The 70,444-nt window shown below is 43.2% G+C and overlaps 10 protein-coding genes across 10 annotated transcripts in view; 6 read left to right on the plus strand and 4 right to left on the minus strand.

Moving 5' to 3' along the window:
* The first annotated feature begins 4,741 nt into the window (after nucleotides 1-4,741).
* LOC118094515 (olfactory receptor 10A4-like) lies at nucleotides 4,742-5,686 on the plus strand. The gene has a single exon (XM_035135027.1). The coding sequence runs from the start codon at nucleotides 4,742-4,744 to the stop codon at nucleotides 5,684-5,686; it is 945 nt and encodes a 314-aa protein (XP_034990918.1).
* A 2,358-nt stretch (nucleotides 5,687-8,044) lies between these two features.
* Nucleotides 8,045-9,019, plus strand: LOC118094516 (olfactory receptor 1E5-like). The gene has a single exon (XM_035135028.2). The coding sequence runs from the start codon at nucleotides 8,045-8,047 to the stop codon at nucleotides 9,017-9,019; it is 975 nt and encodes a 324-aa protein (XP_034990919.2).
* A 6,149-nt stretch (nucleotides 9,020-15,168) lies between these two features.
* Nucleotides 15,169-16,098, plus strand: LOC118094517 (olfactory receptor 10AG1-like). The gene has a single exon (XM_035135029.2). It carries the CDS (start codon nucleotides 15,169-15,171, stop codon nucleotides 16,096-16,098), a length of 930 nt encoding a protein of 309 aa, XP_034990920.2.
* An 8,384-nt stretch (nucleotides 16,099-24,482) lies between these two features.
* Nucleotides 24,483-25,435, plus strand: LOC118094518 (olfactory receptor 10AG1-like). The gene has a single exon (XM_035135030.2). The coding sequence runs from the start codon at nucleotides 24,483-24,485 to the stop codon at nucleotides 25,410-25,412; it is 930 nt and encodes a 309-aa protein (XP_034990921.2). The 3' UTR covers nucleotides 25,413-25,435.
* Nucleotides 25,436-29,627: 4,192 nt separating this feature from the next.
* Nucleotides 29,628-31,686, minus strand: LOC118094520 (olfactory receptor 10A7-like). Its single transcript, XM_060282123.1, has 2 exons — nucleotides 31,662-31,686; nucleotides 29,628-30,577 (listed from the first exon to the last, which is right to left on the minus strand). Exons 1-2 carry the CDS (start codon nucleotides 31,684-31,686, stop codon nucleotides 29,628-29,630), a joined length of 975 nt encoding a protein of 324 aa, XP_060138106.1.
* A 5,020-nt stretch (nucleotides 31,687-36,706) lies between these two features.
* On the plus strand, nucleotides 36,707-37,648 carry LOC132593110 (olfactory receptor 2D2-like). Its single transcript, XM_060282124.1, has one exon. It carries the CDS (start codon nucleotides 36,707-36,709, stop codon nucleotides 37,646-37,648), a length of 942 nt encoding a protein of 313 aa, XP_060138107.1.
* Nucleotides 37,649-37,699: 51 nt separating this feature from the next.
* LOC118077558 (olfactory receptor 10A2-like) lies at nucleotides 37,700-44,495 on the minus strand. The gene is made up of 4 exons (XM_060282125.1): nucleotides 43,627-44,495; nucleotides 41,593-41,628; nucleotides 40,367-40,481; nucleotides 37,700-37,807 (listed from the first exon to the last, which is right to left on the minus strand). Exons 1-4 carry the CDS (start codon nucleotides 44,493-44,495, stop codon nucleotides 37,700-37,702), a joined length of 1,128 nt encoding a protein of 375 aa, XP_060138108.1.
* A 5,688-nt stretch (nucleotides 44,496-50,183) lies between these two features.
* Nucleotides 50,184-52,642, minus strand: LOC118094156 (olfactory receptor 10A2-like). Its single transcript, XM_060282126.1, has 2 exons — nucleotides 52,629-52,642; nucleotides 50,184-51,198 (listed from the first exon to the last, which is right to left on the minus strand). The coding sequence occupies exons 1-2, from the start codon at nucleotides 52,640-52,642 to the stop codon at nucleotides 50,184-50,186; spliced, it is 1,029 nt and encodes a 342-aa protein (XP_060138109.1).
* Nucleotides 52,643-55,456: 2,814 nt separating this feature from the next.
* LOC118094158 (olfactory receptor 10A7-like) lies at nucleotides 55,457-56,410 on the minus strand. Its single transcript, XM_035134209.2, has one exon. The coding sequence runs from the start codon at nucleotides 56,408-56,410 to the stop codon at nucleotides 55,457-55,459; it is 954 nt and encodes a 317-aa protein (XP_034990100.2).
* A 459-nt stretch (nucleotides 56,411-56,869) lies between these two features.
* Nucleotides 56,870-70,444, plus strand: part of LOC118094521 (olfactory receptor 10A2-like) — a 13,942-nt gene continuing 367 nt past the window's right edge. Inside the window, exons 1-2 of the mRNA XM_035135033.2 lie at nucleotides 56,870-56,989; nucleotides 69,795-70,444. The exon at nucleotides 69,795-70,444 is cut by the window's right edge and continues 367 nt beyond it. Coding sequence (XP_034990924.2) covers nucleotides 56,870-56,989; nucleotides 69,795-70,444 — 770 coding nt within the window. The remainder of the gene's footprint in view (nucleotides 56,990-69,794) is intronic.

Here is a 70,444-nt window from a genome sequence, read left to right on the forward strand (position 1 = left end):
GTGGACACATAGTCCTACAGATACAACCGGCCCTTTGAGGGTGACCAAACTGCTGATGCGGCCCCCGATGAATTTGAGTTTGACACCCCTGCTCTAGAGGGTCAATCTCAACAGATGCAAGAAAGGTTGAAAAGCGACTATGGGAAAGGATATGGTGATGATTCTTCCAAACAGCCTGCATTCCCTGATAAAGGAAAGGTAGAAATCCTCACACTAGGGTGCATTTTAATAACCCTACCCTTCTAGCTTATTAGTAGTAGGTTTCCTGACCACATTTGCCTTGGTGTACCATAGATATCATCAATTTTTGAATAGCGAGGAACAGATGGAGCACAGAAAGCTCTGTGCATTTATAAAGGTGTTATTTTGTAGACAACATGGGGTATTAATTTTGGGTTGTATATGACATAGGATATTCTACTGCAATGATTTCAGTTGTGTAGCATAGACTTTTCAGAAAATGTAGATGTTTGTACTGGTACTGATAGATTATTTTAGTGTCCTACCCAACTATCTGTTTAGAATGGAAAATACACCATTTGTCTCATTCTTCATATGTCACTAAGCCCAAAATAATTAAGTCAAGTATCTTAGTATTTGTGTTTCTCCCACAGCTCATCTTGGAACATCCACTTGGAACATCCACTAGCATACTAGTGGGAGAAGGTAACACAGGAGTACTGCAGGAGACTGTATGGCTTGGACATAGGCTAATGCTGTAGTCTGATACCCTCTTACCTGTGAGCATAGATAAGCATAGGATTTCAGTGTTAGTGAGTCCCTCAAGCCTTGATATAAATTATATCAATTATGTGTTTCTGAGGTGGAATGCACATCTACATAGTTCCTGGAAATAGCCAGCATTTCTGACGCTAGAATACATAGTGGTTTCTGCTTCGGAACACATTTGACTGAACTGTGACCGTTTTGTCCTTCACTCCTCTGCCTAATCACTCTTGGTGGATGTACACTGTGGTAAGTATTTTCTAGTCATCATGATGTCAGGTAGTGAAACAACTAATATTGGTTATTTATGTATTTATTTATTATTATTTATCAAAATTCTTTTTCCGTCCTTCATCTTAGGATCACAGGGTGATTTACAATTGTTGTTGTTTAGTCGTTTAGTTGTGTCCGACTCTTCGTGACCCCATGGACCATAGCACGCCAGGCACTCCTGTCTTGCACTGCCTCCCACAGTTTGGTCAAACTCATGTTAGTAGCTTCAAGAACACTGTCCAACCATCTCGTCCTCTGTCATCCCCTTCTCTTAGTGCCCTCAATCTTTCCCAACATCAGGGTCTTTTCCAGGGAGTCTTCTCTTCTCATGAGGTGGCCAAAGTATTAGAGCCTCAGCTTCACGATCTGTCCTTCCAGTGAGCACTCAGGGCTGATTTCCTTCAGACTGGATAGCTTTGATCTTCTTGCAGTCCACGGGACTCTCAAGAGTCTCCTCCAGCACCATAATTCAAAAGCATCAATTCTTCGGCGATCAGCCTTCTTTATGGTCCAGCTCTCAATATAATACAATATAAGAACACACAATATATACCATAGTATCAAACAAAAAATTACCCCTCATTTAAAATGCCATAGATTATTTAAATAGCCAGGTGAGCCTTCCTGGGAGAGTTATGGACATGAGGCATATGACACATGCTGGTTTTAATGTATGTATTGTTGTGAACTTGGAGGGTTAGCCTGCATGGTGCCTGAGTCCCTTCTAGTTTCTGGGGTTCTGGGTCCTGCAAGTGTTAAAAAATTTAATGGAGAATTGCACTGTTCAATCAGCCATGCAAGATTCTTGTTGAGTTATTGGCCATGAGTATGGTCATTAGTATTTGTCCATGGAGTTTTCTTGGCAGGGATACTGGAGTGGCTTGCCAGGTCCTTCTCCAGGTGGATCACGTTTAGTCAAAACTCTCCACTATGACCTATCCATCTTGGGTGGCCCTGCATGGCATAGCTCATAGCTTCTCTGAGTTATTCAAGCCCCTTCGCCACGACAAGGCATTGATCCATGAAGGGGATAACAAATGAGTATAACAAATGAAGTGGCTCTGTGCTAGAGAGTACATGGGGGGACCCCCCATGGGCCTCCCTCTCACCTCAGCTGGTAGTGAGGAAAAACAAAGACCAGGGCAGTTGATTGTGTATGAGCTGGGCTAGATGCAGACAAAAGCCAGAGAGTGAGAGCCATGTTTGTTTGCCGTTTGATCCCAAGGCTGTGAATATGGGAGAAGGGTGCTTAGGCTCAGGTTGTATATACAGTGGAACCTCGGTTTATGAACACCTCGGTTTATAAATTTTCAGTTTACCAACACCGCGGACCCATCTGGAACGGATTAATTCACTTTCCATTACTTTCAATGGGGAAGTTTGCTTCAGTTTATGAACGCTTCAGTTTATGAACAGACTTCCGGAACCAATTACACCCATGCTTCGGGTTAAGTACGCTTCAGATTGAGTACTCCGCAGACCCGTCTGGATCGGATTAATCCACTTTCCATTACTTTCAATGGGAAAGTTCGCTTCAGTTTATGAACGCTTCAGTTTAAGTACTCCGCGGACCGTCTGGAACAGATTAATCCACTTTCCATTACTTTCAATGGGAAAGTTCGCTTCAGTTTATGATGCTTCAGTTTATGAACAGACTTCCGGAACCAATTGTGTTCATAAACCGAGGTACCACTGTATGTGAAAATAAACCCACCATCGTCTCTGCTGTCCCTCATTCCAAGGAAACCAAATCCTGGGTAAGTGCCTCGAACTCCTGGAATCTCGCACCTTTCAGAGATTGGGGTACCATGTCGCAGTATGCATTGAGGGGTTCCCCCCCTAAAATACTGTAAATTGTTTTGAGTTGTCATGGCAAAAAGCAACTAATAAATGTAAATAATGACGATTCAATTGAAACTCCAAAAATCACATTACTTTCATATTTTCTAAATGGGGAGCAGGGTTTGTATCTTATTCCTCTTAGCTTAAAATCATTAGGAAGTGCCAAGTGGTATGTATTTTTGCTTGCGCATTTCTAAAACATTAGCTGCTTCACGTGACCAGCTTAGATTTCTTGTTCTTGTCTGTGTCTGGAGTGAAGGAAAGTCTTCCGCTAGGACTGGTAAGGTGAGCTTACACCGAATATTGCCTGTGCTGCAAAGCGCTTGAGAATTCCTACACCTAGCTCCTTCAAACAGAGGAATGGGCTCTTTTTATATATATTATTCTTAAAAATGAAGCATTTTGCTTTTTAATAAAATCCTGCTGTTCTGCTTTAACAACAATATCATCCAGAACTGTTTGGTGCTCTGCAGGCAACGTTTTGGACAGCTTTGTTTTTTGTGTGTCAAGGCTTACCAGAAATTACCCTTAAAATAACTCACAACAGACATGAAAATTTTGGTTTGGTTTTTGGCATTAATTTAGGCCACAACTTTATTTAAATACAATTTTAATCCGAGTGTTGGCTTAGGCTTTTGGTTAACCATTCGTCCTTCCCTAAGAAGGACCATCTCCATCTGTCCATTGTGGACAGGACTCAACTCATCTGTCCACTTGGGACAGGACTCAATCATCTGTCCCCTTTTGGACAGGACTCACATCATCTGCCCCCCTCTTGGGGCAGGACTCACTTCATCTGTCCACTTGGGACAGGACTCACCACTGTCCGCTTGGACAGTACCAGCTCCGACTTCCTGAAGGGAAGTCAAGTGAACACCCCTGGGAGAGGAGGTAGCTGAGGCCAGGCATTCTCTCCTCTCCTTTTCCAAGAATGTTCCCCAAGGCTCTTACTCTAATAATTGGCCCCTCCATCCCGCCTATGGCGGGGATGTAAGGACAAGAGCGTAAGCCCCCGGATTCCTTTAACGGAATACTTCTATGTGGAGCAACAAAGGTGGGGGGGGGGGTAGGCATCTGGATGCCACACCCCTCTTCCAACCGATTCACCAACCAAAAGCCTAACCACCAACCTAACAAGTTCTGACAATTTGCTAAGCGGTAGGCGAAAACCAAGAGGCAAAGCCAATCAGCCAATTGGAAAAATTCCTACTGGGCCCCTGAATACAGGCGACCCCTAGAGAGGCAAAACAATGCCAGGCTAAAACCTGCAAAAGAAAGCGGCGGGTGGGAGGGAGATTGAACGCCAATGCAAAAGTGTTCAGAAAATGGAGGACACAATCTTAAATGGGGGCCCCCTCCACCAATCCCAATACATGCATTTAAATAACCACGCCCCCATTACTCAGCATGACCTGTGGCCTAGGCCCCAGCCCAAACCCTATATTAAATTTCTTAACAGCCCTACCACAGCCCGCTTTATATTAGATGATATAAAGCGCTTTGCCAAAGCCCACAGACATAGGGGGAAAGAGCTAAAAGGTGCAAAATAAAGCCTAAACTACAGTGATGAGAGACTTTGTGGGAGACCTGATCTGACTCAGGACACTGTATTGGCATCAGACTTCAATTTGAAGAGGCTTGAATTTGAGGCTTCAATTTGAAGTGCTCTCAAACACCCAACTTTGCTTCATTTTTCAGCCCCCTCCCAAGTGCTGCTGCATACCCCTACCAGGTGCAAAGTTTACTGTCATTATTCATTATCAACATGCATTTGGGTACCGTTTATTTACATTTTCTTTTCTTATTTAAATTATCTAGATGCAACCTGCTGTGGGGGAAAAAGATAGTTTTTCTGCATTGAGGGAAAAAGATCTTGATGATAATGCTTTGAACTATCAACATGGATGGTAGGAACCAGTCGTCTGTGTCTCAATTCATTTTTGAGCCGTTAACTGATGTACATTCTATAAAGATCCTCCTATTCCTGCTGGTGCTGACTTTGTACCTTGTGATCTTGATGGGAAACACTTTCATCATCGTTGCTACTTTAACCAATTCTGCTCTTCATTCCCCCATGTACTTCTTCCTTCGGAATTTATCTTTCTTGGAGATTGGTTACACCTCGACAATAATCCCCAAATTGCTCTCAAATCTTGTGTCGGAAGACATGAGCATCTCATTCATTGGCTGTGCCACACAAATGTATTTCTTTAGTTCCCTTGGAATAGCAGAATGTTGCTTGTTGGCCGCCATGGCATATGATCGCTACGTGGCGATATGTCACCCTTTGCATTACACAGTCATTATGAACAAGACCATTTGTCTGAAGATTTCTGTGGCCTGCTGGCTCATTGGAGTGCTGGTGGTTTTGGTACCAGTAACATTCATATTCACCCTACCTTTCTGTGGGCCCAACAGGATCAACCACTTCTTCTGTGACCTTCCACCACTTCTGAGTCTTGCCTGTTCAGACACTTTTAAGAATGAGATCATAATGTTCACTGTTACTGTAGTTTTCATAATGCTACCCTTTATGCTTATTCTCATCTCCTACACCCATATCCTCCTTACTATCATGAAGATGTCCTCTGCCACCAGCAGAAGCAAAGCCTTCTCCACTTGTTCTTCTCACATCACAGTGGTAACTCTGTTCTATGGAGCTGGAGTTTTAACATATTTAAGACCTAAGTCTGATTATTCAATGGAAACTGGCAGAGTGCTCTCATTTTTTTACACTGTTGTGTGCCCTATGATGAACCCTTTAATCTATAGCCTCAGGAACAAAGAAGTGAAAGATTATCTGAAGAGGCTGATGGTCAGGAAAAAGCTTTTTTCTAGATTGTAAAGTTAATTCTACCTTTTCTTTACTATTCTAAGTCATACCTAAGTATTGTAGGTCCTTAGTATCTGTATGTATACAGAATTATACACATTGTAAAAGGAAAGAAAAGGAGGAAACAAACAAAACAACACTGAAAGCAATGATAGAATCAAGGTGGAGAAAGTTTTTAAAATATAAAAATTGATTTCAGCCAGAGAGTTACGCAGGTGCTTGGTTTTTTGTTTTGTTTTGTTACGTCATTTAAACAAATGAGACATAAACTTGATTTGGTTTACCTGCAGTGTGCTCTAAATGAAATATACAACTCTCTCGCTACAACAACTCCACTGGTCTGTTTCTGAGGATGGTATGGGAACTTCAGTTGGTGCAGGCGACCAGGTTGCTCGCTGGAGCAACATGGTTTGAGCATAGTACACCAATCCTGCCCTAACTGCAGTGGCTGCCATTTAGTTTCAGGGTCCATAAAGCCTCAAATGGCTCAGAACGGCAAATCCTCAAAGACCGTCTCTCATGTAAACCAACCCAGTCATCGTCTGATGCCCTTCTCTATGTGCCTTCTCCATTTGAGGTCCAGATGATGGCAACATGAGAGTGGACCTTTTCTGTGATGGTTCCCCATTTACAGAATACTCTCCCCAGGGAGGTTCAGCTGGCACCTTTATTATGCATCTTTCAGCACCAAGCAAAAATGTTTCTCTTCCATCAGGTCTTTGGCTGACTAACAGTCTATATCCTTTTAAATGTGTTTGGGAAAGGGGGCATTATTTTGCTTTGTTTTTGCTCTTGTTTTTATTATGTACTTTGTAGTTTTAGTCTGCATTTTTATGCTGTGAACCACCCTGAGATCTTTGGATGAAGGGCAGTATACAAATTTAATAAATAAAATAAAAAAGTAAGCATGTATTTATTTCATAAAGTTTACATTCTGCTCGATTGTAAAAATAGCAACACTCAAATGCATGTGTAACACCGTATCTTTGACGTATCCAGAATAACCTATGCCTCTCAATATGGTGTTTTTGTTTTGCTGCTCTCTCTCTGTTCACATCTCTGAATTTTTGCATCCAGTTCCCATGTGGAATTTAGGTACTTAAACAACGAAGTGTGCAGGGATTTGGAACTAAACAAATGAATCTCCAGTGACAGCAAATAATAAGGGATACAAAAACACACCTTATTTCATTTTTTCCTGGTAGAAGCTATAGAATAGTAATATTCACTTTGCAGTATACTTCTTTTCTTCCCACCTTAATCTCATATCTTCATATGACTCAAGGGCTGAAGATGGGGAGAAAATTGGAATCTGACATTTCTGCATAATTCAGTCAAATTCAATGTGATTTGATGATTTGAATCCTCCAATTTCTCAGTCTACTTCATGAGCTGTAAGTAATTAAGAGCACAATGGGAGACGTCAATGAAATATTGTTTTCTATTTCTGATTGGTAGAGAGAACATTTCGGAAAGTATTCCTGAAACAATAGTGGTCAGCTTTTTATCCCTTCTAAAGCTGAGCTTATGTCAGATTTAAGAAAGATTTTTTGGTGTGTGTGTTATATGCTATGGATGTTTGCCTCCCATTTATCTTAGTTAATTTAGGGGAAGGGGCACAGTTCAGTGGTAGAGCATCTGCTTTGAATGAGATATTCCCAGATTCAATTGTTGGCATCTCTAGATAGGACTGGGAAAAGCTTCTGCCTAAAATCCTAGTCAGTGTGGACAATACTTAGCTAGATGGACAATACAGCCAAATGAACAAATGTTCTATGTTCCTGATATCATGATCCATGTTCTCTTTAGTATTCAAGTGAAACTGGTTTGTTAATATGGTCAATGTTAGGAATGCTGAAAGGGTAAAGACTCTATAAATCAGGGGTACATAGGGAAGTTGTGGCTCCCCGTATGTTGTTGGACTCCACATCCCATCAACCCCATACTGTGAAATCATTGGTCATACTGACTGGGTCTGATGGATTGTGAAGTCCATCAATATCTATAAATCCTACTGTAAACTTAGGGATTCTTGAGGATTTTTGCAAATTCTGATCTGAACTGACATTAAACCACAAGTCCAGAACTAATATGAAGCTCAGAACCTTGTTAGTAACGGGCTTTTACCCTTGCAAAAAGTTCTAATGCAGCTCTTGACACAAAAAATATTATTATTATTTTATTAAGCATATTTTGAGAGCATTTTTTTTTAGAATGGGCATTTTGAGTTAAACAAACAAACAAACATTGTGCAGAATTTTTTTCATTGCACAGATTAGTGGAGAAATGGAATATCACAAAAAAGTAACCCAGTGCTTCAAATCAGTGCATCCAAGTATTTCTCTTTTTTTGTGATTGCTTCTTTTAGATATGGAGGATGCTGAAGAATTTCAATGGGAAAATTACACAGAGATGAATGAATTTATACTTCAAGGATTTTCAGATTTCCAAGAACTTCAGGCTTTGCTCATTGCTGCAATATTTGCCTTCTACTTAGTATCTATCATAGGAAATGGTCTTATATTTACTCTAATAGGAGCCTGTCCGACATTACACACCCCTATGTATTTTCTTCTCAGAAACCTGTCCTTCCTAGAGGTCTGCTACACTTCAGTCACTGTGCCCAAGATGTTGGCTAACTTCATGTTGGACACCAGAAGCATCTCCTACCCTGGATGCCTTCTACAGATGTACTGCTTTGCTCTTTCAGGAACTGCTGAGTCCTTCCTTTTGACAGCCATGGCATATGATCGCTATGTAGCAATATGTCACCCTTTGCGTTACTTCCTAACGATGAGCCAGAGTGTGTGTATAGGACTAGTAGCTGGTTCATGGCTTGGTGGGACCATTGTAGCTTTCATACACGCCATGTTGATGCTCAGGTTAACTTTCTGTCACTCCAACACAATTGACCACTTTTTCTGTGACGTTGTGCCATTAATCAAACTGGCCTGTGGGGACACCTCTGTGAATGAGATTACACTTTTAGTGATTGCTACTTTTGTAGTGATGACCCTTTTCTTGCTGATCCTTATTTCATATATTTATATAATTTCCACTGTTCTTGCAATGCCTTCTGCCGAGGGCAGGCGCAAAGCGTTCTCCACTTGCTCGTCCCACCTGATGGTGGTCTCTCTGTTCTATGGAACATGTAGTGCAATGTATTTAGGGAACACTTCTTCCTCATCAGAAATGGGAAGTAGGAATAATAAATTAATTACCCTTCTCTATACAGTGGTGACCCCAATGTTAAACCCTATTATCTATAGTCTGAGAAATAAGGAAGTGAAAGGAGCCCTTAAAACGATAATAGACAGGCTAAGAAATATCAAGCATGAACGTTGATGAGGTTGTTTGTATTTCTGTTCCTTCTAACAGTTAGACATTGTAAATGCAAGGTTTGTTTTAATGATTTCTATTATTTCCTTAGACATTTGTTAAGAAACTATCACCCTTCAGATGTTGAATAACTGCCACCATCTGTGAGCGGAGCAGGTGGATGAATGACTAGACAAAATAAATAAGTGTGCTCTGTCATGGCTTCCATAAAGAATCACAGGAACTGCAGTTTGGTGCGAAAGCCACAGAGAACTTTTCTACTAGAAATTTCATTTCTTCTCACTGAACTAGAAATTCCCATGGTTCTCTGGAAGAGGGAATGGCCTGTCTATCATTAGCACAATTCTGATGCGTCTGCCCCCCCCCCTTACCATTCTCCATCAATTAAGGAGAACAGAAATTGCATTCAGACACAAACAAAACTCAAACCTATGACTAGCTGGAATTAATTGCTTGCTGTAAATGTCTAGTGGGCTCACTCTTTGTCATCACTGTCTTGCCTGCCCTTTCCACCTGCACAGTGCCTGGACTTTCTTGGGTAGGGTTGCCAGACTCAATAGTGGACAGGACTTCTGTGCCTTTAATTGCCCTGCTCTCTTTTGAATCTGGAAACCTTAAAGAGAAACCAGCAGACCCTTTGTTTAATTTCCAAGCAAAGGGTCTGCTGGTTTCTCTTTAAGGTTTCCAGACTCAAAAGAGAGCAGGGCAAGGAGTTCCGCTTCCGCCTGCAGGAATGGCTGACCCTTGTTCCATCCCTCCGACCTTCATGAGGAATTCGGCGGTTGCCAGGGGAGTTAAAGGCAACCCCCTTACCTCTCCGGGGGTTACAGAGAGGGCCCGCGGGCCCGCGATGCCCCCAAACCCACTCCGACTGTTCAAGGAGTGGGGGGGGGGGCCTGGGCTGAGAGCACTCATGAAATGTCGGATCTCCCGGACGCCAACTTGCAGAGCGGGATCTCCATGATTAAAGAAGATAATTAGGCGTATTCATGGACATGCTTCGGAAGGAGGGGAAGAAGCTCTGTTTACTGCCAAGGAATTTGTGCTGCTGAGGGTGAGAAGTCAAAGCTGTATTTTATCTGGAAGAAAGATTGATGGGGACGTAACGAGAAGGGAAGCGAACTTTTTTATTTTTTTTTTCATATACTCTACGAGTTACTCCATACCTTCCCGGATGGGACGTCCTTGTTTGTTTGGAACAAATGAGAGATAAAGAATACCTGAGTGAGTAATGAATTATAAACTATTCTATTGAGCATATCCTTTGAAGTTGTAAAACTACTGAAGAGAGAGGCCCCCCTTTAACTGGACGGTCGGAGTCCCTGGAATGCGTTCGGTGGATTTATGGTTGTGACACACTTTGAATTTGAACAGCGATCTGAAGCTAAGTTCAGCTACAGGGCAAGGAGAGCCACAAACTTATCAAGAGTCTATGCATAATGTGACTGCTGTTTCTTTGCCTGGAAAAGCTGTAAATTTTACAAATATCGTTGGTTTAAAAAATAAAAAGCTTAAGAAAGCGAAAGTGATCTAAGCTTTTTAAGATGGCGCTGCTCCGTGTTGAAATGCTGACACAACAGGACATTCCAGACAGAAGATATATGGGGGGGGGGCAGGACGATTAAAACTCACACAGGAGAAGAATATATGTGAACTCTCGTTTGATACTTATTTCAGCAGCTGTGAAAAAATCGGATGAAAGAAGAAAATATTTTAGTGACTGGTGGGGAAAGATCGGGATTATTTTGGATTTTGAGTGAAGATTTGGACTTTAGAAAAAGACGGCAGTAGACGGGTGCGAGGAATCCCCAAATTTTTGAAGCATGGGAACTCCAGAAAATATTATATGATTTGGCATAATATTCGGTTTAATTGATATGTATTCGTATAATTTGAAATAATGAATGTGATATAATCGTGTTTTAATTGGAAAATTAATAAAAATAGATTATTTTAAAAAAAGAAAAAAGAGAGCAGGGCAATTAAAGGCACAGAAGTCCTGTCCACTATTGAGTCTGGCAACCCTATTCTTGGGATGGAGGAATGTCAAAGATTGGAACAATTTCCAAGGGGGGAGTTGCACTCCCTCTCACACAAATGAACATAAAGTGGCAAGCAGCTATAGAAAAGGCAAGCACTCAAAAAGGGAGGGAGGGGAAGAAAAAAATACAACAATTTATGTTTCAGCTACTCTTACTTAAAAGCAAGGAGCATTCCTTAGAAATCCAGAAGCCCACTCAACGTGGAAGTCAACTCAATCCATTTATATTGCCTTTCCACATCCTTAATAACTCTCATTTCCCCTCTGCATTCATTTCCTCTAACACTGATCCTCAATTATATCACAGAGAACATGGCTCAATACTAAGTCCATTTCAATTTTAATGTAAAAGCTGGTGTCACCTGCAGGATACAATGTGTTGGTTTGTCCCAAGAACACTCCAATGATGCATAATGCATTTGGTAGCTCATGTTTAAATTCACCTCTCTTTGACAGCTGAAGCATCATGCCTAACTATCGAGCTGTGTTAGTGGCTGAAGACAAACAATAAGAGTTCACAAAGGGCAATGGGAGGCCTTTGAACATGAAAATAAACAGTGTCATTGAGGGTCATGCACGCTGATTTTGGAGGGAAATAACCCAAAGGATCTTGGGCGAAATCACCCCCAAATAGCAGCAAGACACTCAAGGGTTATTGGAAACAATGTGGAAGTTAAAAACAGCAAGGCTTGTTTTGCAAAAGCTGCTTGACCTGCTGCTGTCAATGGTGGATTTTGGTCTTTCAAATTCAGTGGCACCCTGTGTGTGGTTAAAATTTGGTCCTGCTCCCCTTGCACCTCTCGTCTTCTGTTCATCATAGCTACAAGAGCCTATGGCGCCCCCTAGGCTTGGTGCACAGTGCAGTGGAACTGGTCCCACTTCCCCAAATCCACCACTGCTGCTTTAGTGGCTGCTGTAAAGTATCCAGTTTTTTGGGGGGGAGGGAGGTTTAGTCTCTGTGGGTCATGAAAACCTCCTGGTGGCCAAATATGGGCCACAGGATAGCCATACCTGTTTTACATACAGATTACTAGCCCACAAGGGCAGCTTGCAATAATTTTAAATCACAATGTGAATAAATATGTATAATAAAGAATTAAGAGTTTTTTCTTTGTTTACATGAGGGGATGGGATATCACAGTTTGGGATGGATGCATCACTGTGTATACAGTGTCCTTGTATGGGAAAAAAGATGCCTTGGTACAGCAGCCATCCCCCAACCCCCCGTCCCATACAAATCCTCAGGAAGTCATTGTACATTATGACCACTTTCAGGTGGTCACAGAGCTGTTCTTAATTATACACTGGTTGATTGTGAGAATGGAGACCAGGGAAGACCTTAGAGTGCCATACCACACAATTCTTTGTAAATGACAACACTTTGGGGACCACTTCCTTTTCTATGATTCTATAGCCCAGAGGTTGTAATGCACATTTGGGGTGCTCAAACATTATTATTTTTAATGTCTCCCAAGACTCCACCAATTTGGTGGTGGTGGTAAAATCATTTGATGAGTGGAGTGCGGGCAATAGATCTTCCTTCTCAGTTGATTTGCATGGATCATCTTGTGAAGCAGAGACGACTATGTCCATGTATGCCCCCCACCTCTCTCTCTCTCTCTCTCTCTCTCTCTCTCTCTGTGTGTGTGTGTGTGTGTGTGTGTGTGCACATGCATGTGTGTGCATACAGGTGCAGGTGTGTGTGAGAGAGTGAGTAGGATTGGCTATGTACCCACAATAGAACCTAGTCTGCAATATTAGACTATGCTAGTGAAGGACTGTTTCTCAGTGTGCCCATGCTATGCAGGCAAAAGCTCCTAGCTTCAAACCACAGCATCTCCAGGTAGGGCTGGGGAAAGACTCCTATCTGAGACCCTGGACAGCCAGTCTGTGTTGACTGTGGTGAGCTAAAGTGCCCAATGTTCCAACTTGGTGTGATGCAGCTTCATATGTTCCTATGTAAGTGAATCATATAGTAACTAGCATTCTAGAAGGAATGTCATTGAGTTTTTGACTAGGTAGACATTGGTGCATGGTGTGGTGATTGCATAGCACAGAAAGAGGTGATGTAACCAACAGAGATATACTCCCTCCTACTTCTAAATGGCACCTCCCATTTGATCAAGTAAACATGAATATAATGAGAACAAGGATAAATTGATTCTCTGTTTGCTCTCTTGCCTCCCTTCCACTCTCTGACAAACTTTCTGCTCCCTTCAATTTGAGCAGAGCTAGTTTTGATCCTTCCTGGGTAGTCTGTAACAGGAAATGCTTGCGGTGAGACGGGCCAGTGGAGATTGGAGACTCAAGAGAGACGGAACAAGTAAGCTTTGAACAAAACATCCATGTAGTTTAACAAGTTTAAAGTAATTTCACTAGATCACTTTTGGGGGAGGAAAATAGCTTTTTACAAAGTATATATGTAAGTGCTTATGTTCCTGGGATATGATGCGAAGCCACATGAGTCCACCACCTTGCTAAAGCAAGGCAGGTCTGGCCAGCAACTTTGTGAGTGGCCACCTGAACATTTTGGCCAGTACACTTGCATTGGCCAGTACACGTGAAGGGAGGACTAAGTTAATTTCTTAAGGAGTAATTGCCTGTCCACATGCTTTCCCTTAAATCTCCAAAAGTAAAAGGGCCAGAGACATGATTTTACAAATTAAAGCTAAACATTCAGGGAGAGGGTCTGGAATATTTCTAAAAGGGTCAAGGCTGTTCTTGTAGCTACAACAACATTTCCTTCCCTGCTCCATTTACAATACTTGATTGGACTTTGCCTCTCCAGACTCTCAGGTATAAGAACTGGGATGTGGGTCCTGGTGCCCCTCATCTCCCAGACTGCATTATTGGGTCTTTGCTCATTTACTTCATTTTCATCTAGCTTTGTCATCATTTTAAGCAGAGTCTGGGCAACCATCTCTCAGGGATTCTGCACTTGTATCCTTCATTGTGCATTCTACATTCTACCTCCTGCACTCAGCAGAAGGTTGAAACAAATGACCTCCAAGGTGATTTCCAAGGTCGCTCCCGACTCTATGATAATTCTATAGTTCTGTGATATTTTGATTTTGCACACACACCGGGCCTGCGCCCTTGGCAGTGGCCAGCCTAGCCAACCCCTAGGTATGCCCCTGACTCAGAGAATATGACCACTAACAGATAAAAGCATAATGTTTCCAACATTCATTATTGGGCTACAGAAAAGCCTCTTACCACCATGGCGATCAAAGTCGGTAACTAAATTCGCACATACAGTAAAACAATCATAAATGGATCAGTTAAATTCCCCAAAACATAAACAGCCAAGCAGATAACTAAAAAAGAATCAGCATAAAATACCAAACTTAATGAAAAGTCCACCTGAACTGCATTCTCTTCACTTAGCTGGGTAGTAAAGGTAAAGGGACTCCTGACTATTAGGTCCAGTCGTGACTGACTCTGGGGTTGCGGCGCTCATCTTGTGTTATTGGCCGAGGGAGCCGGCGTACAGCTTCCAGGTCATGTGGCCAGCATGAAAAAGCTGTTTCTGGCGACACAGAGCAGCACACGGAAACGCTGTTTTCCTTCCCACTGTATTTATCTATTTATCTATTTATCTACTTGCACTTTGATGTGCTTTCAAACTTGCTAGGTTGGCAGGAGCTGGGATCGAGCAATGGGAACTCACCCCGTTTCAGGGATTCGAACCGCCAACCTTCTGATCGGCAAGCCCTAGGCTCAGTGGTTTAACCCACAGTGCCAGCCGGGTACTAGAAGGTAAAATAAAAAATAAAAAATAGGGCAGTGGGGAGGAGGAGATGAAAAACCAGGGAGTAGCTACAGAAAAGTCCTTCTCATGACTCGAAAACAATCCAGAACCCACTTACATTAGGATGAGAAGAGCCTCTAGCAAAGGAATGGGAAAGCTGCACACACACACACACACACACACACACACACACACACACACACACACTTGATGCTGTTGGACTCCAGTTCCCATCTCCCTTGACATTTGCTCATAGTGGTTCGTGCTGATAGGAGTAGGGGAAGTATATAGAAATTTTGCTTGCACTGGTTAATGTGTCTTCTCTGTCATGACTATCTCTCTTCAGACTAAAGGGATCCAAACATGGCACGAGATAATCACACTGCATTTTCTGACTTCATTCTCCTTGGATACTCCGATCTCCCAGATCTCCAAGGTTTGCTCTTTCTGGTGTTCCTATTCATCTATACAGAAATCCTGATAGGAAATGGACTAATCATTTGCATTACTGTAACAGACCTTGCCCTTCACACCCCCATGTATTTCTTCTTGAAGAACCTGTCTTTTCTGGAGATCTGCTACACCTCAGTCACCCTTCCAAAGATGCTGGTCAATTTCATTGTGGAAAACAAGAGCATTTCATTCATTGGCTGTGCTGCCCAGATCTATTTCTTGCTTTTACTAGGAGGCACTGAGTGCTTGCTTCTTGCTGCCATGGCTTATGACCGATATGTGGCCATCTGTAACCCTTTACATTATAAACTCATCATGAGCAAGCAATTCTGTTTAGGGCTCATCGCTGGAGCATTGACTGTCAATATGCCAATACATGTAGTGCAGACCTATCTAGTGTTCATTTTGCCCTTTTGTGACTCTCGTGAAATCAACAGTTTATTCTGCGATATCCCCCCATTGCTTGAGTTGGCCTGTGCTGGCACCAACATTAATAAAGTGAGTGTGTTTGTAGCTGGCATGCTTTTGATTGTCATGCCCTTTTTCCTTATCCTTGCCTCTTATGTCAAAATAATCTCTGCTATTCTGAAGATGCCTTCAGCGGAAAGTCGGATGAAAGTGTTTTCTACTTGCTCCTCACACATCATTGTGGTATCTCTCTTCTATGGCTCAGCTACTATTGTATATTTGAGTCCTAGGTCAAAGGAGACAGAAGACATTAATAAGTTGCTTTCCTTGTTTTATACCATTTTAGTTCCTATGTTTAACCCAATCATATATAGCCTGAGAAACAGGGAAGTGAAGACTTCCCTGGTGAAATTGCTGTGCAAAAAAATGTGATACAATGCTTTGAATGTACTTGAAATATTTTGTTGTTGCCAAAACAGTTTCGGAAAATAGAATTTCCATCATCTTGGGAAGATGCATCCTAAGAGCATCCTAAATTTAAAAAAGCAATAATGGTATATTTTTTCCAGAATGATAATAAGGAAGATTAGGGTTGCCATATGTCCTCTTTTTTCCAGGCCACATCCTCTTTTTTTATGGGTAGAGTCATCATAGCTATCCATAGTTAAAACTAGAAGTCTGCCAATGTGTCCTCTTTCTTGCTCTTCAAAATATGGCAGCCCTACCTGAAATTTATACTTCTTCTCCCCCCCCACCCTTTAGCAACTGTTTTTCACTCCCCTATCCCTTGCATTCAATGCCTCTACCACTTCCCTGCTTCTGGCAATATGATTTGTGACCTTTCCATACCCATTGTTTTTCAGTAAGCTTTCCACCAAAGGTTCCTAAGGCAGCAAAGAACAATAGCAAATAAAATTGTTGCTGATTAAAATATAAAGAGGAATCGCAATAAAACAGTGTTTGATGTGGACAGAAAGGGCCCTTTCAGTTTTCTCATTCATCTCCTTCATGGAGACATTTGGGAGAGGTTGATGGATGGATTTACTCAGTGCTTTTTATATTAAAAATAGTTTAGGGGTACTCTCATTTTGACTCAAGGAAATTAACATTTTATAGAAATAGACCTGTGGTGGGGGAGAGAAGGAAGTTCCACCGAAGCAGTTTCTGGGGTGGCCTTCTGCCTCCTGGAATAATTCTCACTGGACAGTTGGTGGTAAATGGTCCTGTGTGTTGTTGAGGAAAGGCAGTTTAGCTGGAAGCTCTGAGGCGGTCATTGCCTGCCTCTCTCTCCTGAAATTATTCCCATGGGAAGTTGATGGGAGGGTGTTTGAATAGGTGAAGCACATTTCTTTTAAGCCTATTTAATTTGCTTCAGAAATTGACATGATAACAAACGTATGTGTACCCTTACTTCTGGGTAACCTATATCAATGCTCCTAGATCTCTCACATCAGAGTAAGCTTCTTCAGGAAAAGTTGCCTAAAGGAACCGCTTCCTGTTGCCAAAATTTAATTAGACATTTTCTAATGAAAGTCCATTACAGTTGAGACAATTTCCCTAGATAACACCCACAATTGCACTTCTAAATATGTGTATGTATACAAATATATAATTGCATATCATTTTTAAGTGGCTTTCTTAAACTTATCCCTTTGGATTAACATAACTGTCAAATGTATTTAAAATATCTAAATGGTTGGTTTGTAACATGTAAATTTAGAACGAGTTGCTTTTCTCTTTGAGCGAAATGATGCATTCTTATGGACCCTCAAGGAAATAAAATGTTGAAATGAAACTCTTTATTCACAACACAGGTAAGATGATGCTTTTGTTCTGCTTAACTGTATATTCGCATCAGGGTTTCAGGAGTGTTTTCAATCACTCTGTCTTTTTCTTTTCTTTTCCCTTTCGCATACCTTATAGACAAGTAGATTCCTCCTGTTGTGTTCTTCAAGCTTCCAAACCTATGCATATTTGTCTGGGTGTAGAGCTCACAGAACTAAATATTTATTTATCTATATATTTAAAACATTTATATGCTGCCCTTAAGTGAAAAGACTCTCTTAAGGCATCATCCATAGAACACCAATATGCCATACAATAAGAAACAAATTAATGAAACAGTCTTCCAGCAAATATTAAAAGAAAGAAATATCCAATCCAGAATTAAACCAGAACTATAATTAAGACTGAACATAGCCAAAAGCATGGTGTGAGGGACAAGGGATACAGGGAAGTCCCTCCCATCTTAAGTTCCAGCCCATCCCCAAGCGCTGGAGAGAGTAAGGAGAGCTCTGCCTCCAGCGGAGAGTCAGGAAGTGGTGTCCGAGGCTCAGGCAGGGTTGCGGAGCCCATGCCTCAGGTGGGACAGGAAGTTGGACGCACGGGGGGGAGGCCAATCCCCCCAACTCCCGAATTGCGACGCAAACGTAGGGGGAAGAGGTTGGGTCTGCCAAAGCTGTGGTGCTGGAAGAAAACGCGCCAATCGCCATTCGGGAGTTCAGACACCTCACCTTAAGGATGCATTTTTATTGCTCTGAACACTGTAAATAATCAGCACTTAATAAAAGCCTTAAAAGACCATGCTGGAGTCGTTACTCTAGAGTAGCCATACCAGGCCCTCTGACAGCAACTCCCGAATCTTTTTTTGGCTACTTTGGAGTGCAGCGATGAGCGCTCAAGAGGCTGAGCATTGGAGGCTGGAGGCCGAAGCAGCGAAGCAGGAGCTACAGAACCTCACAGCGCACGCACAGCAGCAATTGCATGCCGCTCAGGAGGAGGCGCGAGGGGCGCAGGAGGAGCTGAACAAGCTGGTGGACCAGGTGAGGACAAAAGAGGAGACTGAGAAACAGCTAAGGGTGATGGTATTAGACCTGCAGAAAAAGTTGGAAGAGGAGAAAGCCGCTAGAGGTGGGGGGGCACCCCAGCCGCAGCTAGTCCAAGTGAGAAGGGGACAGAGCCTAGTCACCAAGTTCAGCGGAGACCCGAGGGAGTACCTCGGATTCGAGACAGAAATAAATTATGCGCTGGAATTGCATGCAGCAGAATTCCCAGATGACGCGCACAGAGTCTACTTTATCATAGAGCATTTGACGGGGGCCGCCCGGGAATGGGTAAGACCGCTCATCGCGCAAAAAAATCCTTGCATGAAGAACGCAACTTTATTTCTAGAAGCTTTAAAATTAATGTACGCTAGCGACAGTGAAATGGAGGCCACTAAACAGGAGCTTCATGACTTAACACAAGGAAAATCGACAGTTAGGGACTACTGGGCGAAATTCACCATGCTGGTGCACAAACTGGGGTGGGATCTGAACAGTGAGCCAGTGAAATCAGCCTTCTACCTGGGTTTGCATGCAGACGTTAAGGATGAGCTGGCAAGAGGTCCTAGACCGCAGACTATGGATCAGCTCAGCAAAGCGGCGCTAGCGGTGGGGGTGAGACAGGAATCCAGATGGTATGACAAACAAGCGACGCGCGCAGCAAAACCTTGGTTCCCACGCTCTCAGGACAGACCACATCACCAAACCCCACCCCAGGGACCGCCCCCAGACCCGCCCAGACCAAGCCCAGAGCCGGAACCGATGGAGATCGGGGGAGCGCGCGCGCGGGCTTTTCAAACCCCGGCGGCACCAAGACGCAAGGAGGGAAGAGGCGGGAATTGCTTTCTCTGCAACTCCCCCCGGCATCGCGTCAGAGACTGCCCTCATCGCAGAGAGTGGCAAGGAAAGGCGGGAACGGTTGTACCTTCCCCCACTGACGTAGCACCACAGCAGGGAAACGAGACAGCCTGGCTGCAGGAGACAAGGGGCAGCAGCCAGGCACAGTCAGCAGTGAACAGCCCCAGCCCGCCCACCCGCACAGAGAGGAGCAGAGCCAGCCCACCCCTCCCAGAGCAGGAGTGGTTCTAGAAGTCACGCTGACGCTCCCAAATGGCTATCCCCTGACAGTCCTCGCCTTAATTGACAGTGGTGCCTCCGCCAACTTCTTCTCGAGAAACTTTGCAGAAGAGCACCAGATCCAACTTCTGCAGCTGGATTTTCCCCTGCACGTGGCCACCATTGATGGCAGAGAGTTGCTGGGAGGGGCCATCACTCATCAAACCCCCCCCATGAGAATGACAGTGGGAAGGCACTCAGAGACACTGGCTTTCAACGTCACGACCATCTCAGACCCCCCCATCGTTTTGGGAATGAGCTGGCTGGCGCGCCACGACCCCTCCATAAGTTGGCACCAGAGATGCATCACGTTTGGGTCGGACTTTTGTCTGGAACATTGCATGCAGCACCAACCAGGGGAGGGGCCTCCGATAGCCACGGTGGCCACCATGCACGTCAAAGGGGGTGAGGCGATACCCAAGCCGTACTGGGACCTGCAGGAGGTCTTCAGCGAAGCGGAGTCCGACCACCTACCTCCACACAGGCCTTTTGACTGCCAGATCAACCTGGTGCCAGGGGCAACTATACCCCCAGCCAAGCTGTACGCCATGTCAGACCAGGAACTGGAGGATCTGCGCGCTTTCATCGACAAGAACCTCAAGCGGGGGTTCATCAGAGAAAGCAAGGCAGCAGGGGGCAGCCCGGTCTTCTGGGTGGACAAGAAAGACACGCAACAGCGCCGTCTGGTGGTGGATTTTAGACGGCTGAATTCAGTGACAGAGCCAGTGGCTTTCCCCATGCCCAGAGTGGATGATCTTCTGACAGCGGCACGCAGGGGCAAGATTTTCACCAAGCTAGACCTAAGAGGGGCGTACAACTTGATCAGGATCCGGGAGGGCGATGAATGGAAAACCACGATGTTCACGCCTCTGGGCTCTTTTGAATATCTGGTGATGCCCTTCGGGTTGCAAGGGGGCTCAGCCTGCTTCCAGGCCTTCATGCACCACGTCCTGGGGTCCCTCCTCTTCAAGAACTGCTTGGTCTTTCTGGATGACATCCTTATCTATTCCAATGACCCAGTGCAGCATGTGAAGGATGTCAGGGAGGTGTTGCAGCGCCTGAAGGACAACCACCTGTATGTGAAGCTGGAGAAGTGCAAGTTTCACACCAAGGAGGTGGACTTCCTGGGCTACAAGCTGTCAGACAAGGGGCTGGCGATGGACAAGGACAAGGTGCAGACCATCCTGGACTGGCACAGCCCCAGGACGCGCAAAGATGCCCAACGCCTACTAGGCTTCGCTAACTTCTACAGGAAGTTCATCAAGAACTTCTCTCGTGTCACGGCTCCCATCACCGACTGCCTGAGAGGCAAGCAGAAGTTCAGGTGGACACCAGAGGCACAAGCAGCGTTCGAAAGCCTCAAGAGGGTATTCGCTTCAGACCAGCACCTGTTCCACGTGGTGCAGGATGCGCCCCTACGCCTGGAGACAGATGCTTCTGATAAAGCTGTGGGAGCGATTCTGTTGCAACTGGACGCCAACAGAGAGTGGAGACCCTGTGCCTTCTTCTCCAGGAAGCTGACCCAGCCTGAACGCAACTACACAGTTTTTGATAGGGAACTTCTCGCGATCCACGCTGCGTTCCAGCACTGGCGACACTTCCTGGTGGGCGCCAAGCACCCCATCCAGGTGTGCACAGACCACAAGAACCTGGAGTTCTGGAGAACGGCCAGGGTGCTCAACCAGCGGCAGATACGGTGGGCAGAGTTCTTCTCGAACTTCAACTTCTCCATCCACTACATCCCGGGGGAGCAGAACGTCAGGGCGGATGCCCTCTCCCGCAAGCCAGAGTACATGGAGGAGGAGTTGCCACCAGCACCCAGGCACGTTTTCCCCCCATCTGCATGGTCATGCGGTGCAGCAGTGGTGAGCGAGGCAGAACTCACCGCACTGACGGCAGCGGATGAATTTGCCACCCGCATCTTCAGAGACCTGAGAGGGGGGAGGGAGCAGGCCAAAGACTTTGAGGAAAGGAGGGGTTTGCTTTTTTACAGGGGAGCCCTGTACCTCCCAACCAAACAGCTGAGAGGTAAGGTTCTCAAGCAGATGCACGACAACCCAACGGCGGGTCATTTCGGAAGGGACAAAACCACTCACCTAGTCATGAGACACTTCTGGTGGCCAGGGGTGCGGGAGGATGTTCGGGATTATTATGTCAGGGATGTGACACCTGCCAGCGAGCAAAGGTGGTCAGAGCGCCACCAGCAGGTTTGCTGGAGCCATTAGCCACACCGCACAGGCCGTGGGAAGTAGTGTCCATGGACTTCATCACAGACCTGCCGTCGTCCAGGGGCAAGACCGCAGTGTTGGTGGTGGTGGACCTCATGTCCAAAATGTGCCACTTTATACCGTGTGCCAGGGCGGTCTCGGCAGAAGAGACGGCCAAACTGTTTGTGGACCACGTATTCCGACTGCATGGATTGCCTTTAAGAGTTATTTCGGATCGTGGCCGCCAATTTGTTTCCAGGTTCTGGCGACGGCTAATGAACCTCCTGCAGGTGGAGGTCAGCTTGTCGACGGCTCGGCACCCGCAGACCAATGGACAGGCGGAGCGGGTCAACGCCATTCTGCAGCAGTACCTGAGATGTTACGTCAGCCAGAGGCAAACGGACTGGGTGGATCGCCTGCCACTAGCAGAATTTGCCTACAACAATGCGGTGCACGTCTCCACAGGGGTGTCGCCCTTTAAGGCCAATTACGGGCGCGACCTCAGATCTTTCCCGGAGAGGGAGGGGGAGGAGGAGGAAGAGGGCCCACAGGCAGAGGATTGGGCAGAGGACCTGGAGACGGTGCACCAGCAGCTCCGAGAACACTTGGAGAGGGCCAAGGAAGCGTACAAGAAGGGGGCAGATCGCCACAGGCGGCCGGGAGAGGTCATCAGGGTGGGGGACAAGGTTTGGTTATCCTCGGAAGGTCTTCCCACCAGGGGGCGATGCAAAAAGTTAGCACCCAGGAGGCTGGGCCCCTTCACGGTCACGCAACAGGTCAACCCGGTAGCCTTCAGGCTAGCACTGCCGGAGGACATGAGAGTGCACCCAGTGTTTCATAGATCACTGCTGTCGCCGTACAGGGAAAGTACCAGGTTCAGGGACAGCGATCAACCTCCAGAGGGAGGGGGGGAGACGGGAAACGCCCGACAGCTCAATGAGGCAACTGAGATTTTAGACTCAAGGAGAGGGGTGAGAGGGCTGGAGTACCTGATAGCATGGGAGGACACTCCGCCATCCCACAATGAGTGGATACCGGCCACGGAAGTACCTGAGGAATTTTTAGTGGAAGAGTTCCACGCCCTGTTCCCCCACAGGCCCAAGCCCTGGCACATGGAAAGGGAGGGAGAGGGGGAGGAGCAGGAGGAAGGGATAGCAGGCAGCAGCTCCCCATGGAGATGGGAAGCGGAATTTGAGGACACGGAAGAAGAGGTGTGGGTTTCACCGAGGTCGACGACGTCAGAGGCAGGAGAGGACTGGCAGAACATTTTTACTCCCACCAGCTCTGATGCCACTGACTTCTTGGGATTTCCGTCTTCTCAGGGGGAAGGAGAGAGATCGCCGGATTGGGGGGAAATTTTCACACCCACAGGCTCGGATGCCACTGACTTCTTGGGATTTCACTCGTCCCCAGCAAGCAGAGAGCCACTAGGGAGGGGGAGAGAGGAGCCTGGGAGGGGGGTGGATGTGAGGGACAAGGGATACAGGGAAGTCCCTCCCATCTTAAGTTCCAGCCCATCCCCAAGCGCTGGAGAGAGTAAGGAGAGCTCTGCCTCCAGCGGAGAGTCAGGAAGTAGTGTCCGAGGCTCAGGCAGGGTTGTGGAGCCCATGCCTCAGGTGGGACAGGAAGTTGGATGCACGGGGGGGAGGCCAATCCCCCCAGCTCCCGAATTGCGACGCAAACGTAGGGGGAAGAGGTTGGGTCTGCCAAAGTTGTGGTGCTGGAAGAAAACGCGCCAATCGCCATTCGGGAGTTCAGACACCTCACCTTAAGGATGCATTTTTATTGCTCTGAACACTGTAAATAATCAGCACTTAATAAAAGCCTTAAAAGACCATGCTGGAGTCGTTACTCTAGAGTAGCCATACCAGGGCCTCTGACACATGGTATTCCTTTTTAAAAAGTAGTTAAAACAATTGGGGTTTTGTAGCACCTGTAACAGTGCTAGATTGAAGCGATTGATTCAAAACCTAGTTGTCATTATGGTTTATTTATTTTGACTTTATTATTATTTTTTCTAAAATACAGAAACTGGGGAAGAAAGAACAGCAGAATCAATAGATACAAGAATAAGTAACACCCCACTGCTGTCCCCTCATGTTCTACAGACCCCCAGACACTGTTTTGGATGGCAAGTGACAGAATAGTAATGGATAATCAAAGGCATATATTCTGTTCATAGGTCAAATGCCAATTAAAATAAATATTTGCAATATTTAAATATATAAAGAGAAATGTAATATTAATAATGTTCATTTTGTAAACTCATAATTGAGTAATTTATCTTAGCACTGTCTATGTGAAATTTTGTTCTGTTCTGGAGAATGAAACTTTTTTCTGTGTTAGTTAGAATATGGATAAACTAACTAAAACACAATCATAGCATGGGGATGCGAGCTAAAAATAGGGAGGATGGAATGAACAACTTACAGAAAGAAGCATTTTTACCACTGCAGGTTAACCTAGCATGCACCTATGTCAGGATGAAGAGAATAGCTTCTTCAGCAAATATTTGGGTGTGGGCATGGATTTTGTTTCTGGGCTTACATGACACAACGATTGATAAATATGGATTTTGTAGTAGCTGAGGTGTTGATAATGGGAACTATAAAACCATTCTGTTTGGGCTGACTGATTTCCCCCCCTGTCTTCAGACTAAAGGGATCCAAATATGGCACGAGATAATCACACGGCATTTTCTGACTTTATTCTCCTTGGATACTCAAATCTCCCAGATCTCCAAGGTTTGCTATTTTCTGTGTTCCTGATCACATATTCAGGCATTCTAATAGGAAATGGACTAATCATTTATGTTACAATATCTGACCCTGCCCTTCACACTCCTATGTATTTCTTTTTGAGGAACCTGTCTTTCCTGGAGATCTGCTATACTTCAGTCACTGTGCCGAATATGGCGGCCAATTTAGTGGCAGAAAAGAGCAACATTTCATTCCTTGGCTGTGCTGCCCAGATCTACTTCCTACTTATACTAGGAGGCACAGAGTGCTTCCTATTGACTGCCATGGCTTATGATCGATATGTGGCCATATGTAACCCCTTGTATTATAAGCTCATCATGAACAAGCAATTCTGTTTGGTACTCATCACTGGATCATTGGTTGTCAACATGTCCATACATGCGGGGCAAATATATCTAGTGTTCACCTTGCCCTTTTGTGACTCTCATGAAATCAATAACTTATTCTGTGATATACCCCCACTGCTTGATCTGGCCTGCGCTGACACCAATGTTAACCAGTTAATTGTGTTTGCAGCTGCCGTAGTTTTCTTGATCATCCCTTTTTTCCTTATCTTTGCTTCTTATGTGAAAATAATTTCTGCTATTCTGAAGATGCCTTCAGCAGACGGTCGGAAGAAAGTGTTCTCCACTTGCTCCTCACACCTTATTGTTGTATCTCTATTTTATGGCTCAGCAACTATTGTATATCTGAGTCCTAGGTCAAAGGAGACAGAAGACATTAATAAGTTGCTTTCCTTGTTCTATACCATTTTAGTTCCTATGTTTAACCCCATCATATATAGCCTGAGAAACAGGGAAGTGAAAGTATCCCTGAGAAAATTGTTGGGTAGGAAAATGTGATACTACAAAATAATAGTATTGCCTTCTCCCACCAAACACATTCCAATGGCAAGGAGAGATTACAGATACTGAAGGAGAAGATTCCGGAAACAAGTGGGGGCTCCAACATAGGTGTGGGGGCCATGACAGATTACCCCTGAAGAAATGTCACTCTTGACAGAGAAAGCGATTCCCACCTCTAAGGTGAATCAAATTATAATGTATTAAGTTCATTGTGCTTAAATTTTCAGTGTCACTGTAAAACAGCAATGTTCTGCGTTTTCCATGCAGCCATTTTTCAGCTGTAATCCTTTGCAATTTTACCATACAATGCATATCTGCTTAGAAGTAGAACTCATTAGGGTCAACAGACTTTAGAGATCTGTGCATAGTTATGTTGGTAGAGCATGAGACTCTTAATCTCAGGATTGTGGCAGGTTCAAGTCCCACACTGGGCAAAAGATTCCTTCATTGCAAGGGGCTGGAATGGATGACCCTCATGGTCCTTTTGAACTCTGTAGTTCTTTGAGTCTATGACTTATTCTCATATGTTTTTTTTAAAAAAAATAGGATTTCAGTCTAAATAAATAAATGTTTTGTCTTTTCATTAAAAAAATACATGAAACTCCCTTGGCTGAAACCTGCAAGCACTCCCTTCAGTATTGAAAGCCACAGCAACTGTTACACATTAATCAAACCAACCTAAGGGTTGACTGAAAGATGGACACACATGCACACTTTACATTCAGATACAAAATCTGAGGAATTCTGGATCTTCAATATCTTCTGAAAGAACAAGGACAGCACAACAATATTTGGGATGAAAGCCCTAACCTAATAATTCTCAAAAATAAAGCAAGTCATGCACCTGTACACATCACTTGATAACACACTATTATGCAACAAGTCATGGCTTGCAGTAAAATAACTTCTTTAGAAAGTATTGTGTTTGAGGTCATGCAAAAATTGCATCTCTGATCGTCAAAGTAGGGTTGAGGGGAAAAGGGTATCTTGAAGTTATTCATACTATTTGTGAGTAGTGAAGGGGAAGGGGAGCATTTCACCAAATACAATTAGCGGGCTTGACATTCTACAATGATTTGTGTGGGGTGAAAGAAAACATTAGCAGCAAACTCTTTTGAAAATGTGTGTATCTGACGAAGTGTGCATGCACACGAAAGCTCATACCAAAATAAAAACTTAGTTGGTCTTTGAGGTGCTACTGAAGGAATTTTTTATTTCTTCTGAAAATGTTGGCTTTCTTAGGTTGCAGTCCAAGTATGAGGGGAAGGGTGGGGCCTGTCTACCTTCTCCAATATCCTTCTGGACTCTTGCTGCAAAGATGAAAACAAAAGCGCCTTTCCTGATATTTAGTGGAGGATTTTAAAGGAAGCCTTCCTCCCATTGGATACAATGGGATGAAAATAAAAGGTAGCAAACTATGCCAGTTTATTGAATGGACATCATTGCGTGACCAGGAGGCGACAGCCCCAGCCCCCAGGGATCATAAGGAAGGAATAAAGACTCTGGCAATGTTATATGGAATTAAAATTAGGCCACAACTTTATTAAACTTCCAAATGTAGGAAGACCTTGGCTTAGGCCTTTGGCATGGTGTATCCCTCCCCGCCCCCCAGCCAGGGGGAACTGGGGCTCATCAGGGTAAATGGGATATGGGGGTGTAGCAGGCAGCCCAGCCCATATCCCCCCCCCACACACAGTAGTGTATGGCCAGTGACACCTATATACATAAACCCTTTAAGAGTGGGACCTTGTGAGTCACCACTTCATGCCCCCCCCCCATATAGGGAAGAAAAGACTAAAGGATTCCACCCAAGGCCTTGATCGCCAAAGTTGTGACGAATTGCTACAGGGAAGACAAAACCTGCCAATGCAGGAAAATTTCTTCTCGGTCCTTCAGCAGCAACCAGTCAAAGACCATAGCAGCACCCGCTAAACAGGAAGAAAAAGTTAACCTGCAAACAAGAAACATTAAACAAAGGGAGGGTGAATCTCCAGAGCCAACTGCCTGGCTATTGCCAGCTCCACCCCCTATTTATGAATGGGGCTGTCCCAACCTCTCAGCAAGAAGCCTCACTCCTGAGGCTGGGTGTAAGCCTCTGAATAATAACATTGAGAAGCAAGCCAGCCTCCTTTTACCACTAAGCTCCTTGGGAACTGTAGTCCCGCGCACGATCCTGCAAAGGGCACCCACATTCTGAAGTGTGAGTGCTCATTATAATTGTTTGGGAGGTTTTGTGCAATTCCCATAAAAGATTATAATGCAATAAGGGAATTGATGGAGAATTGTGTGAAATGGCAGACATTTTGATGCAACATCAGCTACGCTCCCTGCAAACAAATCAGAATCACTGCTCATTAAATAGCCAGTGTTGATTAAAGTTAAACTATTGGAGAGTTACAGTGCATGCTGTGACTGTAGAGATATGGGGGAGAGATGTTTTATTGCAGATGGACAAATTAAGGCGTCTGGTTTCGCTGCTGCAAGTGCACAATGCCACTTTTTCTTTCTGCGCTCCTCCCAGCCTTCATTCCTCCTCTGGTCACTGCTGTGGATCCATGACCTGACTTTTCCCAGGCACTGTGACCATCTGCAAGGGATTCCCACATGGCAGGGTTAATGTTGCCATGTCATGTTTGCAGACATCTTTGTAATGCACAATTGGTCTTCCAACAGGTCTAGTATCTGAAGCCAGCTCCCTGTAGAGCAGGCATCCCCAAACTGCGGCCCTCCAGATGTTTTGGCCTACAACTCCCATTATCCCTAGCTAACAGGACCAGTGGTCAGGGAAGATGGGAACTGTAGTCCAAAACATCTGGAGGGCTGAAGTTTGGGGGTGCCTGCTGTAGAGCATGGCCTTGGGGATCATGTCATCTTCCATTCTGCGGACATGACCAATAGTGTAAATTACAGGTAGGTAGCCGTGTTGGTCTGATGCAGTCAAAACAAAAATAAAAAAAGCCTTCCAGTAGCACCTTAGAGACCAACTAAGTTTGTCATGAGCACACAAAAGCTCATACCTATGACAAACTTACTGTATATTCCTGCGTATAAGACTACTTTTTAACCCAGGAAAATCTTCTCAAAAGTCGGGGGTCATCTTATACGCCAGGTTGTATTTCTTATACGGCGAGTATATCCCAAACTCTACATTTTAACTGGGAAAGTTGGGGGTCATCTTATACGCCCAGTTGTCTTATACTCCGGTCTCTAAGGTGCTACTGGAAGGATTTTTTTATTTTTGTTTCAATAGTGTAAATGTTACTGAGAAGTGCAAGCATGTTGGGAATGCTGGGTGAGGAGAGCATATCTTTGTTTAACACTCTCTCCTGCCATGTGATGCCCAAAATCTTCCTGACACCATGTATATGGAAGACATTGAGGTGCCACTGTTGGTGGAAGTTGCCTATGATTCACTTCCATAAAGCAGTGTACTCAACATGCAGGCCTTTGTATTCACCTTTGTATTTCACCTTTGTATTGGACATTAGCATCATATTCTCCCATACCCTTTTGGAGAGGCGAGCTATTGCTGTCTTGCCAATACACTTGCCAATACACAGCATCAATGGGAAAGTTGGTGGTTATTCTGGAGGCCAGGTAGACAAAATCGTCTACCATCTGCCTGGAGTACTGGTGACAGTGTCCTGACCTAGGGGATTTCTTTTTGTCAGGTTGATAGAGAGGACAAACTCCATGCAGGCTTGGGCAAAATGGTCAAGGAGTCTCTGTAGAGCTTCTTTAGAGTTTGCCGGTCTTGGCGCAGAGACATGCCAGGTTGAACAGACCCCGTCGCTCCTTCAATGGGATGGAATGGAAATACACACTGTCTTCAGTTTCTCATTGCCGTATTTTATTAGGATGGCTTTGCTTTCTTTGGGTATACCCTTGTGCTCACGGTCACAATCTAGGTTGCTGCCACCCATGCTTAAGCTCACTGAATACAAAGCAGCTGTGTGTACCACCCCTTTCCCTAGGGTCTGGTATGGTTTCAGATTGGATGAGGACTACGTGTTGAGATTCCTGCACTGTGGGAGGGGTCAGACTAGATGCCCACCAGGTTCCCTTCCAAATCTACAATTCTATGCATCTATGACTTTCATTGCATGATATACCAATGTAATATATACAACAAAGGTCACAACTTTAAGAAGATATCAAATTTAGGGTGATTAATAAGTACACAGCAGCCACTAAAAATAATAATAATAAAAATTAGAACAATATTTTCCTCTTTGTCATTCTCTTCATTGCCTTTTTCACCTCTGTGTTCCTCAAGGTATAAATGATGGGGTTTAGCATTGGTGTTATAACAGTGTAAAAAAGGGAGAGGAATTTATCTCGTTCTAAAGAATAATTGGATTTGGGCTGCAAGTACATAAAGCTGGCTGTGCCATAGAAAAGTGTCACCATGATGAGGTGTGAAGAACAGGTGGAGAACAACTTCTGCCTACCTGTAGCTGAAGGCACCCTTAATATGGTGCCAAGGATACAGGCATAGGATATGAGTATGAAGACGAAAGGTATCAGAGTGATGATCAAACTGCTCACTAGCATCACTGCTTCATTCAGAGATGTATCAGCACAGGCTAGCTTCAAAACTGGTGGGAAGTCACAGAAGAAATGGTTGATCTTGTTAGAGCCACAGTATGGCAAGCTGAATGCCCAGCTTGTATTGACCAGCGGAAGAAGAATGCCACACAGCCATGAAGCCAAAGTTAGGCGGACACAAACACCTTTGGACATCAAAACCATATAGTGCAAAGGGAGGCATATTGCAAGGTACCGGTCGTAAGACATCACAGCCAAGAGGAAGCACTCTACTGTTCCTAGGAATAAAAGAAAATACATCTGGAGAGCACAGCCGCTGAACGAGATAGACTTGTCTCTTGAAACAAGGTCATGCAGCATCTTGGGGAGGGTGACTGTGGTATAGCAAATCTCCAGGAGTGATAGAACGCTGAGAAAGAAATACATCGGGGAATGAAGGTTTGTGTCTGCAAAAGTGATGGCAATGATGAAAGAGTTCCCAGTTACAGTGACCACGTAGACAGCAGAAAGTAGAAGAAGCATGGGAATCTGCACCTCCAAATGGCTGGGAAATCCAAGGAACATGAAATAGCTGGTGGAAGTTGCATTCATTCTTACAGTATCACCAGAGTGATCTTATCTGGAGAGAGAAACAACAACATTTCTTGACATTTCTGTCCCTGTAAGGAGGGGCACTGCATTATGTAAATCAATAGTAAGAGAATGAAGGAATTGGAGATTAATTACATCAGTGACATTTTACTGGGGCTTAAGTCTGTAGGCCTGTTCAGCCACCTTTCTCCAAGTCCATTTGTACTCAGTCAGTTCTGCACACAAATAATTGCATGTACACAGTGCACACTCAAAACATACTAAAAAAGAAAACTCAAGTGAGCGTAATACAATTATTTTAGACTGTTCTTTTAACCTTTAACTTTAATAATACATTTTTAAAAACAATATTTAACTGTTGTGATTTGGCCCTATGACCTTGGAGTGAGGGGTGGTTACTAAATCAAAATAAAAACAACAATCACAAGTTTGTTTTTAAATGCACACTTTAAAAAATATCATAAGGTTACTGGATGCTTCTCTGTCTCCCGTTCTCTCTGACGCGTGCACAAACACATTTTAGTTAAGTAGGTTGATCTTTGACAACTCTCCCATTTCCTACCTTGTGCAAATGTTTTTCAGGTCAGCCTATGCCTTCACTCTATAACTAAACCTATCCCTCTCATCTTCTTTCTTACACATCTGCTTTAAAATTCCAGGACCAGATCCCACTTCTTTAGATGTGCTCTTCCGTTATTTCTTTTTCCCAGCATCTCCAGTAAGGGCCACGAATGATCCCTGTTTGTAACACTGCCTGAAGCCACTGCTCTTCTTCTTTCTTTGGCGGTCACTCGTAGCTGAGTAAGATTGTCTTCCATACACGGTTTTAACAATGAGTCCGTAAGTGACTGTGGAGGCCAATTCTGGATCCACACGTCCTTCCACAGTGGGGACGTAGGGGCAGGAGTTGATCACGGTGAGGGTTTGCCAAGAGTGCCTTCCTCTTAGCACATTTCTTCCTTGCGTCCTGAGTTCGAGTGTCTTCAAAACCCATAACACCTTTGGTAAAGGTTGTTCTCCAACAGCCACTGCAAGTCAATATTGACAACACTGAGATAGATTGACTGCTGGTCTGACCCAGGATATGACAGCTGCCTATCTTCTTACATCCCAAGGTCACCTCTTCATGCATCAGTCCTCATCCTTCTCCAATTATATTCAACATTTCCTCATTGGTGTTCCTTTAGATCTAACACCATTTACAAACTCTTCTCCAGTAACATATCTGACACGTCTCTGGTTTCCCTTCATCCATCAGTGCAGATCTCTGCTCCACTTATCATTAGATCTTTTCTTATAGAAAAGTTTGATAATTAATAAGCTATATTAATGTACATTATTGTCTATGCACAAATATTTACAAACTGTTCATCACAGTAGCACCCAGGGTGGATGTGAGTTCTCAGAAAGGAATCACACTTTGCTATCCTGAATGGTTGTGCACCTTTTTTTTATTAAAACACCCCTTTTTTGCCTTTGTACACTATTCCCCCCCCCAAGTCTCTAGAGGGACTGGAAAGAAAGGAATGATACAGAGACAAATAGCTTATAACTCTCAAACATCAAACAATTACAGTATTCTAACAGTATTCTATCTTAGGCTGCTACTCTCAGTACCAAAACCTCTGCCTTCCTGGCCACAAAGGGGGAGATTGTCTATTCACTCACCTTAGTTCCCCAGCAGTCTTCTTAAAATGGTTGCCAGTGCCAATAACTCCACAACAAAAATGAAATTTAAAAGCCCCGCTTCAAGGAATTTCCGGGCTTGCTCTCAGTAAAATAACCCCCCTTTCTCACTACAGGCTCATAGCCCCTAATGGTGGTTGTTTGATGCTTCAACTCTGCTGAATATGTGCAAGAATATTATTCCACTGGAATTCTTAAAAGAACATACACCCTTGTGTTACAGTTTTACCTTGCAGAACATGGTTCATAAAATGGCTCTGATCCATCTTTAATAAACCCAACTTTCGCTTTTTTGAGGATGACTTTACTTTTCTATGCTGTCCTTAGACTAGTCAGATAACACCAGCTAAAAGCATAACATTGCAATGACACAAACGGCTTTTGTTCTGGTCCACCATAAAGGTTCAACCTAAATCTCCTACAGTTGTGCCAGAGGAATTCTAAGTGTAATTCTCCTAGGATTTATAAACAACTAGTTAATTGTTGTGGCTTTTGCAATTTAGCTCCACATTGAATTGTGGATACGAATGCATGTGTTTTAATACCACATTCACACCATACATTTAAAGCACTCTTAGGTCCCATCAGCACTATACATGTAAATCACTTTAAGTAGGCATGATTTCACTGAAAGAATTCTGGCAACTATAATTGTTAAGAGTACTGAGCAGGGGCACCGACTTGGGCCCCAGATTGTGGGTCCCAGCGGCGTGCATGACATAATGTGATGGGATGGCATTATGTTAAGGCATGCATGCCACATCAGTGCCTGGGAGTACTGGAATTCATGTCTGAGGCCCCGCATGGCCTTGGACTCCACCTCTGAGGCCTAGGACACCACCCCCAAGACCCCACAAGGCCTGAGATGTAACCTCTGGTGGTTCGTAAGGTCCCGAAAGTCACACTGGAGGCCCCATGAGACCACAGACACCAGCCCTGAGGCCCCGCGAGACCTCGGGACATGACTTCCAGTGCTTCACAAGGGCCTGGAAGCTGTGTCCAAGGTTCCATGAGGCAGAATGATTTAAAAATATATCCTTCAAGTATTGCAGCTCTGTGGGAGAAAGGGGGTTTCCTAGTAACTCTCAGTGTCCTTGACAAAGTACAGTTTCCAGGAATTTTTAAGGGAAGCTATGACTGTTCAAAGTGGTTGTAATTCTGAACTGTCTTCTTCTCTGGAAGGGTCAGGCTGGGGAGGTGGTCTCCACCATTCCTCCTCTGTCCAGTCCCTGACAACACCCAAACCTACAAGTGTTCCTTAGGACACCTAAGAGAACACCATGCAAAATTGTTAACATGCAGGTAATAATTGGGAGAGACCCAATATTGATTGATACTTCAGCATACATAAATGGATGGATGTGCAGATATTTTCTTGATATTTCCTCAGGACACACCAAAATAATTGTACTGTGATTTCCAAAGAAATTCAGGACAGAGTTGTATGTCTCATGTGAATCTCCTCCCAGCAAATCCTTACAAGTTATCCCTGTGTGTATTATTAATGTGTTAAACAAATCCCAAGCGAGGGACATTATTTTATATAAAACATTTCCTTTCTCTGTTTCACATGCATCAGAAAGCATTGCTGTTTGGCAGGGAAATCAGGTTAGAGAATACATTCGGTATTTGCTATTCTTGTTTTCAATCCTCAAATGATATGTAATTAATGACGCCTTCAGATTTGCATTGTATTTCCTTTGCATTTGAATGAATGGCCTTTGTATTGGTTAGAGAGAATATAAAGATTAGTACAGCTTTGGCTAAACAATCATATCCAGGCTATGTCCACAGCAGCACCCCTTTATTGCTATGTTTAGGCTGAAACCCTGTATACCTACCTGCATGGGAGAGTAAGTCCCATTGAACTGAAAGAGGTTAACTTCTGAGCAGACATGTTTAAGATTGCATTGTTAATCACTCCTTTGTAATCCAAGGTGCACTGACATGGCTACAGCTTATCTGGTTGATGTTGGGGGCAAAGCAGGACAGCAGAAAAGTCAGGACTGGATGGACATATTGGTGTGGGATTTTGGTGCCTGGTGTAACACAGATTCCTATGCTCCTAATAATAATTTAAAACAATAATCAGTTTTTAAATACAGTGGTGCCTTGACTTACGGATGGTGCCTCGACTTACGGATTTAATCCGTTCCGAAGGCACCTTCGTAAGTCGAAAAATTCGTGAGTTGAAAAACGCCATTGGAAACGCGATTTCCCATAGGATTGCATTGGAAACCGAAAAATTCGTAAGTCGAAGCAACCCTATCTTAAAATTCGTAAGTCAAAAAATTCCTATCTAAATCCGCCACAGGTTTTTCCCCCGGATGTCAAGACATTTGTAAGCACGCGGCCATTGCCCCCATTTGTAAGTCAAAAAATTTGGTTGTCGAGTCGTTCGTAAGCCGAGGTACCACTGTACCAAGAAAAACAGAAATAAAAGTAGCTGCATCTAAAACAACATTGCAAAAATCAGATTGTCCAAAAGTAGCTTACTGAAAGCATATCCTTCAACATTTCTCTGATTAAAATAGGGACACTCTACTCAATAATAATAATAATAATAATAATAATAATATCTTCTTCTTCTTCTTCTTCTTCTTCTTCTTCTTCTTCTTCTTCCTATTTATACCCCGCCCATCTGACTAGGTTGCCTCTGGGTTGCCAACATATACAAAAACATAATTAAATATTAAGCATTAAACAACTTCCTTATACAGTATTGCCTTCAGGTGGCTTTGGGGGTCACCCTCCAATATTTATCCAATGAAAATAGGGACATCCTAAGGAAAAGTGGGATATTCCGGGTTCAAAGCAGAAACTGGGATGGGTACTGTAAATCCGGGACTGTCCCTAGAAAATAGGGACACTTGGAGGGTCTGTGAAAGGTATGTCTAAACAAGATAATTTTTGGCTGATATCTAAAGATAAGAGTGTGAATCATCAAGGCCATTCCAAAGCCTGGACATCATCAATGAGATGGCCCCCTTCCTCATGGTCAACAGCAGCATCTCATATGAAGATGAAACTTAGAGCAGAGAGTCCTCTGAAGACTGAATCACAGAGAGAAGTACTTGTGAATAAAGGTGGGTCCTTTAGCTATCCAGCTCCCAAACCATTCAGAGCTTTAAATAATAAATATTTAAATGCAAAGCACTTTGAACTGGGGGTGGAAATTGTTCAGGAAACAGTAAATCAGTATAATGTTGGTATTACCGTGTTTCCCTTATTTTAAGACGTAGTCATAAAATAAGCCATAGCAGGATTTTAAAGCATTTGTGCAATATAAGCCATACCCCGAAAATCAGACATAGTGATAGGTGCACGAGTAGGAGCCAGCGGGACCCAGCAGCAGCAACGCCGGCCTCAGGAGGAGGAGGCAGGCGCCCAGAACCGGCTGCTGCTGCTGCAGCTACAGCACCGAAAAAGCATGGAAGGAGAGTGCTGAGTGCCCCAAGCCAGCGGGACCCAGCAGCAGCAAGCCGGCCGCAGCAGGAGGAGGCAGGCACCCAGAACTGGCTGCTGCAGCGGCTAGCATTGCTGCTGCTGGGTCCTGCTGGCTCGGGGCGCTCGGCGCTCTCTTCCGTGCAGTGCTGCTGGGCGCTTTGTCGGCATTGCAGCAGCCAGTTCTGGGTGCCTGCCTCCTCCTGCCAACAAAGCACCCAGCAGTGCCACGCGGAAGAGAGCGCTGAGTGCCCTGAGCCAGCGGGACCCAGCAGCAGCAACACCGGCTGTGGCAGGAGGAGGCAGGTGCTTGGAACTGGTGGCAGCGGCTGCTGCCGCATTCCTTTTTGGGAAAGGAATGCCCCGTGGCGTCGGCGGCGCTAAGGGGAGGGTCTCTGGGTTGGCTGGGCACGGGATTTGGGCATTGTGGCCCCGGGAGGAGCGCAGGTGGCGCTGTGTGCACTCCTGGCTCTGGCCGCACTTGTCAGGCACGACCCCTCCCCATCCATTCCCGTGGTGCTCGCCTTCCCTCTCCCTCCACTGAATCCACCGGCTTCCTTTCAAGTCCCCGGGATATCTCTGCATCTAGGAGGGAGCGGCAGTGGAAGCCCCACTTTCCAGAGGGTTATGTTAAATAATAATAATAATAATAAGCTTATGTTCAAAAGGCCAGAGATTGTCAAATCCATACATTTAGGGAATAAGGCGCCTCCGCTTCACCACCACCACCCGCAATGCCGGGGCTGTCAATCTCACCCCAAGGGACCGGCTCCAGAGGTCCAAATGTAGATTGCTTAATAAAAAAAGGCACCCCCAAAAAATAAGCCATAGGCTTATTTTCTTGAGTAAAATAAATATAAGATGGTGTCTTAAGATAGGGGCAACACCAGAACAGGTCTACTCAGAAGCATCTTCCACTGAATTAAATGGGGCTTACTCTCAAGCAGGCAGCCTCATGGTGTCTCTAAACCTGTGTTGGACCATAGCTAATTGAGACCATGATAATCTTTCTTTTAGATATAATGAAAGAAAGCAATCAGACCACTTTGCCGAAGGAATTTATCTTAATGGGGCTTACAGACAACGCTACAATCAAAGTTGCACTTTTTGCTGTGTTCAATGTGATTTACATAGCAGCCATGATTGCCAACCTGCTCATAGTCATGTTGGTCAAAGCAGATTCTCGCCTTCACACACCAATGTATTTCTTCTTATCGAACTTCTCCATCTTGGAGGTTTGCTACACTTCAACTGTGGTGCCCCAGATGCTATCTCACCTTCTGGCTGAGAAAAAGAGCATCCCACTGATCCAGTGTGCTGTGCAACTGTATTTCTTCCTTTCATTTGGCATTACAGAATGTTTTCTTCTCACTGTCATGTCATATGACCGTCATGTTGCCATTTGCTTTCCACTGCACTATAGCCTCATCATGACCAACCGGGCATGTATTGCAATGGCCACAACTTCTTGGGTGGGTGGCTTCTTTTTTTCTGCCATCAACACTGCATTCACTTTGAAACAATCCTTTGGTGACCATAACAAGATAGACCATTTTCTCTGTGAAATGCCAGCCTTAGTCAGTATAGCTTATGGAGGGACACACCAAGCCAAGATGTGCATGTTTATTTCCTGTGTGTTCACCTTGATATTACCTCTTTTGTTAATACTTGTGTCTTATACTCGCATACTCTACACCATCCTTGGTAGCCATTTTGGTATGGGGACACGCAAGGCCCTCTCCACTTGCTCCTCACACTTGACTGTGGTCACACTCTTTTTTGGATCAGTCCTTTCAATATATCTGAGACCAAAATCCAGTGCATCAAAGGAGCATGTCAAAATAGCCTCTGTGTTTTACATAGTCATCACTCCTGCACTCAGCCCCTTCATATACAGTCTGAGAAATAAAGATGTGATGCAAGCCCTAAAGAAATTGATGCATAAAAGCAGAGAGCTTAACTAATCTGGTGTCACAGGTGGATGGGAAGGATGCTGTTAGAGGCTTTGCAAATCTCTAGGATGGATAGATCTTGTATTTGAGACAAATCTCATCCTCTGCTGTGAGGTATACACTACTGGAAGAAATTTCATGCTTATTGAGTGCGGATGGAGTCTTGAAGATCTGTCACATACATAATGCTCAGGTATTAAACTGTGAAAAAGTGCAAATATTTGATTAATCCAGAATCTGAAGCAAAATAATCTTCTTCTTTTTTTAAAGGAATGCTGAAGAGAAAAGTCAAGTACATGGTACCTCGGTCTACGAACGTAATTTGTTCCGGAAGTCCATTCTTAAACCAAAGCGTTCTTAAACTGAGGCGCGCTTTCCCTACTGAGGCCTCCTGCCGCCGGTGCCCTTCCACTGTTTATGTTCCATTCGTCTTCCGAGGCAATGTTCGCTAGCTGGAACACCTACGTCCGGTTTTGGGGAATTCGTTGCCCAAATAGGACTGTTCGTAGACCGAGATACCACTGTAAAAGACAAAAAGGGGTTGGAAATAGGCTGAATGTCAAAGTGACTTTAAATTATGCCATTCAAACTATAATTCCATCTGTTCCATTATCCCATTCTTTACTCTCCATGATCTCTGGCACAGTTTTAAACACGGCCCACCCCTTCTTCCAAATCAATATGTGACCTTCCGCTATGTAACCCACCCTTCCAAACCCGAAAAAGTGGCTAATGTAACACCATTTTTAAAATGTATCCAGCAGGAATCCAAGAAATTACAGGCTGATGAACATTTATTCCAGGAGAAGTGGTGGAAAGTAAAGATCAAATGATTTAAACATGTATAAGAATGTCTTGTTGAAGAAGAATGATTCTCTCTTTGAGCCTGTCCATAGAACATAGGTTCCCACTCTATGGGTTGGAGTGACTGAAGAGACAATGTGTACTTCAAAAACTTTTCAACAATGCCCTTCAGTCCAAGCTCGTGAATAAGTTTATTTGTCATGAGATATGAGAAGAGTTCCTCTTGTGTATCAGTAATTGGTTAAAGAACAGAAAATAGAAATAAATGTGAAATTCTCACAATGGAGGAATGTTAGAAATGGGGTACCCGAAGGGTTGGGAAGGATATTCAGTCTGATGCAAGTTGTCCTGATTTGCTCTGTTCATAACATTATGCAAACCATAACATAGCCAGTCCTTGAAATTTTCACTTATCCAACTCCCCACTCCCCCCAAAAAAATGTATACAAAAAAATGTATATTAGGGGAAGGTGTCCATAGTCTCAAAAGGTGATATAAAGGGCCACAGTGCCACTGCGTTGTTGAACCTAAATAGGTCTGTTTCTGGTCAATAGTTTCCCAGATGGAAGAAAAGTGGGTATAAATCTAATAAAATATATAAAGTTTTAAATGTATATATTAGTGGAAAAGAAACACACAAAAGGAATTATATTCTAAGACTTTGCTTGCTGGACTGTGTATATCAGACAAAATTGCATATGAATATGTGTATTGTAGGATAAACATGCACTAAAATGGTGACAAAGTTCCATAAATACACACACACACACACACACACACACACACACACACACACACACACACACCAGAAACTGAAGTGTAAAGATGGTGAACTGTACTTAAGACAGGTAAAATGAGAAACTCAGAGAAACTGAAATAGACATATTTGTCCATCACTGTTGGCCACTGTGAGAACAGGAAGTCTTTGGTCTGATCCAGCAGGGCCCATATTACGTTATTTTAAGCAGTGCTCATACTCCCCTTTCTCTTTGCACCCATCTGGATTTTGGGATTGAAGTAACATTCTTTCAAAGGGAAATTGAATTGGGGCAACCACAATATACCCCCAACCCAGAAAACACTGTTCTGAGGTGCTTTTTTGAAATGCGAAGAATGCAAAGTGGTTGTTGCATTAAAAATAGCTGCTTTCCTTCCCACTCAAATAAATATATACATTATATATATACATAAAGAATATACATAATTTATTTGTATGTTGCCTTTCCATAGTTTAAACTATGCTCAAGGTGGCTTACAGCATGAAAAAATACATAATCACAACATAACAAAAGTAGTCATAGACAACAAATCAAAACATCAAAAAATACACCACCAATTTGAACAATATCCACATAAATCGTAATAAGATCTTATATAAAGATAGGTAAAGGTAAAGGGACCCCTGACCATTAGGTCCAGTCGTGACCGACTCTGGGGTTGCGGCGCTCATCTCGTGTTATTGGCTGAGGGAGCCGGCATACAGCTTCTGGCTCATGTGGCCCGCATGACTAAGCCGCTTCTGGTGAACCAGAGCAGCACACGGAAACGCCGTTTACCTTCCCACCGTTTACCTTCCCACCATTTACCTTCCCACCTTACCTATTTATCTACTTGCACTTTGACATGCTTTCGAACTGCTAGGTTGGCAGGAGCAGGGACCGTACAACGGGAGCTCACCCCGTTGCAGGGATTCGAACCGCTGACCTTCTGATCGGCAAGCCCTAGGCTCTGTGGTTTAACTCACAGTGCCACCCACGTCCTATATAAAGAAACAAAACATTAATATCAATAACAGTACCCCCACACCCGCAAACAAAACCCCTGTCCAAGAGTCTGATCAGCAGCCTCAGCTTTTGTAGCTGGAGTCAGTCAGGGCCCTGGTGGACAAAGGCCTGCAGGACAGGGAACAGGTCTTCCAGGACTCACTTGAACACTGTGAAACAAAAACTGGATGTACCCTGACCTGTCTTCCCCATCCCAGAGTTGACCTGGACCTTTCCCCCTTGAAATGCAGAGGTTTTCAATTCTAGGAAAGTCTGAACTGGAAAAAACCCCACATTTAAAATAAGAAAGTTCCAGGAGAACACTGAGAGGAAGTCCAAATCTGAAAGTAGACCCAAAGCTTTAAAAGGTGTCCCACTGCAGTGTATTTTTATTTTTTTTAAAAAAGGGGGGGGCAAATCTGATATTAATAATGCAGTTCTAATTTGTTCTCAGAAGTAAACCACACTGCGTTTAGTGGTTCTTTAGTGGTTCTTACTCCCAAGTTAATGCACTGATCAAACTGGTAGGTGGGGGATTTCACAAAACTACCCCCTAACCCAAACATTTTCATGGTTTCTTTTTGGTGGGTGGGTGAAATGTTGTAATTGGCCTGAGAGGGTTACATACGGTCCAGACAACTATTTGGTTCTTCCTTCCAGAGTGTCATTTGCCATGGGAGCTCAATAGATTGCACAAAGTATTTTGTAGTATACAGTGATGAACATGCAAAGTGCAGGATCAGCTTCAAGCTAATAACAACAACACACTATGAATACAAGTTTCTATTTACATAATTTATTCTTCAACACCAATTTGTGTTACCAGGGCCATTAAACAAAATGCAATATTAACAATATATATCAGGAAACATACACAATGCATATCTTGTTATATTGCGAAACCATCAATTTCCTCTATGGAAGAGATTAAGTATATTGCAAAATTCAGAATAGGCACACTTGTTGAGGCAATTGGGTGAATTTTCTGTTGTGAATGGATTTTTTTTAAAATCTTGGAATTGAAGTTAGGTTCCTTTAAGAAAGTCCTTGGAAGGGATGCTTCTGATTCCTTCCTCACTGCAGTAGCTACGTGTGACACATTAAAAACCTTATTTGGAAGGTCATGGGGTCTATCCTGAACAATGTAGGATGTTGGGCAGGGGTCTAGAAACTGAGTCTGATATTGGTCCATCTATCTCAGTGTGGTCTAGATTGACTAGAGCTGTATTCAGATGACACTTTATTTATTTATTTATTATTATTATTATTATTAGTAGTAGTAGTAGTAGTAAAAGACTTTATTGATTTCTTCATTAAAAACATACATAAAGAATAAAAGAAAAAAGAAGAGAAAAGAAAAAACATACATAAACATACATAAACACATACATAAATAATATAAATAGTATGAATAACCTGATATAACTGAAAACTTAACATAACATAAAATAACTGAGGTTAAGAGTGATGAAAATATTAAATCATAATATTAAAAAATAATAAAGTAAACAACAACTTAAAATAAAACAAGCAGTTAAGACAAGATTAATGACATACCCCCTTTTCCCACATTTTATTCCACCTTCCCAGCATTTACTGACTTTTTAATTTTCACATTATACAGTTCACACGACATGAGAAATACTTCTGGAAATCTAGTGAAATTTTAGTGGACACTCCCTTGTTAATTCTTTCGGGTGTGTGTGTGTGCTTGTAGCCCCATAGAAGGAGGAGGAGGAGGAGGAGAAGAGGAGGAGGAGAAGAGGAGGAGGAGTTTGGATTTTATAGCTGCCAAGTTTTCCCTTTTCTCGCGAAGAAGCCTATTCAGCATAAGGGAAAATCCCTTAATAAAAGGGATAACTTGGCAGCTATGAATATTAACAATATATATCAGTAAACATACAAAATGCATATCTTGTTATATTGTGAAACCATCAATTTCCTCTATGGAAGAGATTAAGTATATTGCAAAATTCAGAATAGGCACACTTGTTGAGGCAATTGGGTGAATTTTCTGTTGTGAATGGATTTTTTTTTAAAAAAATCTTGGAATTGAAGTTAGGTTCCTTTAAGAAAGTCCTTGGAAGGGATGCTTCTGATTTCATCTTCACTGCAGTAGCTACGTGTGACACATTAAAAACCTTATTTGGAAGGTCATGGGGCTATCCTGAACAATGTAGGATGTTGGGCAGGGGTCTAGAAACTGAGTCTGATATTGGTCCATCTATCTCAGTGTGGTCTAGATTGACTAGAGCTGTATTCAGATGCCACTTTATTCCACCTTCCCAGCATTTACTGACGTTTTAATTTTCACATTATACAGTTCACACGACACGAGAAGTACTTCTAGAAATCTAGTGAAATGTTAGTGGACACTCCCATGTTAATTGTTTCGGGGGAGGGTGCTTTTAGCCCCATAGAAGGAGGAGGAGGAGGAGGAGGAGGAGGAGGAGTTTGGATTTTATATGCCGCTTTATCACTACCCTAAAGAGTCCCTAAGTGGCTAACAATCTCCTTTCCCTTCCTCCCACACAACAAACACTCTGTGAGGTGAGTGAGGCTGAGAGACTTCAAAGAAGTGTGACTAGCCCAAGTTCACCCAGCAGCTGCATGTGGAGGAGTGGGGAAACGAACCTGGTTCACCAGATTACAAGACCACTGCTCTTAACCACTACACCACACTGGCATTGACTCAGATAACCATGACAGCTTTGCATTTCAATTTCATATGACAAAATTTGGGACAGTATCCTGGCATATCCCCCCCCCCGGTGCCATTTAAAACATAGTGCAGCATGGTGGGATAGTCAAAGTTCTGGAATGCAACAATTGTAGCTGTATAAAAGGGATGCTAGAAAGTGGGACATAACCACAAAAACCCATGCAAGAAACCCCACTTCTGAATGCAGACTAGCAGTAGATCTCCAGGGTTTCTAGCAAAAATATATTCCAGCCTTTCCTGGACTGAACATGGGACCTTTTACATAGTTTCCCATCCATTCCCCAAAGCACATTGCGTAAGAGGATTCCCCAGCCAAGCAGAAAGATCTTTGTGGGATTTCTGGTGGTTACAGCAGGAGAGGAACTCACATAATCCTCCCTCACACAAATTTATTCAATAAAAACTTTCTACTGCCTAATTATTATTATTTGTACCCCCTCTTCCGACTGGGTTGACTCAGCCAGTCTGTTAGCAGAGATCCAGGGAGGGTTAGATGAATTAGTTTCTATTTAAATCAATGGGATTTAGATTAAAGGATAATTAACCTAATCCCATTAATTTTAAAGGGACCACAGTTCAAGTAAATCATTCTGGATCCAAGCTAATGCTTTCAGAAATTAGTAGGTACAAGTCCCTACCTATATTGGATCTCACACAATATGTCGATTCATTTTTATCACCCCAAAGCCTTTCTATCCCACATTCTTTTAAAGGCACGTTTTACCTCTTTATTCCTCAAGCTGTATATGAGAGGGTTCAAAATGGGACCAATAACAGTATAGAAAAGGGAGAGATATTTGCCAGTGTTTGGTGAGTAAGTGGAATTGGGCTTCAAATATGTAATACAAGCAGAACCATAGAACAAGGTCACCACAATGAGGTGTGAAGAGCAGGTGGAGAAGGTCTTCTTCCGACCTTCAGAGGAGGAGATCTTCAAAATGGTGGTAATAATGCCAGCGTAAGACATCAAGATCAGGATAAAAGGCAACGTCCCAAAAATCATAGCCCCAACAAAGACTCCAATTTCAACCCTTGAGGTGTCCCCACAAGCCAATTTCAGCAAAGGAGGGATGTCACAAACAAAGTGGTTGATCACATTGGAACCACAGTAGGAGAGAGTAAACAGCATGCTGGTGTGACCAAAGGACATCAGAAACCCACTTAACCAAGACACAACAGCTAATGTAGTATAAACCTTTCGGCTCATCAGGATGGGATAGTGCAAGGGCTTACAAATGGCAATGTATCGATCGAAGGCCATTGAGGCCAAGAGGAAACATTCTGACCCCCCAAGGAAGAATACAAAGTAGGTCTGCAGAGCACATCCAATGAAGGAGATGGATTTATTTCCAGAAAGGAGGTTTGCCAGCATCTTAGGAACGTTGACAGATGTGTAGCAGATCTCCAGAAAAGACAGGTTTCTTAGGAAGAAATACATGGGAGTGTGGAGGGCAGGGTCAGCCAATGTCAGGAGAATGATGAGAAGGTTTCCTGCCAGAGTGATGATATAGAGTGCCAGGAAAGTGAAGAATAATGCACATACTGCAGGGTTTAACTTCATTGGAATCATTAGGATTTAGAAGTGTTCTTATAATAAAAATTCTAAATTCTACCTGTAGCTTCTGTGTCTTCTTCACATGGAGAGGTATTGTTTTAATAATCATTAAAGAGATTTCTCTGAAATTTCCTTCCGTATAATCATCATTTATTTATTTTTAACAAGGCAAGTGCTGACCTTTGGTAGGATTGTTCCTAAATAACATTATTAAAAGGCATCAAACTTGAAAAATAATCTTTGTCTAATAAATAATTTAGTATCATTCATGAGAAGGAATGTAGAAAGTGTGTTCCTTCAGAGTGAAACATGCCAAAGACTTTTAAAAAATAATAATATGGTACTTACTGAAGTCCTGGAAAGTCTCACCCAGCTCTCTGTTCCTGATGCTCTTGTTGCACTAGAGATTTCTCAGCCACAGTTATAGAACGTTGTGATCTTAGGCTGCCTTCAGTGTATTTGCCTCTTCACCATGCTTTATTCTGCCAGATTCTTCCCTCTGGGAGCTGTGCTCAAAGACAGATCACAATGAATAACAGAGTGAGCAGGCAGATGCATTAATGTAGCTATTCAGTTATCCACTGTGATATTTCCTTTAAAATACCTTTAAAGCCCTTCATCATTTGTTCTATGGGGCATATTGCTGTGCAGACATAGAATTATAGGACTGTAGAGTTGGAAGGGACATAAGGGTCATCTAGTCCAACCTCCTGCATGGGGTGTATGTGGTGTGTAGAGAGGGGTAGTACCTCTGTTGGTACTCATGTGATTCTTCTGGGGTAGTTTGTTCCCTCTTGGTCCCCATCCTGCACTCAGTTGTTACCTTTGGTCCCTACAAGCTGTCTTCTGCAGCTAAGCTGGTGCCAAATGTATTGCTGTTTTCCTCTCAACCACATCAGTGAGGTTGAGAAAGGGGTCTTGTCACCTAGGCAGCCCAGAACACCCACTCATTTCTGCCAATTCAGTGGTTTGATTGTCCTCTGAGACAGACTGATGCCAACAAATATAATGGGAATAACACTTTCTTGACCACATTGTATAACCTCAAACAAACAAGAATTAATGCTCAGTTCCCCATCATTTTCCAGACACAAATCCGAGATTTAAATATCTGTGTCCTTGTGCCCCCCCCCATGTCACTCACTCTTTCAGGCAGAATCAGAGCAAATGTCAGTTTGGGTTTTCTGGGAGTTTTCTTTATAAAGTGGGTTTTCATGAGGAAGCTCTGGAGTAGGTTGTGTGGAAGCATTCAGAAAGGAAGCAATAAAATGCAGACCATGTCTGGAAAGCGTGGAGAAAGGGTATGTGTGGATGACGCCCTACATTGCCACAAATTTGGACAAAGAAATCAGTATGAATGGCCAATAAACAGGTCATCCAGAACTGACCTTACCAGCAAGCTGGACCACTAAAATCCTTACTTTTCCCCCCAAGAGAGTGATGTGTTTGATGATACAAAGATGATGATGATGATAATTTATTATTTATACCCCGTCCATCTGGATGGATTTTTCCAGCCACTCTGGGGTGCTTCCAACAGAAAAATTAAAATACAATAATTTATTAAACATTAAAAGCTTCCCTAAACAGGGCTGCCTTCAGATGTCCTTTAAAAGTCTGGTAGTTGTTTTTCTCTTTGACATCTGGTGGGAGGGCGTTCCACAGGGCGGGTGCCACTACTGAGAAGGCCCTCTGTCTGGTTCCCTGTAACTTGGCTTCTCGCAGTGAGGGAACCGCCAGAAGGCCCTCAGCACTGGACCTCAGTGTCCGGGCAGAACCATGGAGGTGAAGACGCTCCTTCAGGTATACTGGATCGAGGCCAATTAGGGCTTTAAAGGTCTGCACTTTGAATTGTGCTCGGAAACGTACAGGGAGCCAATGTAGGTCTTTCAAGACCGGTGTTATGTGGTCTTGGCGGCTGCTCCCAGTCACCAGTCTAGCTGCCGCATTCTGGATTAATTGTAGATTCCAGGTCACCTTCAAAGGTAGCCCCACACAGAGTGCATTGCAGTAGTCCAAGTGAGAGATAACTAGAGCATGCACTACTCTGGTGAGACAGTCCACGGGCAGGTAGGGTCTCAGCTTGCATACCATATGGAGCTGATAAACAGCTGTCCTGGATGCAGAATTAACCTGTGCCTCCATGGACAGCTGTGAGTCCAAAATGACTCCCAGGCTACGCACCTGGTCCTTCAGGGGCACAGTTACCCTATTCTGGACCAGGGAGTCCTCCACACCTGCCCACCTCCTGTCCCCCACAAACAGTACTTCTGTCTTGTCAGGATTCAACCTCAATCTTTTAGCCACCATCCATCCTCCAACCGCCTCCAGGCACTCACACAGGACCTTCACCGCCTTCACTGGTTCTGATTTGAAAGAGAGGTTGAGCTGGGTATCGTCTGCATACTGATGAACACCCAGCCCAAACCCCCTGATGATCTCTCCCAGCGGCTGCATGTAGATGTTAAAAAGCATGGGGGAGAGGACAAAACCCTGAGGCACCCCACAAGTGAGAGCCCAGGGGTCTGAACACTCATCCCCCACCACCACTTTCTGAACATGGCCCAGGAGGAAGGAGCGGAACCACTGTATAACAGTGCCCCCAGCTCCCAACCCCTCTAGACGGTCCAGAAGGATGTTATGGTCGATGGTGTCAAAACCCGCTGAGAGATCCAGCAGGACTAGGAAACAGCTCTCACCTTTGTCCCTAGCCTGCCGGAGATCATCAACCAGTGTGACCAAGGCAGTTTCAGTCCCATGATGAAGCCTGAACCCTGACTGGAAGGGATCCAAATGGTCCGCTTCTTCCAGGCGTGCCTGGAGTTGTTCAGCAACCACTCGCTCAATCACCTTGCCCAAGAATGGAAGATTTGAGACTGGGTGATAGTTGGCCATATTAGCCGCATCTAAACATGGTTTTTTAAGAAGCGGTTTAATGACCGCCTCTTTCAGCAGGTCTGGGAATACTCCCTCATAGAGCTCTGATAGATAGATGATAGATAGATAGATAGATAGATAGATAGATAGATAGATAGATAGATGATAGATGATAGATGATAGATGATAGATGATAGATAGATAGATAGATAGATAGATAGATAGATAGATAGATAGATAGATAGATGATAGATGATAGATGATAGATTTACATATTATACTTTGGCCATTATAAGTCTTTTGAAAGGGAAAAAGGGGTGATTTTCATAAATGACTGAGACCAGGCTTGGATTCAGCAATAAAAGTTGTAGTTACGACCATTTGGCATACAAAACGAAGTTGGTAAAAGGTACAGTGGAAGGAGTGGGGAGAACTTTTGTTCCCTTCCTTCCACTGCTGTCAGTCTGGGTGTAGGTCAGTTATGCCAGAACTAGCAAGTAAGCTGCCCCTCCCCCACCTGCTTAACATGCTCAGCCCCCAAATGGGTGATTTCAGAGGATCCGAGTCAGGTAACGAGGAGGGGAGACACAGAGAGCACCTAGCCTTCCTGGATCGTCTCTGAGCCCAATGTAGCTTTCCCCTTCTTTGGCAGACCCCAATCTCAACACATGCAGCATTGCTCCAAAACGTTGTAGACACATAAGTGAAAAATTCCCTTTGGTTCCACAGAAATACCCACAATAACTCACATAGTCATTTATATGAAGTTTATTAAGAGCTAGGCAGAAAGCAAGAGGACAAATGGTAGTTCAACGATAACAACAAAAATCAGCCCACAGGTTATCCCATGTCTGCCTATCATAGTATCACAGAATTTTAGAGTTGGAATTGACCCGGAGGGTCAACTGATTCAACCTCATGAAGTACCTATCTTACTGCAGCTACTTACAATTAGCCTTTGGGTCTCATCCTGTGCAAAGTAGCAGCATTGATTACAGAACCTCCAACATTTCTCCAATGAAAAGAGGGAGAACCTATTCTATTATTATTTATTATTATTTATCAGTGTTGTTGTTGTTTCTATCATTATCAATCCCCTGGCCATCTGGCTTGGTTGCCCCAGCCACTCTCGTGGCTTCCAACATATATAAAAACTTAATAAAATATTTTAAAACTTCCCTATACAGGGCAACCTTCAAATGTCTTCTAAAGGCTGTATTGTTACTTATCTCATTGGCTTGGGGGTTGCCTAACTCCATACCTCCAACATTTATCCAATGAAATTAGGGACATCCTAAAGAAAAGCAGGACATCAAATCAGATCAAATCAGACACTGAGACAGTTTCTGTACATCCAAGACAATCCCTGCAAGAAAGGGAAACTTTTTTGGGGGGTGGGTCTGTGATGGTCAGGTAACATGAGGGATGTTGAGATGCAATGAGGGATGTTACAGGTAGGTAGCCGTGTTGGTCTGACGTAGTTGAAACAAAAAATAATTAAAAAATCCTTCCAGTAGCACCTTAGAGGCCAACTAAGTTTTTCATAGGTATGAGCTTTCGTGTGCATGCACACTTCTTCAGATACACTGAAACAGAAGTCACCAGACCCTTATGTATAGTCAGAGGGTGGGGAGGGGTATTACTCAGAAGGGTGGTGGGAATGGGTGATTGGCTGATAGGAGTGGTAAACCTGTTGACGACTGTTAACGACTGCAATTGGTCTTGCAGGAAAAAGCAAGGGGTGAGATGGCATAAGAAAACTTTATCATGAGGGATGTTGAGATACAATGGGCTATATGGCTACAGTTCACTTGCAAGAGGTTTGATTCAGGTAGCTCTTGATTGATATCTGGCATTGTCCAGACAATTACAAGCTGGTTAGGAGCCAGGGGAATGCCAATCAGCACTAAATTAGTCTCTGCAAATGTTGGAAGTCAATGCAGATGAAAGGTGGGTCTGGGGTTCTTTATACTGGCTGACACAGACAAATGGAAACACCTCTGGAACAGAAGTATGCTAGGAGAAGTCCAAAGGAAGGGAATTGTTACATAGTGATTTCATGTGAAAAAATGTGGGCAGTATCCCTGCACATAATCCTTTCCTGTCATTTAAAATGTAGAACAGCATGGTGGTATAGCAATTAAAAAACCACAGTTCTAGAATGCTGCATCAATTGCAGTGCAAAGGGGATGTCAGAAATCGGGACAGAAGCACTAGCATCATAACTGTAAAAACACATGCAATAAACCCTACCGTACATCTGAATGCACCTTGGCAGAAGTTCCCCAGAGTTTCAGGGGGGGGAAAAACCTTTCCCATCCCTGCCTGGAGTGAACATGGGACCTTTTGCATACAAAGCATGTGATTTACGCTTGGGCTCCGATGGTAGGGGATGAAGGGACAGGAAACTTTCATGTTAAGTTATATTAGGTTCCAAGCTTAATTGAGGATGATTCCCAGTCCCCCCAATAGTTTTACATCCATCCCCCAACACAAATTGTTTAGGAGGAATCCTCTACGCTCGCAGATATATCTTTTGGGGAATTTCTGGTGATTTCACTAGGAGGGAACCACAACCTTACCTCACACAAATTTATTTATGATAAATTATCCCACTGTTAGATAGATAAAAGCAAGGTTAGATGACTTAAATTCCCATTTATATCAAGGATCATATATTAAAGCATAATTAACTTAATCCCATTAATTTTAATGGGGACCACATTTCAACTAAATCATTCTGGATCCAAGCTAATGCTTCCAGAAATTAGCAGGTACAAGTCCCTACCTATTTTGGAACTCTCACAATATGTCAATCCATTTTTATCACCCAAAGCGTCTTCTAGCCCAGATTCTTCTAAAAGCATGTTTTACCTCTTTATTCCTCAAGCTGTATATGAGTGGGTTCAACATGGGACCGATAACAGTATAGAAAAGTGAGAGAAATTTGTCAGTGTTTGGTGAGTAAGTGGAATTGGGCTTCAAATATGTAATACAAGCAGAACCATAGAACAAGGTCACCACAATGAGGTGTGAAGAGCAGGTGGAGAAGGTCTTCTTCCGACCCTCAGAGGACGAGATCTTCAAAATAGTGGTTATAATGCCAGCATAAGACATCAAGATCAGGATAAAAGGCAAAGTCCCAAAAATCATAGTTGCCACAAAGACTGCAATTTCAACCCCTGAAGTGTCCCCACAAGCCAATTTCAGCAAAGGTGGGATGTCGCAAAAGAAGTGGTTGATCACATTGGAGCTACAGTAGGAGAGAGTAAATATCATGCTGGTGTGACCAAAGGCCATCAGAAACCCACTTAACCAAGACGCAACAGCTAAAGTAAAATAAACTTTTTGGCTCATCAGGATGGGATAGTGCAAGGGCTTACAAATGGCAATATATCGATCATAGGCCATTGAGGCAAAGAGGAAACATTCTGTCCCACCAAGGAAGAATACAAAGTAGGTCTGCAGAGCACATCCAATGAAGGAGATGGATTTATTTCCAGAAAGGAGGTTTGCCAGCATCTTGGGGACGTTGACTGTTGTGTAACAGATCTCCAGAAAAGACAGGTTTCTTAGGAAGAAATACATGGGAGTGTGGAGGGCAGGGTCAGCCAACGTCAGGAGAATGATGAGGAGGTTTCCTGCCAGAGTGATGATATAGAGTGCCAGGAAAGTGAAGAATAATGTACTTTGCAGGTTAGGGTCATCAGAAAGACCCAGGAGGATGAACTGTGCTGGTGCTGTACTGTTTTGTAGAATGTCTTCTTTTCTGTTCTGCATCCTGAAAAGAGAACATAAAGAACTGATGAATTTAGGATCTGATTGTTTGGCTATACGCAATCTTTTTGTATAGATTATATGTGGAACTCTGTTCAAGGACTGCCTAGATGATCAGGGAATGATCCAAAGGCACATACTGCAGGGTTTAACTTCATTGGAATCATTAGGATTTAGAAGTGTTCTTATAATAAAAATTCTAAATTCTACCTATAGCTTCTGTGTCTTCTTCACATGGAGAGGTATTGTTTTAATAATCATTAAAGAGATTTCTCTGAAATTTCCTTCTGTATAATCATCATTTTTAAATTAAACATAGCAAGTGCTAACTTTTGGTAGGATTGGTCCTAATTAACACTATTAAAAGTCATCAAACTTGAAAAATAATCTTTGTCTAATAAATAATTTAGTATCATTCATGAGAAGGAATGTGCAAAGTGTGTTCCTTCATAGTGAAACATGATGAAGGCTTCAAAAGAAAATAATATGGTACTCACTGAAGTCCTGGAAGGTTACACTCAGCTCTCGGTTCCTGATGCTCTTGTTGCACTAGAGATTCCTCAGCCACAGTTAGAGAAGGTTGTGATCTTAGGCTGCCTTCAGTGTATTTGCCTCTTCACCATGCTTTATTCTGCCAGATTCTTCCCTCTGGGAGCTGTGCTCAAAGACAGATCACAATGAATAACTGACTGAGCAGGCAGATGCATTAATGTAGCTATTCAGTTATCCACTGTGATACTTCTTTTAAAATAACTTTAAAGCCCTTCATCCTTTGTTCTATGTGGCATATGGCTGTGCAGACTTAGAATTATAGGATTGTAGAGTCGGAAGGGACGTAAGGGTCATCTAGTCCAGCCCCCTGCATGGGGTGTATGGAGTGTTTGGGGAGGGGGTAGTACCTCTGTTGGTACACACCTGATTAATCTGGGGTAGTTTGTTCCCTCTTGGTCCCCATCCTGCACTCAGATGTTACCTGTGGTTCCTAGAAGCTGTCTTCTGGGACATCTCCTGCTGCTAAACTGGTGCCAAATGTATTGCTGTTTTCCTCCCAACCACATGAGCGAGGTTGAGAAAGGGGCCTTGTCATCTGGGCAGCCCAGAACACACTGCTCAGGCTTGTGCCCAGGGGAAGTCACTTCACTTCTGCCAATTCAATAGTTTCTGTATCTCCTGAGGCAGACTGAAGCCACCAAATATAATGAGAAAATACTTTCTTGACCACGTTGTATAACCAGGCCCGGCTCGTCGTAGACCCCCGGTGGCGCAGTGCACCATGGCGTGGGGCTGGTAAGCTGGGCACCGGCCTGGGAAGGAGGGCGCCGTGCGGCGAAGCCGCACGGAAACCAATTGCGCCCTGCGAGGGCGGGGCGAGCGGCGGAGTGATCTCCGCCCCTCAACACCAGGGCGCGTGATCTGCTCAAGACGGCCCTGTGTATAACCTCCTGTAATGTTCAGTAAATAGCTGGTGTTGTCTATGGGTTTGTCTACACTTACCTTTCCCCCAACATTTCCCAGACACAGGTCTGAGATTTTAATCTCTGCGTCCTTGTGGGTATTTCCCCCCCCCCTACACCAGAACTTTCACCACGAAAACCCACACTTCCCAGCACAATCAGAGCAAATATCAATTTGAGTTTTCTGAGATTTAAAAATTGATACAATTCAACTTTGAAGAGTGGGCTTTCACGAGGAAGCTCTGGGGAAGGTAATGTGGAAGCATTCAGAAAGGAAGCTTTAAACTTCCAACCGTGTCTGGAAAGCGTGGAGAAAGGATAATTGTGGATTGCCACAAACTTTGTAAAAAGAAATCAGTATGAATGCTCAATAAATGGGATCCTCCTAAATTGAGGGTTCTGGTTGCACTCAGGCCCCTTAAGCCACCCCCACAGGGTGAGTTGTTACTAGGTGTGGCCCAAGCCTTGTCAGTTGGACCCTGGGATTGTGCCTGGCTGTTTGGGCCAATTGGGACAGGTGGCGTGATCCTAGGTTCCTACAAATGTTGCCTAACCTTCCCGCAAACTTTGTACAAAGAAATCAATTTGAATGCTCAATAACAGGACATCTCGAACTGATGTTACTAGCAAGCTGGACCACTAAAATCCTTACTTTTCCCCCCAAGAGGGAGATATGTTTGATGATATAGATAGATAGATAGATAGATAGATAGATAGATAGATAGATAGATGATAGATAGATAGATATAGATATTCTACATTGGCCATTATAAGTCTTTGAAAGGAGTCTTGGTTTCACCAATAAAAGTTGTAGTTACCACCATTTGGCATAAAAAGGCAAAGTTGGTAAAGGGTACAGTGGAAGGAGTGGGGAGAAATTTTGTTCTTTTGCTCCCTTCCTTCCACCGCTGTCAGTCTGTGTGTAGGTCAGTTATGCCAGAACTAGCAAGTAAGTTGCCCTTCCCCCACCTGCTTAACATGCTCTGCCCCCAAATGGGTGATTTCAGAGGATCCTAGTCAGGTAACGAGGAGGGGAGACACAGAGAGCACCTAGCCTTCTTGGATCTTCTCTGAGCCTAATGTAGCTTTTCCTTCTTTGGGAGACCCCAATCTTAACACATGCAGCATTGCTCCAAAATGTTGTAGACACGTAAATGAAAAATTCCCTTTGGGTCAGCAGAAATACGCATGATAACTCACATAGTCATTCTTACGAAGTTTATTAAGAGCTAAGCAGAAAGTAAGAGGCCAAAAGGAAGCCAGAAAGTTGTTTCAACAAAATAAAAAAAATAAAAAAATCAGCCCACAGGTTATCCCATGCCTGCCTATGTATCAGTATCATAGAAATGTAGAGTTGAAAAGGACCCTGGGGGTCAACAGGTTAAACCTCATGCAGTAGCTACCTTACTGCAGCTACTTACATTCAGCCTTTGGGTCTCATTCTGTGCAAGGAAGCAGCATTGATTGCAGACCCTCCAAAATATCTTCAATGAAAAGAGGGACATCCTATACTATTATTTATTATTATTATTATTTATTAGTGTTGCTATTGTTGCTGCTACTACTGCTGCTGCTGCTGCTATCATTATAATTCTCCTGCCCATCTGACTTGGTTGCCCCAGTCACTCTGGCTGGCTTCCAACATACCGGTATATAAAAACTGAATATATATATATATATATTTTAAAAAACTTCCTTATACAGGGCAAACTTCAAATGTCTTCTAAAGGCTGTATTGTTATTTATCTCCTTGGCTCGGGGGTTGCCTAACTCCATACCTCCAACATTTCTCCAAAGAAAATAGGGACAGCCTAAGGAAAAGCAGGACATTCCGGGATCAAATCAGAAACTGATACAGTTTCTGTAAATCCAGGAGTATCCCTGCAAAAAAGGGAAACCTGGGGGGGGGGTCTGTGATGGTCAGGTAAGATGAGGGATGTTGAGATGCAATCGGCTATATGGCAACAGTTCACTTTCAAGAGGTTTGAAACAGGTAGGTCATTATTGATATCTGGCATTGTCTAGCCAATCACAGGGCATTCAGTAGCCAGGAACAGAAGCATACTAGGAGAAGCCCAAAGGGAGGGAATTGTTGAATTGTGATTTCATTTGAAAAAAAATGTGGGCAGTATCCCTGCATGTAATCCTTTCCTGTCATTTAAAATGTAGTGCAACATGGTGGTAAAGCAATTAGAACACCACAGTTACAGAATGCTGCATCTATTGCAGTGCAAAAGGGATGTCAGAAATAGGGACAGAAGCACTAGCATCATAACCGTAAAAACACATACAATAAACCCTACATCTGAATGCAGCTTGGCAGAAGTTCCCCAGAGTTTCAGGAAAAAACCTTTCCCATCCCTGCCTGGACTGAACATGGGACCTTTTGCATACAAAGCATGCGATCTACGCTTGGGCTTCGATGGTAATGGATGAAGGGACAGAAAACTTTCATGTTAAGTTATATTAGGTTCCAAGCTTAATTGAGGATGATTCCCACTTCCCCCAATAGTTTTCCATCCATTACCCAATACAAATTGTTTAGGAGGAATCCTCAAAGCTCACAGAGATATCTTTTGGGGGGAATTTATGGTGATTTCATTAGGAGGGAATCACAATCTTTCCCCACACAAATTTATTTACTATAAATTATCCCACTGTTTAAGTCGATACAAGCAAGGTTAGATGACTTAAATTCCCATTTAAATCAAGGATCATATATTGAAGCATAATTAACTTAATCCCATTAATTTTAAGGGGACCACATTTCAACTAAATCATTCTGGATCCAACCTAATGCTTCCAGAAATTAGCAGGTACAAGTCCCTACCTATTTTGGAACTCCCACAATATGTCAATCCATTTTTATCACCCAAAGCGTCTTCTAGCCCAGATTCTTCTAAAGGCATGTTTTACCTCTTTATTCCTCAAGCTGTATATGAGGGGGTTCAAAATGGGACCAATAACAGTATAGAAAAGTGAGAGAAATTTGTCAGTGTTTGGTGAATAAGTGGAATTGGGCTTCAAATATGTAATACAAGCAGAACCATAGAACAAGGTCACCACAATGAGGTGTGAAGAGCAGGTGGAGAAGGTCTTCTTCCGACCCTCAGAGGATGAGATCCTCAAAATAGTGGTAATAATGCCGACGTAAGACATCAATATCAGGATAAAAGGCAAGGTCACAAAAATCATAGCCACCACAAAGACTGCAATTTCAACCCTTGAGGTGTCCCCACAAGCCAATTTCAGCAAAGCAGGGATGTCACAAAAGAAGTGGTTGATCACATTGGAACCACAGTAGGAGAGAGTAAATATCATGCTGGTGTGACCAAAGGACATCAGAAATCCACTTAGCCAAGATGCCACAGCTAAAGTAAAATAAACTTTTTGGCTCATCAGGACGGGGTAGTGCAAGGGCTTGCAAATGGCAACATATCGATCATAAGCCATTGAGGCCAAGAGGAAACATTCTGATCCACCAAGGAAGAATACAAAGTAGGTCTGCAGAGCACATCCAATGAAGGAGATGGATTTATTTCCAGAAAGGAGGTTTGCCAGCATCTTAGGAACGTTGACCGATGTGTAGCAGATCTCCAGAATAGACAGGTTTCTTAGGAAGAAATACATGGGAGTGTGGAGGGCAGGGTCTGCCAACGTCAGGAGAATGATGAGAAGGTTTCCTGCCAGAGTGATGATATAGAGTGCCAGGAACGTGAAGAATAATGCACTTTGCAGGTTGGGATCATCAGAAAGACCCAGGAGGATGAATTGTGCTGGTGCTGTACTGTTTTGTATAATGTGTTCTTTCCTGTTCTGCATCCTGGAAAGAGAGCATACAGAACTGATGAATTTTGGATATGATTGTTTGGGTATACACAATCTTTTTATATAGATTACTGCATGGAACTCTTTTTCAAGAACTGCCAGGCTGATCAGGAAACGATCCAAAGGCACCTACAGCAATATTTAACTTCATTGGAATCAGCAGGATTTAGAAGGGATCTTATAATAAAAATTCTAAATTCTACCTATAGCTTCTGTGTCCTGTTCATATGGGGAGGTATTGTTTTAATAATCATTAAAGAGATTTCTCGGAGATTTCTATCTATATAATCCTCATTTCCTTCATTAAAGATAGCAAGAGCTAACCTTTGGTAGGATTGGTCCTAATTAACACTATTAAAAGGCATCAACCTTGAAAAACAATCTTTGTCCAAAAAATAATTTAGTATCATTCATGAGAAGGAATGTACAAAGTGTGTTCCTTCAGAGTGAAAGATGCCAAAGGCTTCAAAGGAAAATAATATGGTACTTACTGAAGCCCTGGAAGGTTACACTCAGCTCTCTGTTCCTGATGCTCTTGTTGCACTAGAGATTTCCCAGCCACAGTTACAGAAGGTAGTGATGTTAGGCTGCCTTCAGTATATTTGCCTCTTCACCATGCTTTATTCTGCCAGATTCTTCCCTCTGGGAGCTGTGCTCAAAGACAGATCACAATGAATAACTGAGTGAGCAGGCAGATACATTAATGTAGGAATTCAGTTATCCACTGTGATACTTCTTTTGAAATAACTTTAAAGCCCTTCATCCTTTTTTCTATGGGGCATAAGATTGTGCAGACATAGAATAATAGGATTGTAGAGTTGGAAGGGACCCAAGGGTATTTAGTTCAACCCCTTGCATGGGGTGTATGGGGTGGAGAGGGGTAGTACCTCTGTTGGTACAACACCTTATTCTTCTGGGGTAGTTTGTTCCCCTTTGGTCCTCATCCTGCACTCAGATGTTACCTGTGGTTCCTAGAAGCTGTCTTCTAGGACAACTCCTGCTGCTAAGCTGGTGCCAAATGTACTGCCACTTTCCTCCCAACCACATGAGCGAGGTTGAGAAAGGGGCCTTGTCATCTGGGCAGCCCAGAACACACTGCGCAGGCTTGTGCCAAGGGCAGGTCACTTCAATTCTGCCAGTTCAATGGTTTCATTATCTCCTGAGGCAGACTAAAGCCACCAAATAAAATGAGAAAATACTTTCTTGACCACGTTGTATAACCTCCTGCAAATAGCTGGTGTTGTCAATGGGTTTATCTACACTTACCTTTTCCCCAACATTTTCCAAGCACAGGTCCGAAATTCAAATCTCTGTGTCCTTGTGGGTATCTTTCCCCTCCCCCCCCACACACCCCAGAGCTTTCACCACGAAAACCCACACTTCCTAGCAGAATCAGAGCAAGTGTCAATTTGAGTTTTGTGAGGCTTGAAAATCGCTACAATTCAACTTTGAAGAGTGGGCTTTCACGAGGAAGCTCTGGGGAAGGTAATGTGGAAGCTTTCTGAAAGGAAGCTTTCAACTTCCAACCATGTCTGGAAAGTGTGGAGAAAGGATAAGTGTGGATGACGCCCAACCTTGCAACAAACTTTGTAAAAAGAAATCAATATGAATGCTCAATAAATGGGATCCTCCTAAATTCTGGTTCTGGTTGCACTCAGGCCCCTTAAGCCACCCCCACAGGGTGAGTTGTTACTAGGTGTGGCCCAAGCCTTGTCAGTTGGACCCTGGGATTGTGCCTGGCTGTTTGGGCCAATTGGGACAGGTGGCGTGATCCTAGGTTCCTACAAATGTTGCCTAACCTTCCCACAAACTTTGTACAAATAAATCAGTTAGAATGCTCAATAAACAGGTCAACTGATGTTACTAGCCAGCTGGACCACTAAAGTCATTACTGTTTCCCCCAAGAGGGAGATATGTTTGATGATAGATGATAGAGATAGATGATAGATAGACAGACAGACAGACAGACAGATAGATAGATTAGATAGATAGGCAGGCAGGCAGGCAGGCAGACAGACAGACAGACAGATATATATTCTACATGGGCCATTATAAGACTTTGAAAGGAGGCTTGGTTTCACCAATAAAAGTTGTAGTTCCCACCATTTGGCATAAAAGGAGAAGTTGGTAAAAAAAACTTCCTTATACAGGGCAACCTTCAAATGTCTTCTAAAGACTGCATTGTTACTTATCTCCTTGGCTCAGGGGTTGTCTAACTCCATACCTCCAACATTTCTCCAAAGAAAATCGAGACAGCCTAAGGAAAAGCAGGACATTCCGGGATCAAATCAGAAACTGAAACAGTTTCTGTAAATCCAGGACTATCCCTGCAAAAAAGGGAAACTTGGGGGGTCTGTGATGGTCAGGTAAGATGAGGGATGCTGAGATGCAATTGGCTATATGGCAACAGTTCACTTTCAAGAGGTTTTATCCAGGTAGGTCTTTATTGATATCTGGCATTGTCTAGCCAATCACAGGGAATTCAGTAGCCAGGGACAGAAGCATACTAGGAGAAGCCCAAAGGGGAATTGTTGAATTGTGATTTCATTTGAAAAAATGTGGGCAGTATTCCTGCATATAATCCTTTCCTGTCATTTAAAATGTAGAGCAACATGGTGGTAAACCAATTAGAATCTGATCAGAAACTGATACAGTTTCTGTAAATCCAGGACTATCCCTGCAAAAATGGAAACCTGGAGGGGGGGGGGGTCTGTGATGGTCAATTAAGATGAGGGATGTTGAAATGCAATGCGTTATATGGCAACAGTTCACTTGCAAGAGGTTTAATCCAGGTAGGTCTTTATTGATATCTGGCATTGTCCAGACTATCACAAGGCAGTCAGTAGCCAGGAACATAGAATCATAGAGTTGGAAGAGACCACAAGGCCCATTCAGTCGAACAGAAGCGTACTAGAAGTCCAAAGGGAGGGAATTGTTGAATTGTGATTTCATTTGAAAAAATGTGGGCAGTATCCCTGCATATAATCCTTTCCTGTCATTTAAAATGTAGAGCAACATGGTGGTAAACCAATTAGAACACCACAGCTATAGAATGCTGCATCTATTGCAGTGCAAAAGGGATGTCAGAAATAGGGACAGAAGCACTAGCATCATAACCGTAAAAACACATGCAATAAACCCTACATTTGAATGCAGCTTAGCAGAAGTTCCCCAAAGTTTCAGGAAAAAAGCTTTCCCATCCCTGCCTGGACTGAACATGGGACCTTTTGCATACAAAGAATTGAATCTGCGCTTGGGCTCTGATGGTAATGGATGAAGGGACAGGAAACTTTCTGTCAGAGAATGACCTTCATGTTAAGTTATATTAGCTTCCAAGCTTAATTGAGGATGAATCCCACTTCCCCCAATATTTTTCCATCCATTACCCAATACAAATTGTTTAGGAGGAATCCTCAAAGCTCACAGAGATATCTTTTGTGGGGAATTTTCCTGCCAGAGTGATGATATAGAGTGCCAGGAAAGTGGAGAATAATGCACTTTGCAGGTTAGGATCATCAGAAAGACCCAAGAGAATGAATTGTGCTGGTGCTGTACTGTTTTGTAGAATGTGTTCTTTTCTGTTCTGCATCCTGAAAAGAGAACATACAGAACTGATGAATTTAGGATATGATGGCTTGGCTATACACAATTTTTTTATATAGATGATATGTGGAACTCTGTTCAAGAACTGCCAGGTTGATCAGGGAACGATCCAAAGGCACATACTGCAGGGTTTAACTTCATTGGAATCATTAGGATTTAGAAGTGTTCTTATAATAAAAATTCTAAATTCTACCTATAGCTTCTGCGTCTTGTTCATATTGGGAGGTATTTTATTAATAATCATTAAAGAGATTTCTTTGAATTTTCTTTATGTATAATCATCTTTTTTTATTAAACATAGCAAGTGCTAACCTTGATAGGATTGTTCCTAAATAACATTACTAGAAGGCCTCATACTTGAAAAATATGCTTTGTTCAAGAAATAATTTACTGTAGTATCTATCATTCATCAGAAGGAATGTACAAAGTGTGTTCCTTCAGAGTGAAACATGCCAAAGGCTTTTAAAAAATAATAATATGGTACTTACTGAAGCCCTGGAAGGTTACACTCAACTCTCTGTTCCTGATGCTCTTGTTGCACTAGAGATTTCTCAGCCACAGTTATAGAAGGTTGTGATCTTAGGCTGCTTTCAGTGTACCTGCCTCTTCACCATGTTTTATTCTGCCGGATTCTTCCCTCTGGGAGTTGTGCTCAAAGACAGATTACAATGAATAACTGACTGAGCAGGCAGATGCATTAATGTAGCTATTGAGTTATCCACTTTAAAGCCATTCATCCTTTGTTCTATGTGACATATGGCCGTGCAGACTTCAGAATTATAGGATTTTAGAGTTGGAAGGGACGTAAGGGTCATCTAATCCAACCCCCCGCATGGGGTATATGGGGTGTTTGTGGAATGGTAGTACCTCTGTTGGTACACACGTGATTCTTTTCTGTTCTTCATCCTCAAAAAAGAACACACATGATCATGAATTTAGGATATAATTGGTTCTACAAAATCTTTTTATATAGTGTATAGGTGGAACTCTCTTATAAGAGTGCCTAGCAGATCAGGGAAGTATCCAAAGTCAAATAGCATACTGTAGTTCAAAAACAGAAGTTACTCAGGTCTTGTTCTAGCTTTGCCTTCATATGTACCTTCTATGGATTATATTTAAGCTTTCATGAACTATTTGAAGAATGAGTGGAATATAAGTAGATGAAATGTTTTTAACTACTGATATCTTGTGTAAATTTTATATTATAAATCTAGCTACTGCACATCAGTTTTAAGCCCTATTGTTTTCAATGCTAGAATAGAATATTCAACTGAAATCAATTGGATTTAGAAGTGATCTTAGAATAAATATTCTAAACTATGCCTATAGCTCCCATGTCTTCTTAATATGGGAAAGTTTTATTTTAATCATGATTAAACGATTTCACTGAAAATGCCATTCATATAAACATCATTTTCTTTAATAAAAATTGCATCAAACATGAAAAATAATCATTGTCCAAGAAATAATTTAGTATCACTCATGAGAAGGAGTGTACCAGGAGTGAAACATGCCAAAACCTTCAAAAGAAAATAATCTCGTACTCACGGAATACCTGGAAGGTCACACCCAGCTCTATGCTCTTGACTCACCAGTGGCACTAGTGATTTTTACAGCCACAGTGATAGAAGGCAATGTATTTGCCTCTTCACCAGCCACAATGGCCATTTTTTATTCGCCCATATTCTTCCCTCTGGGAGCTGTGCTCCAAAACAGATCACAATGAATGATGGCTGGAATGGCCACATTCATTATGAATGTTATTCAGGTATCAATTGTGACAGTTCTTTTAAAATCCTTTGCTTGAAGGGACGTACGACTGTATGGACATGCACAGGTCTCTTGACACATTTGCTAGTTTGCTGCATGTCACCACTTTAGTGCATGGTTTTTTTGCTTCCTTTATCCTCCTACCTGAACGTGAGCCTTTTTGATCTCAAGGGAATTTACTTCTGAGTAGAAATGCACTGGAATGCACTGTTAGTGTTTCTCTCCCCCCCCCCTTTTGCTTAGTATTGACTTATAATATTTGCTTTTAATTTTCGCCTACCAGTTTGAGTGATCCATACAAACAAAATGGAAACCAGCAACAGCAATTGGATGTGAACCCAGCATAGCTGCCAAGTTATCCCTTTTTTACAGGGATTTTCCCTTATGCTGAATAGGCTTCCTCGCGAGAAAAGGGAAAACTTGGCAGCTATGGAACCCAGCCCATTGTTAGGGGTGTTTCTTTCCTGATATCACATAGCAATATTTTGTTTTTCTTATTTCCAGCTCCTTTGTCTATTTCCACCAAACTCAAAGGAAATTTTCTTCTAATGTGTCTAAACCATTTTGGAGTCATGCTATGTGTGTTTAAATTGGGGGGTGGTGAATAAAAGAAAGCCACATTGGACTCAGAGTACATCCAGGAAGGTAAGGTCTTCCCTTCTCATTACCTGCCTTGGGTAGGTACCTATCTGGGGGAAATGACCCCTATCTGGGGGCAGAGGGTGCTAAGCAGGTGTGGTGGCAGCTTACCTGATAGCTCTGGCCTGACTGGGCTATCCAGACTGGCAGTTGTGGAAGGAACAGAATTTTAAGTTCTTCCCTGTTTCCATTGTACTTCTTACTGACTTATATATCACATTGGGCCAACATTGATTTTCACGAATGACTTAGACCCTTTCTTGGTGAAACCAAGCCTGGTCTAAGTCATTCTTGAAAATCACCCCCTGTTGCTCTTTATAATGACCAATGTAGTCATTACACACACACACACACACACACACACACACACACACACACACACAATCTCCCAGACACATGGAGATTATAAGAAATCTTTTGAAATAACAAAGTAAGGATTCAGGTGGCTCAGCTTGCTTGTAAGGTCACTTCTAGATGACCTGTTTATGGAGCATTCATCCTGACTTCTTTGTACAAAATTTATGGCCAGGTTAGGCAACATCAGCTATTTATTGAGTATTCATTCTGGACTGCTATAGACATTGCCCATGCTTGCACCCTGGGGTTGTCACTTAGGTGCTGCCAGGGATATCAACTTGAAAAAAATATGGGGGGGCAGGTAAATCCTGCCCCACATCATTGATCACATGGCATGGCACACACACACCATTTGAATGGCAATGCCTATCAACATTTTTTTTTGGGGGGGGCCTCAAATATTTTGTTGGGGAGGCTGAAGGGACCTCGACCCCTATGAGCTGGCTGCTGAAATTTGGAACCCGAAGTCCACCAGTCCCTGGGGCAATCCAGGGCTGCCTTGATTGGCTTTCCCAGATTGTCCTGATTCAGTTCAGGATTGTGGGTCTGTGCGGGCTGTATGCACAGACCTAATGAATAGTTGCTGATGTTTCTAAAGGGAGAGGAAAACTTTACAGGCAATTTAATATATCATGTATTTTTTTAATTTAATTTATTTATTTAATAAAAGTTATACATCGCTCGATTGTAAAGACAAACTTCAAAGTCATTAACAAAGATAATAAAACTATCAGGAAAAACAGTTAATATCAACTATTGAAAATATTCAAAAAATGAAATCAGCAGTAAACTAAGAACAGATAAGACATACATCAACACCCTAGATCAGGGGTGTCAAACTCAAATTCATCGGGGGCCGCATCAGCAGTTTGGTCACCCTCAAAGGGCCGGTAGTATCTGTAGGACTATGTGTCCACTCTTGATTATCATAAATTATTGTCACTACATTCAATTATTACTGTTTTTTGTAATAATGTAAGTAATAACTAACATAGTCAGAATAATGGCAAGTAGATATTCAAATGTACAATTATTGTACAATTTATTGAAAAATGATTTTTGGTAACTGCACTGGGTGGTGGAGGCTCGCTAGGGTTTCATGCAGGAGCTTTGCAGAGCTACTGGTACCTGGAGATGCTGGGGTCCTTCTGCATGCAGGTCAGGTGTTCTGCCAGTGAGCCACCACCCTTCACCAAAGGGACTGGCTGAGGTTGACTCACTGGAGCTGCTCTCCTGGTTCCAGGGTTTAAGGGCCAGAAGTATAAAGCAGCATCCTACCGTGTTTTCCCTTTTTTAAGACACCGTCTTATAACTTTTTTTCCTCAAAAAAACACAGGGTGGCTTATTCTCGGTGGGTGTCTTTTTATTATTATTACTGCAAGTGGTTCCAGCAGCACGCACAGAGGTTCATCTGGACCTGAGTCTTTTTTTCTTCTTTTTGGTACCAGGTGAAAACGTTGTATAACCCCAGACTTTTTAGATGTGGTTTTATGACCATGTTACTGCTGATTTTTTTTTACAAAAAAATACGTTCTCCTTTAAAGTTGGTTTGAATGAGGCTCGGGGTGCTCTGCGTGCGCTGCTGGGTGTCGACCCAAGCCCCTGGGAGCCGGCAGGAGGAGGAGGAGGCTTGCTGGGTCGTCACCCAGCAGCGCGCACAGAGCACCCCGAGCCTCCGCCAGCCAGCAGCAGCAACGCTCCCAGAGACTCGGGGTGCTCCGCGCGCGCTGCTGTGTGACGACCCAGCAAGCCTCCTCCTCCTCCTGCCAGCTCCCAGAGGCTTGGGACGGCACCCAGCAGCACGCACAGAGCGCCCCGAAGCCTCTGGAAGCCGGCAGGAGGAGGAGGAGGCGGCTTGCCGGGTCGTCACCCAGCAGCGCACACAGAGCGCCCCGAAGCCTCTGGAAGCACTGCTGCGTCGCTGAGGCTCGGGACTCTCCGTGCGGCGCTGCTGGCGCTGACCTGGCAAGCTGCCTCCTCCTTCTCCTGCTGTGGCTCGGGGTGCTCCACGCAGCGCTGCTCCAGCCGCCTTTCTACCCCCCCCCAGGCCCCAGCTGTTTGTCGGCGCTTTGTCGGCGCGGCGCTTCAGCAGCAAGGTCCCGCTGCTGGGTCCCGCTGGCTGGGGCACTCGGCGGGCCACATGACGAGGTCTGGCGGGCCGGATTTGGCCCCCGGGCCTTGTGTTTGACACCCGTGCCCTAGATGTTTGGGTAGGTTTGTCTAAACGAAAATGTTTCTTAGCAGGCACAAAATAGATTACAGTGAAGGTGCCCGCCTGATGTCAACAGGCAGGAAGTTCCAAAGTGTTGGTGCTGCCACACTAAAATATCAATTTTGATCTTTTATTTAGGCCCTTTTGTTTCTTTTGTGGCATGATAGCTGCTTCTGTGTAGGCCAGCTCCAACTGCAACTGCATGTTTCTGTCATGTAATTCTACTCAATATCGATCCAGAGTAGATTCCAATGTATAGTTAGCAGAGTAACAACTTAAACATGTTGCAGGGTTCCCCAAAAATAGACAAGAGGCAATTGCAGAGCTTTACTGCTACTGAAGGCAAATGAGCATAATTGTCACAAATCCAATACATAAGAAATCCAGCTGCAGGAGACTTAACCTAAATTTACAATAACTTATAAGTGTAAACCTTAACACTAAGCATACTATGTATAGAACACCACACCAGAAGCAAAAGAGATAGAAAGAGAAAGTGAAACCCAGGCTCCTTCAGGCCTTAGTTGTACAGTCAACATGACCTTGAAAGAACCAGTTCAAACCAGCTGTACTCAGCTTCTCTGAAGGAATAACCCAAATATCATGAAGTTTCTTTCACACAGAGAAGCTTCCAGAACCCTCTTGAATTAATTAGAATAGGAGAGATCTCTACACATCAGATCAATATTTTCTGCACTAAGAAATGCAGTCTCAACCTAGTGCAGGGGTGAGGAGTCTGTTGTCCTTTGGATGTTGTTGGACTGCAGCTCCCATCGTTCCTAACCACTGAGGCCAACAGCAACCAGAGGACAAAAGATACCTTACCCCTGCTCTGGCATCACCAATTTCTGAAGGGATATTCTTGGATCACAAGAATAACCTAGAGATTTGGCCCTTAAGAGTTGTGTAGCCATTTCCAAAAAGATTGGTTGTCTAATTAGTCAGACACCAAAATGAATGTTTCCTATGCCTACAAACTGTCTGCTTTTGGGTAACAAACTTCTCAGGGCATGTTTCCTTTGTCTGTTCCTCAGGCTGTAGATAACAGGATCGAACATGGCTGGAGCCACAGTATAGGTGAGGGAGAGAAACTTGTCTGTAGGAGCTGAATAACTAGAACTTGGCCTCAAGTATGTGAACACAGCTGTGCCAAAGAAGAGGATGTGAGGAAGGAAGGATAATTTCCAATATATACTCCCCTAACATTTAATCACATCCCAACAAATTGGCCCTTAGGTTCCCTCCTTTTCCCACCTACTCCACACTACTGGGACTATTTTGATTGATAACTTAAGGAGTGTGACTGACTCCTACCCAGGTGCAGAGGAAGACAAGGTGGGTGCGATGGGTGCAGCCCAGCCCGGGTGCCATCCCTGAGGGGGGTAGACATCACCGCCCTGCCCCTCGGGACACTCGCGGTGGGCGGCACACACCTCCAGGACACTCTCCGTGGGCGGCGCCCCCTGGGATGCTTGACCCGCCCCCCGGGACATTTGCCCTGGCCCCCTGGGACACTCACCCCCTGGGATGTTTGCCCCCCCCATGGGTGGCTAGCTCCGCCTCTGCCTAGGTGAGGAAGTGAAAAGTAAAATTGTAGCTATATTAGGATATTATTGGGTTTAGGACACCTTTTAGGAATATGTCAGAACTTTATGGTGAATGATGGACAGTGGGTTCTGGGTGTACATGTTGGGTTTTTCATTCAAGGCTCCCATCATAGCTGCCAAGTCTCCCGTATTCTCCGGGAAACCCCCGTTTTTCCAGCTGTCCCCAGCCGAAAAAACGGATTTTTTTGTTTCCCCCCGGTTTATTCTGGCACGGTGGCAATTTTGGAACTGGGCGGAGCATGCTCAGAAGCGACTTTTGATGCTGCTCTGCCCAGTTCCAAAATGGCTGCAGCGCGACTTCTGGTGTGGCGGCCATTTTGGAACTGGGCAGAGAAGCATCAAAAGTCGCTTCTGAGCATGCTCCGCCCAGTTCCAAAATGGCGGCAGTGCTACTTCCGGTCTGGTACTTCCAGTCCGATCCCTTATTTTTCCAGCAGGAACTTGGCAGGTATGGCTCCCATAAGCAAGGAGGGGGTCATTTCCTCTCCATCCTTTGCTGCATGCACAGGGGCCTGGAGGGATGTTTCTCTGCCAGAGTTAAATTATATCCTCCCCTCTCTATACTTTCTGAATTTGGTTAATTTATTGGCACTTCATCAATTTTTGTTATATTTCAAAAAAATATAACCTTCATCCCAAAGTTTGGTCCCATGAGTCATCTTTATGGCTTTCCAGTTGTTATGCACATTAAGTGCTCAAATTATATTCCCCTTATGAGAACCTAGCATCTGTTAAGAAACAGATATAGAAACATTTCCTCCCAACATAAATGGTAAGTGGAAAATAGGATTTTTAAAAAGAGCACGTGCTACTTCTGCTTCTCCCCTAATAGCTTTGTATGACATAATCCCCAGAGTTGCAGAAAACCATGCAAAGGGAAATGAAAAATAACTTTGGGGAATATTCCTTACCTCCAAGGCCACAGTGAAGAGTCAAAACTCATCAAGCCCAGATCGTCTTAACTTCAGTTCAGTAAATGATTTGGGAGCAGGTGAGATTTTCACTTTAAGTTGACACTCTTCTTCAGTTTCCTCCTTTTTGGTATGAGTATAATCATATATTATGTCATTCTGTTTGTGCAGCACTGTTGTAAACCATTTGCAATATCACTAGAGTTCTAACATGTGCTCATTCTACTATATTTGACAACTAGAAAGATTACGATGTATTCAAAACTATTTTGAATAGAGGCAGACCAAAGGTCAATCTAATGGCTGGAAGTCTCAAGCCGAAGTTTTTTCTAGTATCACAATTCTTACAGTCTTTTAGTGATAGTTAAAACTGAGGCAGGGGTGTGTTGTTGTTGTTGTTGTTGCTGCTGCTGCTGTTCTGCAAATTTGCAGTGTTGATTTTTACTCATTCCCCTCTTGCTCTTTAATATTAATGAGAAGCAATCCCACCTCTACATCATTATATGCATATTTAGACATATATATCTTTATGCATATTATGTAAATCCTATACAATGTAGATATGCACTTCATAATGCATAAAACTGTATGCATATATGGATGTATTAATATATGCATAAATATATGCATAATATATATATATAAGTATTAATATATGTATGTATGCATTAGTATAAAATTATGCTGCAGAAATATAGTACAGTGTGGGGCTTGCTTGCTATATATTATACATATAATATACATATGTGGGTAATTTTTACAAACAATCAGACTATTGTGATTCTAATTGCTAGCATCCCCCCCCCCCCAGTAATCTTCAGCACATGGTGCAGATTTATCCAGTTTAATAATTCCACTGTGAGAAAGAAGGCTGGGGGCAGGGGGAATCCAAAAGAGTAGAAAGAAAATATAGATTGCCTTGTTACAGTGCGTCACTAGGGTGGGTGCAGGTGGGCAGAAGCAGGGGTATCCCTTTGCGAGGGAGAAATTTAGAGAGCAAACGTAATGCTGGAAGATGAGAATTTACCCTCTGCTGATTCATTATTTTACCACTGTAGCTCTCTGCCCCAATGTAATTTGACAGGGTAAACATATATATATGGAGTTTTGTGTGTATTGTCACTGGGTGTTTGGGTCTGCAGTAAAAAAAGAAATGGGAGGGGGGGTTAAGCACTCCCTACTTCATGCCCCTTTCCAATGAAAACCACAAATTCACCCTCCCCTAAATCATTTGTTCCCTTAAAAAAGAAAAGAAAGAAAAGAAAAGATTCATAGTTGTCTGAGCTGAAGTAAATCAGTTTGAATATAATGTGTGATGTCTATGATGGCTTATCACCACTTGATGATGCACTCATTGTGTATGCATGAACCAGCCCATAACTGGGAGAGAAAACAAAGGGAAAGGGAAATGTTCTGTTTTCATCTTTAGCTAAGCAAGTAAATAAATAGAAAACAAAGTTCTCTGGATCCAACTCACTATTTTCAAATTCCATTTTTCTTCTTCTTGATTTAGCGTATTTTCCCCTTTCTGTTATTTTATGTGTCATTTAACATTCTGCTATCCTTTTTTCCTGCATATTTTTTATCTTTATATTATTGTCCTCGGAATCCATGCCTTTCTTTTTCAATCTGCATGATGGAAGAGGGCAGGGGAAGCCTCCCAAGAGGAGGCAACCAGCAAACAACAATGTATCAACCGAGTGGAAGGAAGGGAAACTATCTTAAACAGGAAATGATTGTTGAGAACCACACTGCTGTGGTTCTATAACTGTGGCTGAGAAACCTCTAGTGCAACAAGAGCATCAGGAACAGAGAGTTGAGTGTGACCTTCCAGGGCTTCAGTAAGTACCATATTATTTTCTTTTGAAGCCTTTGGCATGTTTCACTCTGAAGGAAAACACTTTGTACATTCCTTCTGATGAATGATAGATACTACAGTAAATTATTTCTTGAACAAAGAATATTTTTCAAGTATGATGCCTTCTAATAATGTTATTTAGGAACAATCCTATCAAGGTTAGCACTTGCTATGTTTAATAAAAAAAGATGATTATACAGAAAGAAAATTCAAAGAAATCTCTTTAATGATTATTAATAAAATACCTCCCCATATGAACAAGACGCAGAAGCTATAGGTAGAATTTAGAATTTTTATTATAAGAACACTTCTAAATCCTAATGATTCCAATGAAGTTAAACCCTGAAGTATGTGCCTTTGGATCGTTCCCTGATCAACCTAGCAGTTCTTGAACAGAGTTCCACATATAATCTATATAAAGAGATTGTGTATAGCCAAGCCATCATATCCTAAATTCATCAGTTCTTTATGTTCTCTTTTCAGGATGCAGAACAGAAAAGAACACATTCTACAAAACAGTACAGCACCAGCACAGTTCATCCTCCTGGGTCTTTCTGATGACCCCAACCTGCAAAGTACATTATTCTTCACTTTCCTGGCACTCTATATCATCACTCTGGCAGGAAACCTTCTCATCATTCTCCTGACGTTGGCGGACCCTGCCCTCCACACCCCCATGTATTTCTTCCTAAGAAACCTGTCTTTTCTGGAGATCTGCTACACATCGGTCATCGTTCCTAAGATGCTGGCAAATCTCCTTTCTGGAAATAAATCCATCTCCTTCATTGGATGTGCTCTGCAGACCTACTTTGATTTCTTCCTTGGTGGATCAGAATGTTTCCTCTTTGCCTCAATGGCCTATGATCGATATGTTGCCATTTGTAAGCCCTTGCACTACCCCGTCCTGATGAGCCAAAAAGTTTATTTTACTTTAGCTGTGGCGTCTTGGCTAAGTGGATTTCTGATGTCCTTTGGTCACACCAGCATGATATTTACTCTCTCCTACTGTGGTTCCAATGTGATCAACCACTTCTTTTGTGACATCCCTGCTTTGCTGAAATTGGCTTGTGG

The sequence above is a fragment of the Zootoca vivipara genome, chromosome 13 (genome assembly GCF_963506605.1).
Source record: "Zootoca vivipara chromosome 13, rZooViv1.1, whole genome shotgun sequence".
In the NCBI taxonomy this organism is placed as follows: Eukaryota; Metazoa; Chordata; class Lepidosauria; order Squamata; family Lacertidae; genus Zootoca; species Zootoca vivipara.

Bases quoted from the DNA above. Each gene is read 5' to 3' on its own strand.
- LOC118094515 (XM_035135027.1), top strand. From the start codon at position 4,742: ATGGATGGTAGGAACCAGTCGTCTGTGTCTCAATTCATTTTTGAGCCG.
- LOC118094516 (XM_035135028.2), top strand. From the start codon at position 8,045: ATGGAGGATGCTGAAGAATTTCAATGGGAAAATTACACAGAGATGAAT.
- LOC118094517 (XM_035135029.2), top strand. From the start codon at position 15,169: ATGGCACGAGATAATCACACTGCATTTTCTGACTTCATTCTCCTTGGA.
- LOC118094518 (XM_035135030.2), top strand. From the start codon at position 24,483: ATGGCACGAGATAATCACACGGCATTTTCTGACTTTATTCTCCTTGGA.
- LOC118094520 (XM_060282123.1), bottom strand. From the start codon at position 31,686: ATGCATGAAGAGGTGACCTTGGGAT. The intron at 30,578-31,661 runs GTAAGAAGATAG...TCTCCAGATAAG, and splicing joins TGAAGAGGTGACCTTGGGAT to ATCACTCTGGTGATACTGTA.
- LOC132593110 (XM_060282124.1), top strand. From the start codon at position 36,707: ATGAAAGAAAGCAATCAGACCACTTTGCCGAAGGAATTTATCTTAATG.
- LOC118077558 (XM_060282125.1), bottom strand. From the start codon at position 44,495: ATGATTCCAATGAAGTTAAACCCTGCAGTATGTGCATTATTCTTCACT. The intron at 41,629-43,626 runs GTGGGATAGAAA...TTAAGTTTTCAG, and splicing joins AAACGTGCCTTTAAAAGAAT to TTATATCAGGTTATTCATAC. The intron at 37,808-40,366 runs GTGAGTCCTGGA...TGTATGTGACAG, and splicing joins TTTTGTTTCACAGTGTTCAA to ATCTTCAAGACTCCATCCGC.
- LOC118094158 (XM_035134209.2), bottom strand. From the start codon at position 56,410: ATGCAGAACAGGAAAGAACACATTATACAAAACAGTACAGCACCAGCA.